Source organism: Chiroxiphia lanceolata, chromosome 7 (assembly GCF_009829145.1).
Source record: "Chiroxiphia lanceolata isolate bChiLan1 chromosome 7, bChiLan1.pri, whole genome shotgun sequence".
Lineage (NCBI taxonomy): Eukaryota > Metazoa > Chordata > Aves > Passeriformes > Pipridae > Chiroxiphia > Chiroxiphia lanceolata.
In genome coordinates this window covers 16,764,905-16,836,993 of record NC_045643.1, presented here as the reverse complement: position 1 = coordinate 16,836,993, position 72,089 = coordinate 16,764,905, and the positions used below count along the sequence as shown (strand labels likewise).

General features: G+C 37.7%; 1 long non-coding RNA gene across 1 annotated transcript; it reads left to right on the top strand.

Annotated features, from left to right (window-relative positions):
• The first annotated feature begins 27,512 nt into the window (after positions 1-27,512).
• Positions 27,513-62,534, top strand: LOC116789780. Its single transcript, XR_004358151.1, has 3 exons — positions 27,513-27,583; positions 57,191-57,265; positions 62,359-62,534. It is a non-coding gene; the product is annotated as an uncharacterized LOC116789780 (long non-coding RNA).
• Positions 62,535-72,089: the final 9,555 nt, after the last annotated feature.

Below are 72,089 nucleotides of genomic sequence, written 5' to 3'. Positions count from 1 at the left end.
TTTCCAAAGGTGAGTCAGTGTCACTCTCACTTTTTCAGATCCCCAAAGCATTTGGGAGACAGTTTGTAATTCATGCAGCAAATTATTAACTAGGCAGCAAGTGAGGGTCATGGACTCACTTCAGGGGTCTGGAATTCAGCTCAGTTAGCAGGAAGAAAGTGACCAAAATAGCACTATACCATCAATGTCTTGATACACGGTGTCATTGAGTTGAGCACTCTTTTAGATTAAAAGACATCCAGATACCTACGCTCTTAAAAACCATTACAGTAGTCAAAAATCTGCATAATGCTACCATTAATCTGAGTGCACTGTGTTGCACGGAGTTAGTTACAGCTCTACATCCCTTGAGGTTTTCTCCTCTGCTCTGGGAACACACTGCTGCCTAAGTCCTAAGGGCTGTGACTAACCTGCCACAGTCTGTGGGCAGGAGGATGTGGAAGAAATACAACTTCTTTAAGGTGAAGTGTCAGTGCAGGACAAACCATGCTGAGTTTTCTTGTCTTTATAAAAAAGGTCTTGGGAGGATATATAGATTCGCAGTGTTGGCTGCTTTGCACTCACAGGAGAACATTATTATTATTCTGCACCAAAGTACAAGTAAGCTCTGGCCAAACAACAAAAGATTTACTGCTTCTTCAATTTGTTTTTAAATGCAACTTGACAAATTTAACCAAAGCCCACATACTAGCAGAATATCTTATGGAAAAATCCTTTAATGCCTTGGATTTATTAAGTATATGTGTTATATTAGTCAGAAACAGCGTAATAGAGGAGCTGTGTTTGAGTGCTAGATATTAGAGTCTTTTTTACCACTTAGCTAAAGTAGTATTAGCTATTATACCAGCTAATAATAATTACTGTAAAGTGAAACACAATATTCTACATTTTAGTTTGTAGTCACCATTCTTAGGTAGGTATTACCATTCTTATCTGAACCAGAAACTCAAATATATTTTATATTTAAAGCAGTACAAGTGAGAAAATAGTCATAATGCATTGAGCAGGGAAAAAAGTACCCCCACTTACCCCCTGATGTTGTAAATGCTTAGACCTAGGTGGAGCTGGGGAGGGTCTGAAACAACTACCTATCATGGTGATCTACACACTGAGATAAAGCTCAAAAATTCTGGTTATGATGTCTGGATGTTAAAAAGAATTAAAATACGTTTTTTTCCCACTGAAAATATAGCAGCGGGTTTTTGACACGGAAAGAAAGAACAGCTTCATAGCTACATAGTACAAGCAAATATTTAGTATAAGGATATGAAGAAGCAGAGAACATAAAATTAAGTAGACAAGTGATGAGAAGCCAATGTATGAAAGGGAAAATGGGTAGAAACTGTCACAGCAAGTTGTTCCTAACGTCAGTGGATGGGAGAAATGAAAGATATCTGTAAGGCTCTAAGCATGGTTTGTAGTGCTTCTGCAATAGACCCTGAAAAGCAAAGAGCTGAAACCTTTTCTGCCCTGTAAACCATTCTTATAGTCAGAAGCATCAAAATACTGCATCAGCTTTTTTCAGTCATCTGTCATTTTTTCTGTCAGCAACAGTGAAATTATGAACAGGATGAAGAACAGTCTAGTATGCACAGCGCCATATTTGGAGATTAATCCAAGCTGGAGAAGCTTCTAAGCTGCTTGTCTACACCAGAAGTGCTTTTTTTCAGACAGTGCAAAGCATATAGAGCAATGACCAGGTTTTACCCTGAACCCAAGCCTCGTGAAGTGCACCGTTCCTCTACCCGAATTAAATTCCCCAAGAAACACAAATGCTGAACACATCCAAAGGCTTCTCTACATCCCTGTAAGTTGTCCTTTGGTGCTTTCTAAATTAGGCAGCAAATGCACATCCTAATTTTCACAAAAAGGATCTGTGGCAAAAATCATATTTCTTTCATGTAATTGGTTTTCTTTTAATCCTGACCTTAATGCATATCATTCTTGATGAACTGCTTCAAATAGGCTTTGAACTAGGATTTTAAGAAGAATGCTAAATAATGAAAAAAGTGCCATCTTATTTTACTGCTTACTTCAACATTCAGAGAGATGAAGAACAGTGACAGCATAGCTGTTCACCCATAACCCTGGGACAGCAGGTAAACTGACAGTGTGTAATTACTAAGAGGTGATATTAAGTTAAAACATATAGCCAAAGTACTGCTATTGCATATGCATCCCTTGGTTTTCAAGGCAGTGTTTAAAATAAAAAACCTTCAGTGAGACAGAAAAACTGCTATAGTTATATCATAGCACACTGAGTTGCGAACCTTTTAATGAAAGACATAATTCTTCTGCTGTCTGCATCATACTATATTCTCATGCAAAACACTTTAATGCATCGTGTAAATTATCTAAGACTTTCTTAGTATGTATTACATTTCTTAATCATAGATATTGGGTGTAAAAAAAAGAGAATTATGTGACATGCTGCAAAACAAATTGCTTGGTGTTAGCATATACTAGCTGGGTCTATATCTGAAAAATGCATGCATAGAAGGGTTGGATTTTTTTTTTAGTGTGTTGAACTTGCTTCTAAGTGCATATGTTATCAATGAAGCAAAAATGACTAATCTGAAATGATGGTGGTCTGATTTTCAGCCATATCATCAGTTTAAAAACAAGGGATCTAGATTACAGTCTGGATGATCTATTCCTTCTGAATTTCAGAAAAGGCTTCAGGAGGGAAGAGGGTGCATATAAATAAACCAAATGTTTTCAATCAGTTTTTCCATTCAATTTCATTTAGTTTAGCTATAAAGAAGTTTTAAATGCAAATCTCGTTTTTCAGCAATGAAGTGTTTTTGTTTCCAAGTTAGCAGACAGGTTTGGTTTGCTGATATCTCACCAGGTGAACACTACTGTGGTGTAAATGGTGGGCAATATCATCAGCACCTTGTAAGGTATGAGTTGCTCATAGATGTCCCTTTTGAGAACAAGATCTGATGAGACATACTATCTAATTTTCTGTTCTGTTTCAGTTTGATTGAAGGTAAAGCTCATTTACATTATATTAATGCTGAATATTTGTGAGTACTAAGCAGAAGTTAGAACGTAGCATATTCTATACTATTTATTTAATAAAACTTCATTCAAATAGATGAGACAGCTGCTTTGAATGCAACCTGAAAATCCATATGTCAAGAAAAGTCAAATAGACCAGAATTTGTGAAGGTTAAACTCATGTGACACTTGCAAAAATATAACTGTATATTGCAGTTGTGAGTACAGAGGAATAGGACATCTTTTAAAATGAACTTCTGGGAATAAGGCATATAGATATATACAATAAGAAAGTCATGATCTGGCAGTTCAAATGGATCAATTGCAATTATCATGCTTAATCATTACAGATATGTTGTTCTGTGTGTAAGCTCTCAGCACTCTAAAGATCAAGTGTAATTGTGGGTTTATATGTGTTTTTTTTTGCTAATATAAAAACAGTGGTGCACATTCTAAGAGATGCTGACTATCTGGAGACAGTGTTCTTCAAATCTTAGTGGCTTTTCAATTACGTTCATAATCCAGGGCAGGGATTAGAATACAGTCTCCCACTGTGTTCTATGACCAAATCCTTAAAGTATACTGCAAGATAATAATATTGTGAACTATATTACTAAATGCAAAGTGTTATGGATTACAAGCAAACACAGAAATAGATGCAATGAATTGTTAATCAAAACACACATGCTAAAATGCATATTTATATAACAAACAAACCCTCCCAATTTTAATTAACATAGGCTTTAAAAATAACTTACGCCTTTAGTGAAATATAAATAGAAGTAGTGTTGTAAAATAGACAACATCAAAAGACAGTAACACATTTTTAACAGAACATAAAAGGATCTAAAAGAAATTGCTTGTATATCTTCTGAATTTTTATTCGTACCATGGATGAAACACTGGCTGATGTTTGTGGCGGTTATTCATGACATGTCTGGTTGTGTTATGACCTTCCCTTTTTTATTGGTTTATTTGATGTTTGTGGTATTTTATATAATTGATTTATGCCTCGTGATATGTTTGGGAGCTTTCTAGTAATATACAACAGTGATTGTATGTCTGTAGTGATGTTACATACTGCTGTTTGTGAGTTTTCTTGGCCAGGTCACCATTGTAAATAAAACTTGTTCTCAATAGATTTTTATGTGGTTAAAGATTTTGACTACTTGAGTGACTGATTGATGGACCAGAAAACGCTTGCTAGCAGGACAACAGAGTATCGTAAAATATTGTCATTTGTATTTCTGATTCAAAAACCCCACTGTTTTCAGTCTTATAAAGTGAAACAGGTGTAACAGCAGTAAACGGTTCACCTGCCTTTCTTCTCAGTTGTCCTGATGTATGTAGGTGCCCACAACATTTCAAAGCTTTCTTCCTCAAGCTTACAGTAATGTTGCAGCAGTTGGCTTTATTATTTGGTAATTATCCTCCACATCCTTCCTCTACATATATTTAAGGCACAGATTAACAATAAGACATACAATAACTGAATTCATAAGCTTTCTTATTTATGTGAATTTAGAGGATTATAACCACTTGGGATTTTAACAGAAGAAAAAACCCAAGGAAATCGTCTTTAGAATCTTTACTTTACAAATGATCTATCTGAAAGTTAACAGGGAAAATGAAATATCTGCAGAAACTTTATCATGACCTTAGTATGTAAGGTAATATTGGGGTTTTTTGCAGTATTACTCTATATACAGCCTTAAGGGTAGTCACAGCACCGGACAATTCTAACTAGTAAATATGCTGAGACAAGCTCCAGAAGGACCACCTTCTGAAAGGACTCATGTGTTGTATACCTCTGGCATGCTTGTAAGCAGAAAGCAAAATGAAAGACTCAAAAATGCCCCATCTTTGATCTGAAGAATATATATTTGAAGAGTAAACAAGTGAACATATAGTTACCAAGCCAGATAGGATCAATTATCCTTCAAGTTCAGAATTCTGCTTTGCCCCAGTGGCCTATGTTAGGTGCTTCAAAGAAAACAGTCAGCTAATTACACAATGTCTTACATGGCAAAAAGGGATGAGAGGACTGTTTGTTATCCCAGTGATCAGCTAACACCCTGAAGTATGAATTTAAGGGCCCCTCTTAGTAAATACAATTATAAATTACACTACTGGTCATAAAATTAAGAAGTCCCTTTAAAAATCCCATCGCAATATTTAACTCTTTGACCTCTGTAGGTTAACAGCTATTCATACTGTGAAAAAAACTATTTCATACTTATTTCTTAAACACTTATTTTTTAAATGAAAGTTTATTAAAGTCATTAATGCTAATAATGGAAATATGTTCTATGTAATGACTAAAAATTATACTCCGAAGTTCCTGATGTGTTGAAGTCTTGAAAAATATTTGGCATTATTAAAAGAAGTTACGTAAACAAGCTACCTAATTATCTAAGTACTACAGCAAAGTTGAAGTGAATTTGTTGGGGCAAATCATGGGTTGATAGATTTTGATCTAATTCATGTTAGCTTACCTTTAAACTGTTCTTACTCCCCATAAAACAAATTTCTTCTTCTCTTTGCCCTTCCTTTGTTTTTAGTGCATGTGCTTTAGGCATTGAAAGCAGACTCTTTCTCTCAGCTCTGCTAAGCTTCTGTGCCTACATGCCATCCTACCCTGCAGTACCTGGGAATGCTTATTACCAAGTCTATCTACAATAACAAGTATGCAAACATCATCAGTGATTTCGGAATACAAACAAATGTCCACTGAGACAGTCAAACTACCACTGACACCTTTTTTTTTTTCCTAAAGCTTTAACCCTTTGAATCACAACACTTTCCTGAAAATTGTTTGATAAGCTTCTTTTACCAAAATAGAAAACACGAGGAGAGAAGGAATAACACATCTTTAATTAGAAAAATTCAAATCAGCTCTTAATTTAATTCACCATACCAGCAGCCATGATTAGATCTGCATCATGATATATCTCCAATACTATCAATTTTCATAAATGCAAACTTTCCTGAATATGGTTCTGATGTATCCTGACATTTTAAAATATGTCCTATTGTCCTTTTCTGTGCAGCAGACCAAGCACAGAGTGTTCAGTCCTATATCACTGTCACAGTGGTATTAGACCAGATGGCTGCTTCCTCGCAGAATCAAGAATTAGAGGTAATTTATGCTGTTCACTGTTATTAGAATGTAAAAATATAAAGAGTTTACAGCATGCATACATGAAAAGCTGCTCAGATCCATCAGTGACATCCTGGTGAAAAGGCATTTACAGCATTACTGCACTCTTAAAGGTAAAGTCTTTGGTGAAGCTATGGACTTCTGCAAAGCCTATCGATTGCTCTGCGAAAGATACTGCACAGGGTACTATCTAAAGTAGGTTACAGTGCTGCTTTGGTGGGAAAAGAACATTCTGTGTTGGGAAAAATGTCCAAGAGCTTTCTTCTTTCTTGTAAAATAATTCCACCACATGCTCATATCCATTAATATGTGACGGTTATTATCGTGTCATGAGGAATGAAGTCAAAAATGGAAGCTTCCTTCATTTAGTCTGTTAAGCAGTACAGGAGAATAGTTCTTAGTAAGACCTCATATCAAAGGGCATGAGAGTTACAAAAATTTGCTCCTGTGCCAGTGAGGGGAACGAGTTTTCCTTATCAGGGCATCATTGCAACCTGTATCTCTGCTCTACCTGTATGTATAGATGCACCACAGCCTGTGTCAAAATACTGAAGAGAAACAATGTCAGCTTAACCATTCATTGACTGTGAGCTCATTATAGGTAAGAATATTGTTGACTGTATTTCAAACAGCTGAATCATTTGATAAAGAAATATTATTAATGCAGCTGATTCATTTGGAGGAACTTCTCAACCTATTCATGAACTAGAACGCCTCAGGTTCCTAAAACAAGGGAGAGAAAGGAAGGATGAGAGAAACTAGTCAGATTGCCTGTGTTGCTGCAATGAATTGTATTAAAACAGAAGCAAAAAGGATGTAAGGATGTGTCAGTGTTTGCAAGTAACAAGTCTGTTGCTTTATCTTTCCAGCTCAGGAAGTTTAGCACAGTACTCTCTATGAATGATGTCAGAGTTGCAGGCAGAATAAGGACAAACACTGTCATCAGTGTTTAGGAATATTACAGGAGAAGAAATTTTACTGGCATTCACTGAAATGATACACTTACTCTGTGTGATTTTGCAAAAAGTGTATCACTGAGAGAATTATTTGATTTACTTTAAGTTAATCTTTAAATTATACTAAGAAACATTACTAGCGACAGATTTGCTTTCAGCTCTCTGTGAGCATATAATTTGTATTTATGGCATACAATGGAAGTATTGTGACTTTGAATGACTGACTAGCACCTTATGAAAGTCATTACTTTTGTATCAAGAACAATATTTGTAACATAATGTGTTCTTAAACGAATCAGGACAGCAGGAAGCAGCTAAGTGGATCACTTATCTTTATTTTGCAATTTAACCTATGTTGTGACAGGGAACCAAAAAATTAGATAATTTATAATTTTCTGTCAGTATTGCATACTTTGGGGTAAGATTGTAACTACTTGGTATAACCGAGGAGTAAGGAGATTTGGCTGCCAAATAAAGCAGAAGAAGAAGGATTACTTAGAGCACAATGAATTACTAGATGACTGTTTGAACCAGATCACAAAGATTTCTTGCATTTTTGTTTTCCTGATGATGGAATTTTACCTCTGTAAAAATCCTAGTACTAGTTTTATTAAAATAAAGTGTATCAGAATATAAGGTAGTTGTTATGCAGGAGCAGTAACTCACATAATATGAGATGGCATTTCTTTCCAGTTCTTGCTGCTCCGCTGGTTCTAATAGCAACCTGGAGCTCAATTTCCTCCTCAAGAACATTGCATTTCATGTGGAATGTCAATTATTAAAATGCAGTGTCCCGTGTCTTACTTTTCACTAGATGAATTCATTCGCAAATTTGCTAATTTATGTAAATGATCCTTAACCTGTAATTGCCTGGTATGTATTTCTGAGTGCCTCTTTTCAATTCAGAAATACATACAAAGAAAATGGTGCCAACAGAACGTATGATAATTACCTTGTGTAACTATTCCAAAACCCAAAGGTTTAATTTCAGAGTAACCCAGAAAGAGTATCTGATGTTTCTTTACATTATTGCATTTTCAATAACATTAGACCACTCAGAGCAGATAAATGATTTTTAAAAGATTACCTCTAGTCATTATCATTGCAGTAAGTATTGTTTTAGTACGATATTTTTGTGAGAAGATATGAGCTGAAATTCCTTGAATTTTTAATTTGATTTTCAGCTTTTAATTTTTTTGGGGACATCATTGTTGCTTACAATGGGCTAAATCACAGCTCCTAAGATTTGATAATTCCTAAATTTCAAATTTTTGCAGCTGAATCTCTCCTCTGCATTTTAAAAGTTAAAAGTCAGATGGGGAATTTCCTTTAGGTAGTCAGCGGTCTAGCTGCAACTCTGATCTGTGCATTCTAGATGCACATTCTAGATGCCGTTCTAGATTTGTCACCTCATTTATGGTTTCACTACGAGCACAACCTCTGTGCACCCATAAATGTTCATTTCATTCTCCAAATGATCTCAGGAAACTCAAACTCCTCCTGTCTGTCTGCAGTCTAATGAATTAAGGGACCTTCAGAAAAACGCAGCTGAAGACACCAATTTTTGCATGACTTCCCCTTAATGCCCACCCAAACTGCTCCAGTGGTCTCAGACACCAAAAAGAGTTTAGAATCTGTCAATGCACCTGGTTCAAGTTGGAGATTTTAACAAAACCTAAAACGAGGCAATTTTCCTCCATGTTGTTACTGTTCTGTAACTTCCCACAGTCCCAATTAAAGGATCCAGATTCCCTGTGGTGTAATTGCAGTCACAACTCCATTGATTTCAGTGACCTGTGAATGGCAGATAGGACTATGGCCCAAGGCCTCCTCTTGACAAACCAGCTACAGCTTGTTTCTCTTGACTGTTATCTGATTTACATGTCCTTGTTTTAGATGCCCTCCACAAGGGGTAGGCAAACAAAGCTCCATTTCAGAGCCAGCTACAGAGATCATTCCCAGCCAGCACGGAGGTCCCATGACCAGGACTCGGCTCTGAGCCTGAGCTGCAGGACGCACGTCCTTCATGGTGCTCCTGCCCAAGTGGCCACCCCTGGGGCCTTTGCAGGAGACTGCTGCTCTCTTTAACTGACCTGAGGTTTTGTTTTCCCAGGGCATAAGGGACGGAGAGAGGGATGAGATGCCTCCAGCTGACAGGCCAACATGCTGTCAGGCCAGCATGCTCTTCCGGAGCTGGAGCGGTCTCGTGTCTCAGTGTTTAGATTGGCTTTAGAGAGTGCAAAGCCAAGAAATGTTTGGCTGCTTTACCCCTGTTTCAGCATTCAGATTCCTAAAGAAAATCTCAAAAGGCCACTTGCTGTGTGTTCTGCAGACATTTTAGCACAAAATCGTCATCTCCAGTATCACCCGCTCACAGTACCCTGAGGTCTCGGGAATTTGATTTAATTTCTGCTTGGATAGCAACAGGGAATATTAACTAATACAGTTGTAATTTTGGAATTAAAAAGTCTTTCACCCTATTTCGTTGTACTGATCATCTGCAAAAATTTCTGAGTCTGAGACTCAAAGTAGCCTTTAAGCTACTGCTTAGTTTTCTCCACAAAGGACATACTTTATAGGATAATGTCTCTTTAAATCTACCCCGAAGATATTCCTTCTGGCTCAGAAGATGCCAAAATGACTTGATGATTTATTTATGTGGAGCTTGGCAGACCATAGTCCAGATTGTGGCTGAGGCTGAATTTTATGAGCTTCCCCCCTAGTGAGTATATTTAAAAATTAAAAAAAAAAAAAAAAAAAAAGGCCTTCATAGATCTTGGCATGAGAATCAAGCAAAAACTATCAGGAAGAAGAATGGCAAGGAAGAGAGTTTTAGGACAGAATATAAATATTAATTTATTAATAATACTTTGTGTTCAGAGAATTAGAACTTTCTTTTGATCTTCAAAAAATTAGAAAGGTGAAGTAGGCATTTCTCATCTCAGTAGAAGCTAATGTTTGATCTGGAATTTTTTTAAGCCATATACCACTTGGCATTTTATACTGGGAACTGGCATTTTTTTACACAGAAAGATGGATGTCTCATTGTCATTCCAGACCATACAAGCGGCATGTTGGTGCAATGATGTAAGAAAGCAATTTTCTGCCCTATTTTATTGATTTATAGTATTTTAGTAAAGTGATAAAAACTTAATGCTGGGGATAAAAAGGAGACTCATCTGATGTAGAGGCAGTAGGAAAGAATAGAGAATGAGGAAGATCCAGCATTACTACATATTTGCCATGTTTTCTCAGCCTCTCCTGTACTAAACCATTAACTAAGTTATAAAACCATACCTAAGCTTTTTGACTAGGATATTTTCCAGCTATTTATTCCTCCTTTCGAGGAACATGTTGGTGCAGGATTCTGGCTTTTTGAAGCACACACATGCATGAGCACAGGCGAATGAATCCTAAAGGCCACAGCAACAAGGACAAATGTCGATTGTCCTGACTCCTTCCAGCTGGGAGACTCAGTGTTGGGTAAACAGATTCAGGGGCACTTTTCTGTAGGGAGAATCAGCAACAAGCAAGAACATGACTCTATAGCATTTCTTCTGCTTCACAGCAGTTCCTTAGGCAGCCTGTCCAAGGGCTGTTACACAAATCTGTGCGAAGTTCACATTCTTGCTTGCTGCAGAGGAACTCTTGAAGCAGACGAGCCCTGAGGAAGAAACTCCTTTGGGAAACCTTTTGTTGGAATTCTCCCTCATCCTTGTGGTTCAGCATAGAGGCTCTTGCTATACCCATGCAAAGAGGAAAGCTTTGATCCCGTCTCCTATTCTAATACCAGGAAATAAGCTCCCTCAAGTCCAGATCCTTAAAAACTAAATTTTTGCCAATTTATAGGCAGGCCTAATTGTGTTGGAAATCACTTCAGTTGAAAACTATATTACACACTGTTCTAGAATGTATGGGGGATGTCAGTAAATGGAAGCTGGAGCATGCTAGCAAGCAGCATCACAATGGCATCCCCCCTTTTCTCCAAACAATACAGGGAATATTCCTGAAGCTCCTCTCAATGGGAGCTCAGAGGAAATTCAAAGGCATTCAGGACATTTTTATGCTGTTGATAAATCAAGGTCAACAGGAAAATATTCACAGTGGCAACATCCATTCTTTTTTGGGGTTGTTTGGGGTATTTTTATATTGCAGAACTCCTCACGCTGCAAACATAATGGGAGAAGAATATCTTGCAGCCAAGCATCAAACTAACCTTCTGAAGTCAGATCTATTCTAATTCAACAAGTGAAATATCTATTTGCCCTTGGAGAGTGCCCAGGAACAAACTAAGCTGTACAGACTATGTACATTCAGGACTGGGAATTCTATGTGAAAGAAAGGGAATGCCAATATGACAGTCTAGTGCAGCCCTCATCACACAGTATTAAAGCTCCTACAAGGAAAATGCTTGCTAAATCTTAGTACTGCTTGGAAACCCTAAGCCCATGCACCAAAAGCACTGATGGACCTCTAACCAAAGTTATTTCTAAAGGCCACAGCTGGAGTGGTGAGACTATATATTTATTGTTAAAAAAATTCAGAGGATTGAAAATTATGTCAAAATTTGCAGTCAAAAAGGCACCACATGGAATACATACAGCCAGTAATGCTGCCAGAGATGCAGATTTAAAAGCCAGAAGGAAGCAGTAAATGGCATTTTTGACTTCACACAGTAAACTGTCAGGGCATTTACCTTTGGAGAACTGCACAGCATAAATTCAGCCACTGATACCAGATGAGAAAGAAGGGAAACAAAACAAGTGTTAATTTAGCTTCAGTCTCACCATTTTATTTCATAATTTCACTGTGTTATGTATTGAAACTAGTCCTTGTACTTGACTCAATTTTCTGTATTTTAATGACCTGTCAAAAGCTCAGTCAGGGCTTATTGTATTTATATTTTTAATTAGTTTAGTAAGGAGACGAGCGGCTTATATTTGATTTTTTTAATTAACTGTGAAAATTTCTGTACCAGGATGATATTGTGCACATTGATATGCACGCTTCTGTTATGTTGGCTTTGCTGTTTGATATACTGGAGGTATATGTCACAGGAAAGGCATACCTAAATAGGGCTTCAGAAGTTGCTGGAACACTGATGGGAGCTGGTTATGTATCATGTAATTAATTCTTTATATTCTAGCATGCAACTCAGCCCAGTATTAAAGAAAATTATATCAGGTCATGTTATATCCCTAGCATTTTTTTGTTACGCTGTGGATGTGTACACTCTATTGCTTATGTAAAAAAGTTACATCTTGTCCTCTCTGGTGACTTGCATTCTCTGACCACAGAACAAATACTTCACAGGCCATGGCTTCTGGTTGTATTTTGATTGCTATAGGATGCATTAACCACAGCCTTCTTCAAATCCTGCTCTAGATCTTTTGCTGTTTCACCAAACTCAGGTCTGTCTTGTTCAAAATTCAAAACTTTTAAGTGTGGGAGTGAATTCAGGGTGCCTAATTAATTTCAGAAGTCTCTACGTAGCAACTGGGTGGGAGTGAAGTCTATTCAATGTAATATTAAGCCTGATTTCATTGAGGGTGCTAAAAATGTAGGTACAGGTGTTCATACAGACAAATTTTACCTCTGTCCCATGCATATAGAAATCAATGCATTGCTCTGGTGAGCTTGGATCCACATACCTCACTGAGATACCATCAGTGGTCTAACTTACTTCCAACTGTTGCAAGAAAGAAGAAGAGAAAAATTATCAAGTAATTTTGATTTGCACAGGTGACCAGGAATAATTGCACAGTTACCAAACAATAGCACAGGAGGATTAACAATTTACTCTGTAATCACCACTGCTCCCAGTGAAGTTATTCAGTGGATAACCATGTAATACCATGCATTATTTCACAGTAATTATGCAAGGACTCAAGTCAACAGAGTATGCTGTACAAATGGAGCAAGTCACTGGAAGTTAAAGAGGTCTAACTGTTCCAAGAAGTGACATGAGTTTTATTAGATGGATGATTTTCAGGTTTTTATTAATAGCCTCAGAGGTTTGGAGAAGAGATATAACACTGCTGGAGGAGCTAAGGAAGAAGCTCTCAAGGACCTATCCAAGGACCTCCCAAGCCCAGAGCCATTGGCTCTCATGGGTACATTTATACTCTTTTAATTGTCCCACTGCACAAGGCAATGCAGAAAGCAGACCGTTCTTGTGTTCCCTCAGAGCAGGCACTAAATTTTGGTTGGACTGGAGGAAGAGTTTTAAGCCCTTGTCTTATGCAGTTAGCAGGACTGGATTTAGATCTACAAAATATAGACCTTGTACTCTGCTTAAAAATGCACTGACTCATGCTCCAGACACCAGGGACATGAACACGAAGTGCCAAAGAAAATGAGAGAGATTACTCAGCCAATCAAGCACAGACCACGGGCGACTTGCAGTTCTGAATGCTGAGGGTGCGTTTTCAAACAGTCTTGGACAAAGAAACCATTAGGAAATACAAAATAAGGAGATATTGCTCTGTAGTTAATGTAACGGGGAACAGTGTTTTGATTAATGCCTTCCCATTAGCGTATGGACAAGCTAGATTGTGTTACAGGATTATGGGCTGAGTCGGTAACGCAAAAATAAAAACACGCTCAAAATTGGAGTAACAATTGTGGTTTGTGGAGGACATCACTAGGGACTGAGAGATAATATTTTGTATTGGAACTCTCTGAATAATCATTAATACCTAATTGTTCATATATATTTACATTTTTAAATTAATCAATTTTCATGCTGCTATTTGTGTTGAATTTTAGCACTGAAGTTATGGCATGTCTGCTTGTTAAAACATTCAGAGAAATAACCCACACCGAGAAATTGAACTTTGAGTTTCAGATACTGATCATTCAGGACCATCTGCTCACAGTCTGTAGGGCAGGAAGTTACTGAAGTAATTTGACAAAATTTCAGTTAGCAATTAAATTTGTGAAAATCTCAAGACAATTGACAACAATCTGCAAGCTGCAAAACACAGTATTTTGACAAAAGAAGTATACTGTTAATATTTGGTGGCTGTTTGACTACCACAGTAATGGACCCAACATAATGACCCAGGAAGTCCCTGAGTGTCATATGTCCTGATCATCCTGAATTATGGGCTCTGTTCTGTATGCAACAACACACAATGTTGTATTTTAAAATGCTTCTCTTAATCTTCTGCAAGACAAGCGCCTGACAGAGCATCTGAAACAAATGGTTCTAAATCTTGCCTGATTAGTCTTAACTGCACCTACAACCTACCTCCCCCTATGTTCATCTATTACTGTTTAAATCTGTATACATTATTCTCATTGCTGGAAAGGTGCAGTAATGCTTCATGATGCTCTTTCTACTCTAATGCTGCATAGCAGTTGCTCTCTTTAGGCCCAGCTCTTACCTACATCTGTGCTTACTGAAGTGAGACTTTAATTTGCTACACCACGCCAAGGTATTAATAGACAATTATTTATTGCAAATCCGAACCATTTATACTGTTTACTGGCTGACACAATGTAAAATTTTGATCCAAATGTTAATGTGTCCATGACATTGCATAATTCTATTCCATGTCAAGGTTTTTTTCTTTCCCAAATGAATCAAACTTGCAATATGAGGAAATAGAGTTTTTAATGGATGAATGATTTACAGTCTCAAACTTATATGACTACCTACTTATACAAATAAGGGAAAACTGTCTAATTAAAATAGCACAGCAAATTAGAAAAATTTAGGATTTTACTGGAAGAAAAATTGAAGGAGAAAAAAATGGAAATAAGTTGCAAAGTACTTAAAGGGTAAATGAATAAATCTTACATTAGTAATTTTAGGGTAATTATATTTTTTAGCAGGCATCTTTGAGACCAGACAGTCCAATAAACATTCAGTTGAATAGAGTGCAGATCAAAATTACCTATTCATAAAAAACTATATGGATACAAAAGTACTTCAAAGTCTGCAAATGTCTGGTGAAATTACCTTTACAAATATTTTTGCAGTCAGAAAAAAAAAAGCCAAAACAGAAAAAGAGCTTTATAGATAGGCAAATTTCTTTATACAGAAGACATAATTTCTAGTGTTTATTCCTCAAGTCTAGATAACATGTTTTTAGTGTCATCTAGATATGGAAAATTCTTTAATTGATACCTACAGGAATCTTCAAAATACAGATGTTTGAAATAAAGTAATATTTTTCTAGAAATCGTTCATCTTGGCTTTCTCTACTGAACCATGCTATTAACTTAATTTTCCCCCTTGTCATGATAAAGGGTTATATGGCAGTTCTAATTAAATCTCACATAACTATGTTCAAGTAGTAATACCCAGAACCTGTGGTCAACTCAGCCTACAAAAGACATATAAAGCCTTTCCAATATTTCAGCTTATGTAGGCAAGATTACACTGGAAATAGCTCTAGCAGACAGAATAAGCCTCATTCAGTACCAGAATACAGGAAAAAGCAACCTTACTAAAGACTTCATCTGGGGAACAGCAAAACAGCTCCATTCCTCACCTTGCCGAACCCCTACAACTTTTTGTCTGTTTTGTCTTGGTGTAGGATTTTTTTGTTTGTTTGTTTTCATTTTCTTTTCTTTGCTTTTGGGCTTTTTTCAGATTTGGCAAGCACATAAAGGGCCCCACATATCACTCCAGGATATCAGAAACATGAATAAAGACACTAGGTCACTACTGGGTTTATTACGATGGCACAGATTTGTGGCTGACAAGTTGTGACCCTGTGGAAGCAATGGTAACTGGTAAGAGGTAGAGAGATGCATTTCTGTACATCACAGCAGAATAACATTAACCAGTGTGACTTTGCACACTGCATAAAGGAAATGGGCACTCTGAACAGGTCTGAGATCTGTGAAATAAGTGGAAATGCAAGCACACTTATACATCACAAGCTAGTGTTGATACAAATTTTTTTGGGGAACGCTGACAGGGATATTTTTTTGCACCTCTAGTGCAAAAATCAGACTGAAGTGGAAAACTGCTAAATTACTTCATTTTTTGTTACTAATTGAAGAAGAAATAACGCACAGTTGTGATTCCATGTCTGAATGGCCTCACCAACCTAATCATTGCATGTAGTGCTGTCAAAAGCTCAGCACCTCGGCAAGGCATTGCAGTAGCAGCGAGGCTGCTCACACACCAGTTGCTTCTTTGGAGTTCTTTAGAAAGCAAATATAAGAATAGTTGAGGTCTACTATAGTACTTTGTAAAATATGACACAGGAACTAGCATGCAGGCAATGACTCCAGTGGAAAAGATTATGCCACTGAGAAGATGAAAGAAACGAGGAATAAGCAAAATTTTGTTTACCATCATTTCCTCCAAGTTCAACAATCAGAGCTGTCCTGAACAGTCCCTGTTCCTGCTGTGAATTAGACAGCTTCTTCTCTTTGTTTAACCTGCATTCACATTGAGATGCCTTTTTGAGCTACCAGGATACATGCTGTTGATATATATTAATGACAGGATGTAATTTTTACTATTATCGTTCTGTAATACAGAATATGTCTAACTACATTTTGTTTATTATTCATAATGCGCAATGAGAGAAGACACCAGAATGGCTCTTTTGGAGGCTTCACATGCTATGCTGCAAATGTGTATTAACAATAGTACACATTTATGTGTTATGGTTTCATAAAATGCATTTGCATAATATGAAATCATAATCCCAAATGTACAGTAAAAAACCTACAAAAAATAGTTACTTCTCATATACTACACAATGGTTGATTTTAAGCTTCACTGTCTCAGATGTGGAACTGGTTATTAGGGATTTTTTGTAATGGGAAAAACGCCTAGACCATCCTACAGTATTAAGTCTTGCAGAATGAACCAATCTAACAAGAACCTTTTGTAAAATAGAAAAGATGGTTTGCTAGTAATTTGCATTCACACTTCATTTAATATACTTCCAGGCTGAGATGTTATTTTCAATATCATACCAGAGACTGAAATAAACAGGCAATGCTGGCAGGTCTGGCTGCACAGCACTCCAGGGGCCTATGAATGCAAAAATGTGCAGTGGGAGTGGAGCAGAAATTAGCTCAGAGCAGAAGTCACTAGCATTAGGAAACAAGCTCAGAGGGAACCTTTGGAAGAATGTGATGTTTTCAAATTCCACTGTCCAATGGATCCCAATACAGTTTTCTCCCAGTTTGATTGCAGAGATGGGTGAGTCTGTTTTAGTGTTGCTTCCACTTAACTGCAGCCACTTGTAGGAAAAGATTGACTACCTAGACATAACTCCCAGTGTCATAACTACAGCTGTATGTATGCCACAGCTACAATTTCTGTAAGGGGAAACAATGATTTCTACTTTTCTTCTTTATAAAGAAGCATGGTATTTTTCACCTTGACTGGCTGCTGTGCTATTTATTTAGACAATTTGACTTTTGAGCTGCTTTTGGTACATATACATTATCAAATGATTAATGGTTAATTAGCATTTTGCTAATGGAAAATAAATGTTATAGATATGAGTGTGTGCCATTGTATTTCCCCTTTTAGTTTAAATTATCACATTTGCGTTTTTATCAACAAAAATCTATGAGTTTTCTTTTTGCTAAGCCAAACGAACAGTCTTAATTATATTTTAGGCTCCAGTCCTTCAACAGATATTGTCTGGTACCCTGCTGCACCCACACCTGTCCATCACACCTTGCCAGCTCTAAAGTTCTCTTCCCTCTCTCAAAGCATCGTTTCTTGGTATATAGAAAATCTCAGTACTTAGTTATCTACCAGAATTTCTGAGTTCTGATTCCTCCAAGGTGTATGGTGACTTGTTCAGACAGTTAACTCTTCACAGATGAATATATTTGGAATTATTGGGATGAAATGTTTGATGGGGTGAAAGGAAGTTTTCATGCTAAGATTATCATTAACATTTTTACAGAACAAGTGGCTTGAAAGCTAAAGGAGATGGAGATCTCCAGGAAAATAAATATGAAGCTTTTTGTTTTTGAGACTTCTACTGATTTATAAGCCATTAGAAAATGGTACTTTGTATGGCTGCTAAGAATCACAGCTTGTCTAGTCACAATCCACTACTCCTGATTTCAGCTGAGACTGCAAACAGAAAAATAAACTCTTCCTACAACAATGTATGATAGCGAGAATTATTATTTCTATTCACTTGTCCTTCATATAAACACAGATAACTAATCCAGGTGAATCTACCTACATTTGTCATTGCTAGGCTTTCAAACTTTGTCTGAACTTCAAACATTCAGAATTCACAAAAAGGAACAAAATTCCACCTTTTTGAAATTTCATTGTTATTATCTACTTATCTGGAAAGTGGGATTTTCAGTAATGACTATCAGTGCCATGCTATGGCTACTAGTAATCCATGAAAGAGAAAGTCAGGAGGAAGGAGAGGGGAGAATGCATTTTAGCAGTGTTTATTTTTTTATGATGATTTGTTTGTGCAGCTCACCAGAGATGTGCCAAGCTATTTTTTGAAGCAGTCCAGTGTCATCTTCTTGTCATGTGCAGCGGGTTATTGAACGAGAGTAATTTCCAGCAGTGGAAATTTCCAGCAGAGAAGGGAGCTTTCCCTCCTCCCCTGCTAATTTCTTTCATCAGTTGCCTTGTTTGGGGATAGATCAAAACTGAAACTGCCCAGCTCCTGGGAGTGTTCAGTCACACGAACGTTTCATCCAGATTTTCACAGCTGAGAAGGGTGAGACATGAACTGAGTGGTACCAGTGAAATGGTATCAGCCAGGGTTTGCAGAAAACCTGGAACCGTTCTTGAAAGAAATGGAATGTTTCTGTCTTTCAATAGATTGGAACATTTGCTATTGCTCAGGGTGAGAAAGGACAGATGCCATCTCTTGCTGTGATTGCTGAAGAATCTACACTGTCTGAGCTCTGTCTGGAAGCACTGACTAACATAACTGTTGCTTCAAGGTGACACTTGCACTTATTTCTTCAAAGGATAATATCATATCCAAATACTGCTCTAAAGAGGAGACAGAGATTTAAAGATGGAGAAATGAGGAAAGGTGTTATGCTGCATCCAAAAAATCTTACTCTGGTTCTGATGTTGCCTAGGGAGAAAACATTAGAGGAAGGGGATGCAATGAAAATATGATCTAAATAGCTTTTAAAAATCCTGAAGGAGAAAAGCATTTTTTTCATTCATGCTGACATTGATGTGCAGAATGGCATCTCTTTCCCACATCTAAGAAATGCTGAAACTTGTGTATTTTGTTATACAGCACCTGACTTGGTGCTAAATGTGTTTCACATCGTGTTTCCACTGTGATTTAGCAAAGGTGGGTTTTTCCTCTCCAGCATTGGTAGAGCTGCAACAGGGAGGGTAATTCTGGTCTGCCCTACCGGCATGCAGCCGTTCTAAAATCAGCAGAGTTTACAGGAAAGTAGAATTTGGCTGTACAGCACACAATAGGATTATACTTTCAAACCTGACCTGCTTCAAACCTATAGCCAACAACATTCTGAGTTTGAAAAACCAGGTTCCTTTTTAGCACATGAAAACTGTGTGAGTAATTATTGGCACTTACACTTCCAGCTCCCTCATTTGTAGGCCCAAGAGGTAGTTAGACATCTAAGTAGCAATAACCAGGAGCACAAAATTGCTGGCACAAAAGGGAGTTTAAAAAAATCAGACCATTAAGATGTGAGACAAAGACTCAAAAGGACAAAGATGACTAAAAATGACAGACAATGAAGAAGAACCCATAAATGGACAAAATTTTCCATAACCTCAATTTCAAGTTAAAATTTTTAATGGCAATAATTTACAAGAATAAACAGGAAGGAATGTGATGCATAGAAATAAATTTGTGCCTAAAATAGAAAATAAACTTTGTAATGAAGTACAGTTGAGAAGTATATTGCTACCTTTAAATATTAAGTTATTCCTGTAAGGTACTTTTTTAGGGTGTGATATAATTTTTTCCTTATTTTAATAGAAATAATAAAAATGAGATATTATAAAGACATCATTAGTTGGAGGAGTAAGATCTCCTGCTCTTAAGAGAACACCATGCTAGGACTGCTGCTGTACCTGATATCAGCAAGCCACCACTTATTTAGTGATTTTTAACCACATGGGGTGAAAAGCTGTGACCTGCATTTCAGGTGAAACTGATATACATGTGAACTCTGCATGTGTATAGTGTTTCTGGCAAAAAAAAAAAAAAAATAGCTGGCAGTAACTGAACTCTCTCTTCATTGAAAGAATGCTATAGGGCTGGATATAGCCACTGCAATAGTGCAATAAAATGAGATGAGCTTAACACTACCAGATGGTACCCTGTGCAGTGCCTGAAATAAAATGGAGAATTAGGGTGCCCTAAGGTGTGCACAGGAAAGGCATTTACATGAAATAAATGGGCCTCAGACCTAGATGATGCTCAAGTATGCTACACAGGAGACAGATAGTACATCTGGTGAACAGATTTTATCACACACTGGAAAGCTATAAAGCATTCCGTTGAATTTCAGATCTGGGCTTCACAATGACATTTTACCTGTGTTGGTATTCGGTGCTGTTTATTTTTAAAGGTGCTGTAATCTCAATGATGTGTTTTAAAAGCCTTCTTAACATTGTTTTCTGATGTGCCCCATTTTTTTGGACAGATTGATGTAACACGATGCTTTTTTCATGGATAAAATACAAACTACTTTGGCTGTAGATGATCATGTTTTTATTTAATGTATCACGTTCCCGATGTGATTTTAGTAATATGGTTATACTTGTCAGCACTCACTTCTTGGGAGAAAGCCAGTATGTTTTTAAAGTTAACTCCCATTTTTCCGTTTCACTGCAAGGTCTCACTGTCTATAAAAGAGCACAAATTCCTCGAAGTTTAAGGCAGATATATCAGATTATGTGAGGATATGTACTAGAGTGAATCAAAACAACATTTTACTCTTACCTCTAGATGAAATTTCTCTTGGTTTTGTAAACTTCCTGCTCCTCTTGACATTAAGGTCTTTTTAAGTTTACGTTTATCATAACAGGGTTCAAATTTTTAGAGGTGCTGATGAGAACAACATTCAATCTGTGGTGCTGTGATTTTTATAATGGGGAAATAATATTTAGAGCTTTTCTCAGGCTTCACTGTTTTTGATATCTCTCTCTCTCTAATTCCTCTCCTTTCACCTCTCTCATATAAAGCTATTCAAGGGAGCTAAAAATTCTACCAAACCTGCATAACAGAAAAAATCTGAGTGACTGTAAGGTGAATATTCCTGACAGAAAGATCTATGGGCTGTGAAACAGTGTCTCTATGGAAGTCATGAAAGTTCCATTCCCTTGAGACATTTAAAATAAGAAGAAACAAAGCACTATTACACTCTGAGGATATGATCCTGTTCTGGCCCCCTGCGAACAGATTAAATATTTCTAATATCTGAGACTCTCTATACTATTACTGTTCATAATGCAAAGCTACAATTTTCATAATGCTAAGGGTTTTACTTGAGACTTGCTTATACAAGAAAATTTACTCATTACTATACCAATATAACTATATTGCTGTAGTCCTATTAGTACAATCACTATATCTCAATGCTGCTTCTCTAATAAGTGCCTTATTTGAGCTATTGTATACCAGTTCTAAAATCCACTGAAATGGGATAACATGAGTAAATTTTCTACACTAAGCTCACCTTCCCAGCTGTTGGCAAGGTGAGAATCTTTTAATTATTAAGTTCTAGTTGCAGAAGAAAATACATAAATAAAGTCAGGATGTATCAAACTCACACTGAAGTTTATTGTTAGCTGTATGTGCCACAGAAGATGGATATTGATGGTAAAAGTGTCACTTAAAACTCACAACAGTAGCCTCACTTGCAAAATGTAAGCAAAACTATCCTGTGTTCCAGGCAAAGACAAACTCGTTCTCTGTTTTTTCTTATGTCTAAACAGTCTCAAAACAGGGCTGTTTCTAAGCTGCTCTTCAACTCTTTTGAATTTTTTTTGCTACTATTATAGTAATTTAGTATCAAATGACAGGAAAATGTTGGGAAAAGTTTATGTGACTTTCTCTGAAGTAAATCAATTACATCAACAGAGTCCTTCCCTTGAGAGTACATCTACTGCATAAAATTGTGCAAAACTTCTTGTCTACAATTTGAAGCAGTAAGTAGCACAACTTTGAGAAGACCACTTATGAATTTTCTTAGTTCTAGGGAATTCACCACAGCCACTATTGAAAGGAAGCAGGGGTTTGGAATATTTTCACAGTTCAATTAAAATTGTGGCACCAACTTTGAGTTTGGGTATCAGCCTAAGCAAATTTTCCAGGCTAACAAAGGGTTATAAAATATATACAATGACAAGTCATTAAATAGAGCAGTGCAGTTGTGCAGTACCCTGTGTACAATTAGCACTGCCAAACAGTGCCTTTCAACAGTCAGTTATTCAAGAGCTCTGCTTGTCCTGCTATGCCTGCAGCCAGTATTTCACTAAGCTACAGTCCTGAACGGATCTTGAATGGGCTGCTGAATAGGAACAGTTCTTTAGCTAAGCAAGAAATGAAGACATGAAGAAAATAAATGTGGGAAAGAGAAAAATAAAAAGAAGGGAAGAGAAAAATCCTTATATTGCACAGATATTTGCCCTGGCTAGTTACACAGCTTTGCAAATCCCTCCTCCCACACATACACAGCCCCCAGCCCAGAGAGGAGCCTCATACACCATGGTTTCTGTTACGTAGCTTCAGTCTACAAAACTAACTTATTTTCTAAGTGGCAGTGACCTTTATTCAGCATTGGTACAGCTACAGAAATCACAAAAGAACAGGAGTAAGACCTCCCAGAGGGAGAACATTGGTGAATATGGCTCCTCCATAATGAACTGCCTCCATACCAGCTATGTGCTGATTTGACTAAAGACTCCAACTAAAGACAGAGGGCCAAATCCTCTTGTAGTGTAAATTATGTAAGCTTCAATACACTCAGTGGTACTATGCCAGTAGTATAGTATCTTATTAAGGATCTTGTCCTCAGGGCTTTTCCCATAGCAGCAATCTTCCAATGCACTGAAGGCTAAGGGTGGGATTCAGGTGGATATAGGATCTGGTTGACATAGCAGGCATCCAGGTTCAAAGTTTAGATCCTCAGTTGCCCACGCCCACCCACAGCATCCCAGCCATCAAAATCTCAGAGCACCTAAGTTTTCAGGCTTACCTGTGCTCAGGTTAGACACTTCACATTCACGCTGATCATGCTTAGCACATCAAAGCCATTCTCGTGCCAAAGCCCCACAGGGTCTCCAGGGCCAGGATTACCCCACACTTCTGCAGCTTCACCAAACACCCAGGTGACATTATGATGTGTGTGGCAGACACTGCACAAGCAGGAGGGACAGGTGATGAGAACAGCTCTGTGTTACCCACCCAGGGGCTGGCAAACACATCCAGCACCGAAAGCCTTTGTGTCTGCCTGACAATGCTCTACCAGTGACACACAGCAGATCTTTGTCCGATTTTCATTTTTTTCATCTGTTTAGGTAACACAAGCTGCTCAGCATTTAAGGGCTGAGCTGCACTGCCTAGACATGTCTGAGCCCGTTACACTTTCTCTGCTTCTTGAACAGCCAGCACTAGTCAGCTGTGCACAGCAGTGCCAAATTGAGACTAGGAGAAAAGATTCTGTGGGTCACTTTACAGTTTGTGTGGGCCTGTGAGATTCAACTGATTAGTGGCTGTTGTTGACAGTGAGCACAAAAGGGATACAATGATAACTGCAATTAATTGCTGTAGAAATTAATGCAATGATTCAAAGAATTTTTAAGTCAATTTTCACTCACACCTTCTTGGTTGTTAGAGCTCTGCTATGAATGTACTTTTTAAATTTATGTGATTCATATTTGTATGATCTAAATATCATGCAGTTCACATAGTGGAAACATTATTCTGAAAATGTTCATTGCCAAAAGAATAAGCTCTAAAATGAGTTCACTGCTAAATTAACATCCCAAGTTATCTTAAGTAGAATATTAGCAAACTTGCAAATAAGTTGTTTTGCAGGAGGTGGGTTTTAATCATGATGCAATAGTGTAAATAAATGGAATATCAACACAAATAATTTCTATGTATTCAAGAGAGCGTTAATGATTATTGCAAAAAATAGATTAACTTTCAGTAAGATTATGGAAAATTAGAATCAGTTCACTGTGGTACTAATGTTTAAAATGTATCTTTCAGGAACTTCACATCTATTAGTTTGGAATCCACAAAAGCAAGATAATAGAAATACCTAGAAGGAAAGCAGAGGTAAATGGACATTGGATTATGCTGCTCTCTGAATAGAAGGGGGAACTGAACATACTCTAGTGTATTTGGACTCACAGTGCATTAAAGGAGAGCACTTCTTTGGAAATATGTTTACATATTACTTACAAATCATGATTAACCTATAGAAATGCAATCTGACAATATGGCAAAAGGAAACAAATGTGTATTGGTTGCTTTCTGCATGATTAATGCTTCTTTCCATCAGACACATACATTTCATTTTATTAAAGATCACATTTCTGATTGCAAGAACTTGATCATAAATAAAGCATGCAAGTGGAAGTTGAAAATCCTCTAATATTAATGACAAGAAAAATGGATTTATTGAATAGTTACCTGCAGTTCATACATACATAAGCACATAAAATGATAACCCAGCAGAGGTACCATCTCCAACCTGGAAGAAGAGACCCTGTTTTATAAATAGCTTAATAATAATAGCAGTACATTTAGAGAAAGTTATTTCTGTCTTCTCTGTCTAAAAAGAACAGAATAACAGCCATTTATCAGCTATTTTCTACCTTGTCATTGTATCTAGGAATTATAAAGTTTGCCTTTACTCGTTTAACTCTGAATCCAACATGGGTAGACTTCAATTTAATAGCTCTGAACTTAGGTATTTTTTACCAATTTGGAAATTGGCAAAAAAAAAAAAAAAAGAGTTGCTGATTAATAAAGAAAAGGCTAAGAGCTAATCAAATGGGATTTTTTTGTCCAAAGAGTTTATATATAAAAAATCTGGTGTATTGTTGAAAACTTGTATAGTTCTGGGAAAAAAAATTAACACATCAATAAACAAACATAATTTAAACAGGGCTAATAGCCTTCACATGACATAGTACAGTGTTGCTGAGGAAATACCTAGAGCAGTGCAGGGCTGGTTAGGATGTAAAGCAATTAGAAAACTCCTCCCTAAGGCTGGCAGGCAGCAGCAATAATTCAGTTGCACCGTGGAAAGTACCTGTCAGAAAAGTTCATTTTGTGAATCTACCAATAGCTTTCCTATCACACACATGAGGCTGCCTGACTGTTTGCCCCACATAGAAAGGAACATCTGAGGACAAAAAATCTGCAGTTTCATCCCCTGCACGTCACACCCCAGGCTGGTTCATGGATCCTGGGGATGCTGTTGCCTCACTGGCTGTTTACTCCATCAAAGCTGCTCACTGTGCCCCAGCTCTGCTGGGCAATCTCCCTTCCAGTTACCACCAGCTCAGCAGCTCATGGGAGTATCTCTTGCTCAGTCAGTGTCCAAAAGAACTGGGTGGTTGCAGATGTCCATTACTTCTGACACAGGCTAGCAAAGCACAAAACAGAGAGAGCAGAGCTGGGAGAGTCAGAGGGTAAAGTAGCAGGTAGAAAAAATCTGAGCAAGCTTTGGGCTCACAGTGAGCACCCAACTGCTTTGGAAAGAGCAACTGCAGAAGATCTGCTGCTTGCATGTCTCCAGCAGGCAGGGCAGCTGCCCCAGCTGGCATGGGACACATCCTGCAAAGAATGCTCAGTGCATCCAGGGATGCTGACAGCCAAACTGAAAAGAGGTGTTTCTCACATAAACATCCTTGCAGGATATAGCCAAGCCTATGATTTGTCAAATAAATTCTTTTTAAAATAAATAGTAGCACTTTCCATTCCCTGCTCCTGTTCACACAACCTCACATAGAAATTTAAAGACAAATCTACTGACTCTAAAAAAGTGCCTGTCAGGCAAGGTTACAGCAGTCACACATGCTATACAAGAAGGATAGGAACTACCATGGAAAACAGGCAATAACTTTTGTGCTGAAACAAAACTAATTAAATGGGAGATGATACGTGTCTCATAACAATAGCAAATGAACTGAAAAGTTCCTTGAAAACCAATTAAATCAACCTCTTACTTCCAAGACTTAGAAAGAAATTAATATAACCTTAATAAATGACATATAATTAAAACTTTAGGAAGCCATTCATGTAAAAACGATATCAGGTTGTCTTATGAACCCATAGAAAATAATTGTGATCTAAACATTTCCAATTCTGATTTGGGAGATCAAGAGTGAGATCTCCATGTTTCTGAGTGGGTGTTCACATTACACAGACTACAGATGGGAAGGGTGTTAGGCAGATTTACAAGTTTAAATCCCTGTTTAAAAACACTATCTCAAAATATTATACAGATAGAATCAAAGCTGACAGAACTTGTCACTGTTCCATTCTCCAAAATGAATCTATTTTACTTGGTTTAATTATCCAGATACATATCTTAAATCCAAAGCACACCCAAGCCCTCATTTCTAGCACTCTCCTTTGGCTGCTGTTGACAGCACGAGATCCAGCAGCATCTTACATGTTAGTAGCCACATCCACAGCCTGCTTCCAGGCCTCTCTGCTCAGTTCCCGTGCCAAGCACCAGAACCAAGAGGGAAAAAAAAAGATACTTGCACAAGTGCCTGCTTGCCTATGTGTGTTCTCACACACATACACCCCACACCAGATAACATATAGGGAGAAATATCTAATCTCTTATTTTATGCTGCGCCAAAAATTGGGGAACAGGTGCATTGATGGGAGCTTATTGTATCCTTCTGTACTTCTAGTGAATTAATAATTCCTCTCTTCTTTTTCTTATGTTTTTAAACGAAATTTCTGGTGGCAAGTCTTTTTTTCTGCTTTTAGTTATAGTTTCTAATGATTTTCAGTGACAATTCCGGAGTAAGGAACTACCTCTCCCTCTGCTCACAACCTTCATTCCTGTCCCATCCTTTCCCTTGTGCTGACATGACTGTTTTTAGGGACATAGGAACTGGCTCAAGGAAACAGGTTTCAATTTAAAATAGCACTGGAAAAGTAGATAAAAGCAGAGGAATGTTTTAATCTGAACCTGCTCCCTTACCTATTTTCCTACACCTCTTTTAAAAGATTTGTATCAAAACAACTATTTAGGCAGGTGCAGGTCAGAAAAAATCAACTGAGGACTGAAACCCTCTAAATGCCATTGCTGAACAAGAAGAATGTGAAACTGTTAAACTGTACCAGGCATTATTTAGCTAGTTAAAGAAGAAGTAATACAGAGCCTGGGAGGTGAGGTTAAAGCCCTGTTTGCCGTTAACTTCAAAGCAATGCAGAGAGGGAGATCAAGTCAATCTTCAAGTGTGCCACTGGTGTTTGAAATGTATTCATTAAACAAAGGAACTGCAGGAACTGTAAGCACATTTAAAATAATTACTAATTTTAATGTTATTTTCTTGCAGAATTTTTTATGCTTATGATGAATTTATTTGTTTTAGGCGCTGCAGGGGACTATTTTACTTTACAGTTTTATTAATTATTTGTTTTTGCTACTGTACAATAACACTCTTTTTGCCTTTTTTTGTTTGTTTGTTTGAAGGCTTTTTTCCATCAGAAAAAGTATTATTACATGATAGAATTACCCACCTGTAACAAACTCACTTCTGTGGCAGAAAATTTGTATTAAATTGCACTTCAAGATGGGAAGACAATCTACCCCTTAAAGAAAGATGAAAATAGTTGTATGGGAAACTTTTGGCAGAGAACAAAGGTTTTCCTAGAAAATACTGGTCTACGGAGCAGATCCTTTGCTGTTTCTTCAGTTTTTCCATAGCTCTTCAAGATTAATTGTCAGTAAGAATATACAGATTAGATTCTGAGTCACTTTATTTCATATATTTCACAGTTAATTCATGATTTACTTAAAGTTCTCAGGGTTTGGCTCCATTAGAATAGCGTATTTAGGATTTTTACACAATATTATTCATCAATAATTACTTAGCTACTTAGGCCTTATTTTTCAAAATCTAAATCTGTATTTGGCGACATTTTAAAATACCTAATATCCTGCTAGGACACCTCATAAGAGTGTTAGAATCCAAGGCAGTAAAAAAGAGGTATCTTATGGGTTTGGTGAATATTTTAATTACTTCAGAATACAGAAAAAACCTTTACCAGAAGACATGGAAAACATAATTTTACTGGTTCCTGTACCAAATTAATTTAATTGGAACACAAAATCACTAACATTAAATTCTTGTGAAATTTTTTGATTGATGGTATTCAGGCACTTAATCCAGTTGAAATTCTCCCGAAGACTGAAACAGTAGCTAAAATTGTCTGATTTTTAGGAACTTTAGATTAATTTCTAAATGAACTTAAGGTTCATTTCTGTCAAAGGGAGGAATTTATATTGTTCGGAATGTATTGTTCCAAACAGCCACGCTTATGAAGAATTAATCCAAAATCAGCAGAATAAGTACAAATACTCTCTTTGTTCCCTTTTTTCTAATCTGGCCTTCCACTCAGTTCCCTGCCCCAAGGGGTTCTGCTTCTGAGCTCTCTCTTAGTGTCTGCCTGCATCTTTCCTTATTTGCTGGTTTTTCTTTGCTAACATATCTGATTATGAAAAAATTCCCTAGAATCTGGATCTATGACTGGTGTCTATATGGCTTAGTTTTTCCTAGGTATTGCCACTTGACTCAAATATCAGCTTCTCTCTCTTTTTATATATGTCTATTGATATCCATATATTGGTTTTGATGGTGTTAATGAGAAGGTTCATAAAATTTTCACTTTGACTCTAAGTTCCTATTCAGGTAGTTCCAGCTCTCATAAAGGGTAGTGCCCTGTGTTTACTAAGACAAGTAACAAAACATGCTTCCCTTCTCTGTTTATTAAATCTACAAGGATCTGAGACAGGGATCCAAAGCTGTCTTAGACTTTCATATTGCCATGTATCACAGCAGCTTCAAAGCATTCTGTTCTCATCCAGGAGCAAATGGGCAGGAGGGAGGCACTGCCTGGAGTCTGGGTTTGGGGGTTTTTTGCCATTGTTGCTTGGAATTGGAAAACTTACGTTACAACTTTTTCTGCAATATGGCTAAGCCTAAAGACTTAATTTAATATTACATCCCAAGTTATATTATAAATATTATTTGATTTGTTATTTTTGGAACCTGTATGACAGCATTGGTTTTTATCCCAGATTACATCTAAAATAAGAAAGAAAAAAAGGCAGATAGATTTCCTAACAAGCAGTATCTGTTTACCATCAGTTGCCAAGAAACTATGTAGTGGCTTAGAGAAATTGAGTGGGTTTTTTCTATGGCTTAGTGGTCCAGACCATCACGGGAACTTATGAAACTGGGAATCCACATGTTTTATAAAATTTCTCTTTTGGAAATAAAAATTTGGCTTAAATTTATTAAATGTTAAAGGTAACACAGAATAATTTTTCAGACTAAAATCCTTAAAGAGGGATTCATGTAATAATGTGACCAGAAATTTTTTTTCATATTTCTAACATTCCTTCTCTGTTCATACAGCTCAAAATCTATCAGCTACAGGGTTTTATTTGCCTATATCTCTTAAAGAGTACAACAGATAGACCAAGAGCTAGCCTTTCCTGTACCATGATCAGCCATGTATCATTAACTAACCACAAATTAGAAGTCACTACTAATGCTTATGTATATAATATTCCCGAGCAATATCTAAAAAACAGTTGTTGCTATAGGAGTTTTGTAAATATGAGCCCAAAGTAACTATAATTAGTTTATTTAACACAATGCAGTCATTGACTCAACAAAATCCTTCACCACAAAAATGTGCAGGTTAGAAGATCTGAATACAGATCAGCAGTTGTTCTTGTATTTTCAGTAATTGAACCATTTCTCTGACTCTGTAGAAATATAGAAGAATCATAAAAAGACAAGAACTTTTCATTCTGGTAGTGTAATCACATTTAAATCCCAGTCAGTACCAAGGTTAATCAAAGGAGCAGGCTTCATTACAAGTGTTATCTGTAATTTTAAATACCTTGCAATAAAATCAGGAGTTAACTTTCACAGTCTTTCAAAACATGGATATGCCCCTGAAGAAAGCTATGTACCTGCAGATGCAATAAATAAAGCTAAAGCTGTTTAAATAACTGCATTTAGGAGCTTTCTGAAACTGTTTGTAATATTTGATGAAAAAATAACTAAAAATTATTTTCTCCATGATTAGTTGATCCTACTAGTATAACCATAAGACTAAAAAAAAAGCATTTATTCTCCTAACAATTTTTTTTAAGTGTTGACATAGATGACATACAAGAAACAAGACAAATATCAATATCTAAGCAATGTCTCCAGGAGAAAGCAGATTGAATGACTAAATATGGGTTTACCAAAATGACTGAGCAATTGTCCCTTGCCCCTTTCACATCCTGAGAGTATTCATATCTCCCCTAATCAAAGTGCTCACTTAATTTGGCTCTTAAGTCAAACTCAGAGTTATTCCTATTCACTGTCTGCTTACCTTCTAACTTACCAACACAGCTTTCATCAACATTTATAGAAATTCAAATTAGTTTTTCGTCAATAATTGTTTACTCCCCTGAAAACATACTTATGCTGAACCATAGTTTTATTTTTTCAAAATTTTGCCTCTAGGTGCTGTAAAGTTCTTCAATTAAGAATTACAGTATAAAGGCAAAGATCTGCAAGTCCATATTCAAGATTTGGAACTAGATAACCAGCTATAGATATCCCACTATACTTTTTTTTTTTTAAATGATGTTTCACTTAAAATCTGTTAAAAATGGGATAGCAACCTCTGCCCCAAGATTCATACATGGGAATATTTTATTGTTTTTCCTCTAGCTGATTCACAATAATTAACTGAAGCACAGAAGTCCCCTCTTAGTGAGGAATTCTTTCAGTTGGGATATGCTTTGACCTCCTGCATAACAACAGATGGGTGAAGCTTGCCAAATATTTCAGAAAAGGTGGCTCAAATCAATGCTTTTTCTGCGTGTCCAAAACACACATCTGACAATCACAGATACCATGTACATGCTGCTGCTGTTCCCAGACTGCTATCTCCATTGTCGAGGTCCTGGTAAGATATGACACAAGGGATGGATCTCTAGACAGTTAATGTAACAAATGAAGCAAGCACTATATTATCTAATTCAGACTCTGGGCCCCAAATTTTCAAGCTTTTCACAAAAATTGTAGTTAGGACTAGAATTCCGGAAGTATACGCGAGTTTTTTTAAAGAAGCCAAGTTCTCAGCTTGCCTGAAAAATACATCCATGTATGTCCATAGGTGAGATACAATTCAAGCAGGAGAACTTCCTCTAGTAATAAGTATTTGGAAATAGTTCTAATAGGCATAATAATGGCTTGATGAGATCATCTCTCAACTGAGGCTCAGAATAATCTCTCCACTTTCCTTAAAAAATATGCAGTTGCAAACAAATAATGATGTCTCTTGATCTCCCTTTCTGGGATCCTTTTGAGTCAGAAAATTATTTTGTTAATAATTATTACTTGTTTAATAATAACAGACAACAGCTAAGGAACAAGTATAATATAAGAGATATATTGGTCATTTCAAGCAAATACACCGTCTCTTACAAACTTAGAGGAGAAAGCCAGAAGGCACATACTCAGACGCAAAATTATAATCACAGACAGAAATACAGCATAAATCCTCAGCTACCAAAACTGTTCTAGGCTGGAGACATATTTTTACTCCTTCTTCAATATCTATCATCTTGATATGTAAAGATGACAAAAAAAATAGTCTTTAGACTTTTTCACCAGTATGTTACTGTATGCTCTTTGCTGCCCCACTCAGTGTTTTAAGGTTTTGAGTCCATTGGTTTCACTTTTGAAAGGTTCAGAGGAGAGAAAGCCAAATAGAGAAGATGGATTTTTACTTTGTTCTGTTTAGCTCCAGTAAAAAAAATATGGCATAAATAAAATGTGCCAGGCCCAGTCCTTTTGAAGTTCTTACAGGAAGGTCATACACATTCTCACAAACTCTCACATCCCTCGCAGAACAGGAAGAACAAGTAAATAAGGGGAGCTCTGGGCAAGCAGCTAAATACCGCATCTGTCCTTAGCTTCTAAAACACACCTATGAGGCTATAGATGGTCAAGCAGTCTGAAGCTGCTCTGAGTTATATCCGGGACTCATTCCAGAAAAGAAACTGCAGAAACGACATGAACTGTCTCTCTCCTTCCCAGCTATGCCAATGATGTCTCCGCTGCAGGCTTATTCTTACTGGGACTCACTGAAGAATCCCAGGCTTCATGATGTAAATAAGGAGAGACACTGTTATCCCTTGTAGAATCATCAGGCCACAGCAGCTTAATCTTTAAGGCTCGCAGTAGACTGTCCCCATTGCTTTCTGAAGTGACACAGGAGGAGGCATACACTTAAGAACACTACCTCTGAAATGAACATTGCACACTTGCAAATGAGATCAGTAGAGAATAGAACTAATGAGAGAAAATTCCACATTAAGTTTAATTTTTATTTGTCAGTGCAAACTATTGTTCCAACATTAATTAAGAATATTCTCAGGATTACAAAAAGTGAAGATGAAAAAGTGGTACTGGCAATGCTATCCCTCTGAACACTGAAGATGTGAGGACCAACCTTGAATTAAATTTCACTCAGTGGAGTCAGAATAAAGAATAGAGCACTGCAGAATATTCCCATCTCTCTTTTCTCCTCAGCAGTCAACTGTGCTTGAGCTACCAAAACTGCTGTAGGTTCTAGCAAGAGACTACAGCTGTAAACTGTCCATGGAGAAAAAAATAATCTTTAAAAGGAAATTCTCCTCCATATTGTCATAATCATTCTTTTAATAGATACATTGACCAACCTGTGTCTTACAGGTAGCTATTTATCAAAGCCCACATCCATGTCGTACAGCCTCTCTCTAGTTTCCTCTAGTTTCCACTTTACATTACTGGGAGATATCTCTCTGCTTCTGTATTGACCACTAAGAATATCAAAGCATTTATTTTCCTTTTTATTTTTGTAAACTAGTTGCAACAATGGAAATTAGGCTTGATCAGCGTATTTAGTTTAGCAGGTATAAAGTCCTTCCTTTAGACAATATTACTGAAGTGCCTACCATGAACTCTAAAGCAGCTGGGAGTTTAATTGATTCCTAAAAATGCAATGGAAGCAGAGAACATAAAAAATGACAGAGTTGTTGTTGATGCAAATGAAAATGTTACAGCAAAGCAGCTGCAGAGAATACTGTAGATGTTTACATTTTCCCAACATTCTTACATTGTTTCTTCCAGATTTTCCAGGCAAAGCTCACCTGGTTTTGCTCAAGGCCTGGAATGCAGTGAATTGTGTACAGCACCTAATATTTATTCATGCCATTGTCAAGAACATCTTTGCAGCTCCTGCCAAAGTCTGTCATTGAATGTGTTTGTTCAGCTGCATGGCAAAAACATAATACACAGTCATCATTTTTACTTCGTCACCTACTCAATATTTTTCTTCTCTGATTAAATTAACTCATAAATAGTGTGCTTTTCATGCCAGAAAAAATCTTACTACATCCATTCAACTAACACCCATTTGTACATTTTTATGTTCTTGAACATTTAGCTACTTCAATAATTAATTCTGAAACAATGAAAAAGCCAAATGCCCTAATTTACTGGGGACTCTGGAAACTCTAATCACAATTCCAAAAGATTATATATTCAGTCAAAACTTTCTGCTAAGCTAAATTTCCTCATTACTTACTATCAGCTGTAGAATGATGCATAAGAATGGAGAAAATACAAGGATAGTAAAGCACTTGGTAAAAAAAATATTTAACACCACTCTGCATTTCCACATGAAAAGACTGACTGTACGAGAGAAGATTGACTGCAGCACAGATGATGAAGAATAGTGTTAGGTAGCCAGACTAAAACCAGAGCACATGAGGGAACCTGGCCAGACACTTCAGCTTCTAGCCCCCCTCAGTTGCTGCTGCTACCCACAGGAGGTAAAGTATGGATATTCTCTCACACTGCAAAGAGATCTCCTACCCTGGATGGCACAGAAACCGCAGCTTACAGGCATCTGACTTTGTGTCCGGGAATCAGTGGAAAATAAGATTCCCCTGGGAGGTCTACCCTCTCTCTAGGCAAGTTTAATTTGAGAGATGTTCCTCTTAAACCCATTCTTAAACATTTTCAGTGATGAAAACTCCACAGCCCTCTCAAAAAATCAACTTTGCTATCTTTAGAGTCAGAAAGCTGTTTTCTAAGGTCTAATTTGAATTTGCCAGAGCAAATCTTTTCTATCTACCATAGAGAACAAATAATTCCTGTAAAAGGCTGCTGTAAATAAAATCAAAGGCTGTTCTCATGGCCCATCAGTCTTCTTTATTCTAGAGAAAGAAATACAATACACTTCTTCCAATTTTTCATATATGTCATGTTGTTGTGACCTGGTTATTCTCCCCTGGGCTCTAACTACCTTTGTATCTTTCCAGAACTTTGGCACCCCAAAACCTGATATAACACAGGCCTTAAACAGTACTGAAATAGTTGTTCAAGACAATATCATGCAACATGGTGTCAGACAGTCAGAATACCTGTGACCTATCCTCTTTCCACTTTACTTGTGACCGGTTTTACAAGGAAGTGAAATCAATTTGACATGATTAGTTACTGACAAATTCCTATTCATCAAGTGAATGAATTTCACAGATTCATATTGGCTGCTACTTATTTCCTTTTCATCTTTTGGGGCTTGAATTTTGTTACGAATTACAGAAAAAAACTTTGAATAAATAGACATGTGGCTAGCCAGAATTCCTTTTCTTTTTCTCCCCCTTTCTGAAAGAAGGTATCACATTTAACTTTTTACAATTTTTCTCTTTGGTCTTCCCAGTGTCCTCCAAACAATTGCTAGCAAATTTGAGGTGGCCATGATGAACTCGATTCTGTGATAATTAGGAAATGTGTCAAGAACATGAAAAACATTTGTCTTGCCCTTATGTTACTCTAGGCAGAGGCTTTACCGTTTTTAGGTGGTGTTAATTACACTAGCCAGCTGCTACAGTTGATGCATTTAGTAGAGTCTGGTCCAATAAAAAGTACAAAATATTTCAGCTGTCACAGCATCACATATCCTTTTCTCTTGAGCTTGCTTCCCAGTTGTCTAACTTCAGAAGACTTTCTCTTCCTGACGACTGTCATTTTACTTTTGCTGCTTTACCTTTCTCTCTTCCTATGCATTGTGAGTTCTGTCTGCCACAATCACGAGTGCTGCTGCCCACACATGTCTGTCTGCCACAAATGCTGCTGCCCTCAATGTTCTGCAATGGAATAGTGTCATATCTTATGCACATTCCTCAGACCTTGGTTTCTTACTATTCACATCGAAGAAAGTATTGAACATTTGCTCAGGCCCTTTGAATGTCCAAGAAAATCAGAAACAAACTACTTGACTAAGTGAAACAGAAACTTATAAGCACTCAACATTATCTGTCTGACAGTGTGTCCCTGAGATATTACCTCTTTCAGGATTTGAAAGAGTTAAGGCACAGTCACAGTGCGCACCCCTGATCACAGTGTACAGCATGTATGGAGGCAGCCTGCAAAAGGGAACAAAACAAAGGAAGTAATGTGGAATAGGCCCCCCAACCAGGAAATTGAGGAAGATGAGTTGTGAGTTATCTAGTCCTGGCTGAGGGGTCTGATTAAGTTACAGAACTGAAAAGATGTCTTACAAGAATAATTTCTCTGATGAAGGCAAAATTTAAAGTAAGTCTGGCTCTGAACTCAAAGTCCAAACACAAGGACTCTGCAGCTAAACTGAAGATTAAAATGAGCCTGATCTTCACTGAGCTTTAAACAGAGACCTTACACTTTTGTTATTCAGTACAACACACTAGAGAAGGTGAATTCCCCATTGTCTTTGCTGTCTGTGCTTCAAGCAAATCACAGGTATCACCAGACCTAAGAGGACGCCTGGGACCTGTTCAGCAAGTCCAAAAGACCTTTTTGCCAAGGTAAAACGTGAGTATCTGAAAAAATCTCCCAAAAAATTGGAAAACAGCCTCTAGGAAAAAACCCCACAAGCTTCAACTGTTTTGGAAAACTGATTCACCTTCAATTCTTCCCTTTTAACTCTCATCAACCAAGAATTTGCTAACCAGTGCCTTTACCAACAGTTTGATTGTTAAAGAACATAGATTTCAGGGCTTCAGAAGAGTCTACTACCTAAATATAAAAATTATCCCTCACTTGAACTTCCAGATTTAATGCTTTGTAGGAGACCCAAATGGTGATATTACCTATGTCTTTCTTCTTCACCATCACACATATTCTTTGGGCTCCCTTCTGGACATCTCAGCATGTGATAACCTTCCTTGTTTTTAACCTGCTTCTCCTTCCTGAAGAATCTATATCCTTTATATCCTTTATATTAATATCCCAGCCATATGAATTCTCTCACCAAGTCTCTGTTACTACAATTCAGCTACAATCATAACCAATTACTAAGATTTTCAGTTTTCCTTGTTTATTTTTTATATTCTTCAGTTTAATTATTTATAATACTCATGACTGACCTGCTGTTTTGCTCCTTGTCCTTGTGACTTTATTAGGAACAAACATTTCTCTATTACACGTAGTTTTTTAACCTCATGCAAGTTGGTGATGATTATTTTAGTACATGGAGTTTTGCCAGCTCTCTCCTTAACTTTTAGACTAAAGTAATTCTTTCCAGGATAGCAAATGACTGTTGAAGTATTTTTTTCTTCTTTTAGTGTGGGCCCAATATTTGCCCAGCGACTTATAGAATTATCACTGATAGTCGAGGTAAATTAACATCCTTTCAGTGTCATAGTGTTCATCTTCAGGCTGTGACCTGACTGTCAAATAGGAGGTTTTGCATGAGTTCCACCTGAGTTTCTGATCTCCATGTCTCCATCCCTTTTCTGCAAACCTTTTGATCTGCCCAGCATTGCTTCCAACAGTATCTTTGTGACAGGAGAAGAGGATGCAATAGAAGAGACCTATGAGGCAGATGAGTTGGAGAAATAGTGATATTTTGACCCGGACTGGTGAGAAGGAATAGTTCTTTGGGGACATTCAGGAGATGTTAATACTGTCCTGAAAGTGATGGGATGAACTTTTTTCCCTTTCTGGTAAAATGGCTGCCTGTCCATGAATCTCACAGCTCTTCATGGTTTTGGCTTTTTCCCTGTTATCACTGAGACAGTCTTATTGTGGCCAGAAAAGGGTTATTCTCAATGTTGGCAGGTGGCTGGCATGGGGTCAGACACTTTGCTTACAAAATGCAATAGACTATACATTCCTTCCTTCAGTACTGGACATCACCTAATCTAGTTTACAATATCTATTTGTATAGTTTCTTCAGTGGTGTTTATATGTACCCTGTTTTATGATAACAGATGCGTCTCTACCTGACCGCTTGCAGCTCTTTTCCCTGCTTCATAAGAGATTTTAGTAGCAACCACAATCCAAACCAGATGTCCTTTCCTACCCAGCCTTCTTTGGAAGAGAACGTAGGTCACACTCCCTACAAATCTAATGCAGGACCGGAGCCAAGGCATACAGGATCAGGTCCCCATCTGGGCACGGCATTCAGTTTCCTAATTGCTTGCACAAACCAGGATGTTATATGTATAAAGAATTACATTATTTGCTGCACTTCTCCAAAGCATAGTAGAAAACCTGTAGATTCAGGGTGGAAGAGAAAAGGGAGAGGAAGAGCAAGACAGAGGCAGCTTTAAACCATATATGTGCCTCTGTGGGATGTTTCAAGAGCCCAAGTAACTAAGTTATAGTGCACCCTGAGGTGTTAATGGGCTACCCCAAAGTCAATAGCAACTGAAAATCCATGTAATTAGGCAATGGAAACACTCCCTTCCGTCTCAATGTAGCCCCACACCAGTCAGAAGCTTTTTCCTCAGTTACGGAGCAGGAGGAATGTTACCCTGCCTAAACTTATTAAACTGCTCTTTAGACCTCTGTACCTGGAGTACAGGAACCACAGCCCAGGCAAGAATATGCCACTTTTTCCTGCAGAAGACTGACATTCTCTTTGTCAAAGATAGAATAGTCTTTTTTTTTTTATCATATGACTAGAATATGGCTATCACCTGGCTACAACGCTAGCTAGGTACCTACCACCTGAGCAGCACTGTTGACATGTGGCAGCCATGCTTTCAGTCATCACTCATATGAAAACTGGAGGTGACTCTTCAGCTGCCAGAGACAGGGTAGAAAACTAATGGGGGAAGAGCAGGTCCTCGATCGTTATCTCTTTGAAGTTTTATTACAGCAGAACTTCCTTCTGAATATTTGACTGGCTGCAGCAGGAGTGCTGCACTTCAGTGGGCCTCTGTCAGACTCCCTCTGATGAACATTAACATGCAGGCTTGGGAAAAACCTCTATACTCCAGAACACACTAGGATCTGCTAAATAACCCGAGACTCGCCTCTGCTAAGTGTTGTACATACTGTGGAAGGAAGCCTTTTGTTACAGGTTTTACAGCTGTTATTTGCTTTGGGTTTGGTTTTGTTTTCAAAGAAAGGAAAATAAAATGAATTTAACAAGTAGGTTTCAGATCTTTTACAAGATAAATTGATAGGTTTTCTGCATGATTCTCATGTTTTTACATTATTGCACTCATTTAAATCACCCTGTTAGTTCTCGGTGTTGGAAAACCTATTGAATACATATGGACCCCTTAACTTGCCTTTGCAACTATTTGAAGCATTTAGGAATCCATCAAACAGAAAAGAGAACAGCATATTGCAACTACCATATGGGCACTAAATGTGATCTTGTCAAAGGAAAAGAGAATTAACTATTTTTTACATTCCTTGTGGCCTGCATTTTTTTTCTTTCAGAATATGAATTGTTTCTAACCATGTTTTGTTTTTGAAAACTCATTACAAGCCAAGGAAATATCCAGGTTACTAAAAAAACTCAGCAGGTTTATGGTCTTCTCCAATGATTACCTAATACATTTGTCTCATCTGCTTTCCTTGTTGTGTGAAAACACACTGAGGAAATGTGTAAATGTAGTGAATTGTTCCCAACTCTTTTATTCACCTTTCAGCATTCTAGTTCCTTCCCTTGGCATTGATATCATTATGCATTTGTCAAAGACAGACTGTCACTTTAGAGCTTCTATTATGTGCAAGATTTGGCAGCACATTTTACCTTTGGGATTTGCTTATATCCTTTGCATGTTATTGTACTGCTTTGGCATTCAGCAACTTCAGTACACCCTCTTCTTTGATGTTCATTCCAGCCCCTAAATGTGGAAACAATGACTGAAATTTTGGATCAAAGCATCCCATAGATGGCAGGCAACATAATTTTGTGATAATGTACATGAACAGAAAGAAATCCCATAGCTAGAATCTAAGTCTCTAATTGTTCTACAATTTGTGTATTCTAATATTCAAGAAAAGGAAAAAAAATGGGAATAAACAATGTAGAGGTCCAGTTGAATTCATACCAGTGGGCAATTTCTCAATATAATTCAAAGAAAACACCCTTTTTTATTTTTCCCCACAATTGAACAAGAAATTACAATGTCTGCCTCATATTTCTTCTAGAATCAAAGAAAAAAAACAATCTTCCCATTTTTTACTGTTTCCTAAAATACGGTACCAAGCACAAATACAGTAGCCAATAAGGTTAAATGCAAAATTTCATCCATGATTTAAAATAAAAGAAGCAAAAATATTTTAAAAAAAGCAAACTATTTTCAAAACCACCATTCCCATTTATATTTGTAGTGAATATGAAAATGGTTTGGTCTAGCTGATTTTAAATTAGGTCCCACTGACCATGAGTTTTGTGACCAGTTCAGCTTCCTCACCATTCATGTGGGCAGGTAGAGGTGTACAGAGAAACTAAAACATTCGGGTTTACTGATGATTCGTTTTACATAAACCCAAATTAAGTTAGATTAAAATAAATGAAAAAATCTATCATAAAACATGTGAGTTTTTTAATTTTTTTTTTTTTTTCCTTAGCAAGGGCGTATGCAAGTGGTAGGACAGCTACTGAGGTTATTACAGTAATTTATTAACACTCAGGCTTTGACACCTCCGCGCTGCAGTTTGCGTGCCCGGTGACCCCACACCCACAGGTGCGTGCGCCTGCCCCAGCCCGCGTTTTCCAGCCGGGGCTTCCAGAGGTCAGTTTTTCCAGCCAGCCATGTGCAACAGTGCCATCCAGTGGCAGCTCTTCCTATTCGCATCCGGATAACCTCTAGGAATCCAACAAAATTACTACTTGTAAATAAAATGAATGAACACTCCCACCCCCCCATAGGTAGCAAGCTGCCTTCATGTTAACTGTTAACCACAGAGCAACACATCTTCAGTTGCTGTAAAATCCTCTCATTGTATCCATGGGCAGATTTTAACCATACAAACCAGAGTGCTCTTTTCTGTGTCTGGGGGCTGTGCAGGGTTGGGGCAATGCCCCGTGGAGGTAAGAGCACTGAGCTCCAGGCTGAGAGCCTTCTAAAGTGTGCAGAGCTGCACGGGCCTGGAGCTAGATCACGCCTTACCTGAAGTATGTATTCACCACTGAAGCAAGACTGTGACTAATCCTGGCATTAATTGCCATTTAGGGCTGCTGGTTTAGAACCCTAAAATCCCACCCCTCCTTCTCCTATATGACACTGAGTTTCTTTCAAGTGATAGCAACAGCTGTACTTAGTAACACTAAGGTAACACTCTTGATTGCTGCATGTAAAACTCTAATATTCATATGCAAATAAACACCCCCCAGACTGACGAACACGTATTCATTCTACATAAATTGCCATAGTAATTCATCCACAAGAGCATTAAATACCCCCCCATTGCTTAAAAGAGTTATATGAACATATATGCACAACAGAAATCATGCATTTGATAATTCTCAGCCTTGCACAGTTTCCTTGTTGTGATACAACCTGCCCAAGACCTTTAACTATTTAATTCCGGTGTGATAACTGCTGATAGAAGTGCTTACTATTTTAATTACTTTAAGGATGGATAGACTAAAATACAGAAAGTCTAAATGAGTTGCTCAAGATCATGTCACAAAACACTGATACAGCCAAGAAACAGATCATGCAGAACTGACCTTTAGTCTCCAACCCAGGCTACTAGCCTATAGTAGAAAGTGTGATTGTCTTTTTTATTCTAAGCAAGAAAATACACCTCCTTGTTATTTTAAATGTAAGAAAAATGACAATGTGTTTCAAGAAAAAGGCTGCAAAAACTTTCAAGACTGAGGGAGCATCTGCTCAGGGGATCAATCGTATTAAAATTTTGCCTAGAACGTCTATCAAGGAAAAACACCCCAATCCCTATCATCTGATACCAGATACTCTTCAGGGCCTGATCCAATGATCAGCAAGGTGAACTTGCTTATTCAGGTCCCAGTGTAGTAGATCCTGTTGCAGGAATGCTGCATTAGGCTTATGAGCAACACTTTGGTATAAGTGTGCATAGTTCCTTGCTTGAAGTTATAACCATGTTCAACCATCCTTTTGAAAAGGAGCTTAATGATAAATGAACATGAGCATTTTAGTGCCTGCTCTAGAGAGAACAGGATATTTCAGAGCCCAGAGGCCACTAACATGCGCTTTGGCAGACAAGATCTCCTCACATCACATTCTGCCTCTCCAGCCCTTCCAGTTCAGGGAAAGCGACATCTCAGCATCCATGGAATAAACTTTTAGTACCCTCTACTTTCCTCAACCTCTGCTTTCCTTCCTTGATCTCCTACACCCATGTGCCTTCCCTGAGGCTGGGCAGAGCTGGATTGGCCTGACCCAGGTGCCCAGTGGTTCCCCTCCAGCAGGGCTGATCCACACTTTGCCCCAATGCTATCGTGTCCTGCTGACCTGAGGAGCAAGAGACCAGCACTGGGAACCCACACTGGGCTCCTCCTCACAGCCCAAAGCCCAGATCTGTTTTGATGACCTTGAGTGGGTTTGGCAGTACAGAAAAGAGGTCATCCATGATGGTCCGTGTATGTTTGCTCATAACCTTCAGATAACTGTGTACTTTAATCTATTACCTAATCTACATTTCTTGAGCATAATTTATACTTACATGCTATGGTTTGATGGGATCATGCACAATAAACCTGTCTGACCAAAGCCAGATTTTGGAACAGAGTAGGAAAATTTGTTGTAAATGGTTGATTGTCATTTTTTGTATCTCAGAACATATCAGACTGTCCATAAGAAAACATAAATTCTATGAAGTGGTAGCAGGTTTTCTGATTTACTGACAGTTGCTGGTTTGAGTTTTCACAAAAATATTTAGCTATAGGACAGTGTATTAGGCGTATTCTTAAAGGTAAATAACTGCAGCCAATAAAAGTTCAGCCCATAAAGGGTCCCATCTTCTAGGAGTTTTCTGTACCGAGAATTACTGCCAGCATAATCATGGCTCCCTGCACACTAATATTTCCTCTGATACAGTATGATCAATGTTGTGGAAAAACATTTATTATATTTCTTCTAGCTACTTAAAGGCATTACTGAATTATGAGCATCGCAAAACGAATCCACTGTGCATTTTTTCTTTATGTGACGTTTTTACAATCTTCATTTTCTGCTTTGCAGCCACTGAGCTATAGTGATCGCACTATGCACCCTCTTCCAACTGACACAGGGGCCAGGAACTCCTTTCTGCTTTATTACATTTGAAATGCACTTCATATGACAACATTCGTTCTCATTCTGCATTGGACCCTTATTTAAACAGAGAAGTCATTTTTTTACTGGGCTGTACTTAAAAGGGAGAAGTTATGAAAGAAATTAAAATGAGGGAAGAGGGTTTAAATAGCCGTTTCAAATATGCCTAGTTAACAGAGGTGACAAAGTTTTGACGCAAAAGGGACAACAATGGACAAGATGCATCAAAGCTGTTCTTAAAATGCTAATAATTGTAAAGATGGCAGTTTATTTTCTTTTATTTTACATGTTTTGAGACACAGTGGATTACTGGGGTATTATAACTTCACTGGAACAAGAAATAAATGAGTAAGGAAGGAATAAATGAAAGCTGAGTCAGGAGTAAGATTCAGCAGACATGATCTTGCAGAGGCAGTCCATCTAATGGCTAGCACTCACAGCAGACATAGACTCATTAAAGCCTTGTGGTAGGAAGTCAGTTAAAATAAGATGGAAATAGTAGCAGGTTCACTGAAATTGTATTTTCCTTTGGTCGAAGAAAACAGAATGTAATTCTTCAAAAAAAAAAACCTAAATCATATGTAAATGTATTATTTTCTATAGGGATAAAAGAATTATGCACTCTTCCTGCCTTCAATTCAGTGACTCATCCAAATCAAAGTATAAACAGAAAGAGAGAGTGAGGCAAGAGAGAAATGTATAAGTTTGAGCACTTGAGCCCGTGATTTATGGCCTAGAGCTACAGTCAACTTTATTGCAAAAACAACTTCACCTATTATAACCTTACCCTAGACTCTCTGGAGATGGGAGGAGGTTGAGCAGCATTAGAATATCAAGAGGAGTTCACAAACAATTCCAGTCTCATTCTCACTTCCCTTTCCTCTCTCGTCCTTAATGCATATTTATCATCTGTTGCCTCCTTTCCTGCTCCTTGATGTGAGCAGATCACGGTACCTCTCTCTTGTCTTCCTGTGGGAATTGACCAGGGCCTCTTATTTATCATGAGCTCTGACTGAAAGGTTCCTCTCATATTTTTGTCTCCTCTTGTCTGAAGGACAGTACAATGCTGACGGTGACACCTTTGACACCTTTGGTAGCCCTTGAAATTTGCTAATGATGGTTTTCTGCACACTCCAGCTGATGATGAACACTTGACCACCATCTTTGAAGCACTGCACAACACACCAGTTAGGCTTTGATTTTGTGAAACTATTACATCAATTTCCAGGAACTCTTTTATTAAATATATGTCTGTGCATGTTTTATGGAGATTGCATGCCCATTTGCATTACTCCAGTACTCTGTCTTTAAATTGTCTAGTGAGAATCCTACTTAAGACAAATTAAAGCTCTCTAAGTGGCTTTAGAAACAGAATTTTGTTTCACAAATGCAGACAAAATAGTAGAGCCCACAACACATGATTAGCAAGGGCAGTTAACACAACTAGTTATAGCCTATTGCAGGAAACCTGAAGTTGTCAACAGAGATGACATTTCTTCAAGCGAACAGAGATTCTTCAAGCATTACTCTAAAGAACTTCATTGTCAGCCATGAGAAAACTTCCTGTGGCATGAATGGAAGTGACACAGAGTGCCCTGCTGGTGTTTACCATGAGGTGATCAATATCACAGCTACAGGACATGGTCTCTTTAAGTAGCTTAGGTTGTTTCCCTCCAAAATAATATTTTGATGGTATACACAAGATACAAGACTGGCTGTCAGCCAGGTTTTAAAGCATAAATAAGCCATGATCTCATTTGCCTACAATCTTTACAGGCGACAGTAGCATGTATGAGTGACTGCTATATTTAGGAATGACAAGATGGGCATTATTAATAGCTTAATTGACATTAATGCAATTACCCCTATTCTTATTACAGTTAGTAGAATTACACAGAAAGCACTGGCTGAGGCTTCATTTTCCCTAGAGCTACCCAAGGATACGACATTTTCCACCACACCAAATCTAGTCTTTGACATTAGATACTTAGCTACAGAATCATTCCAGTATATCATTATAAATGCATTATAATAAAGATGTTATGAGGTATTGGATATTAACCCCCAGCCCCTGAAGAGAGATAAATACACTGGCTGCAAGATTTCTGCTTTTGTTGTGCAATGAAGAGAGAGTTTTGCTCGCAACTAAAGAATTATAAAATGTTATACTGATAAATAAAAAACAGGCTTAACCTTCTTGGGTCAGATTAAAGGTAAACACATCCTCAACATAAAAAATAATATATTAATAGGATATAAAGAGCCAAATTTTTGGTCCATCATAATCAATCTACAATTTGATTTACAGACGTGTATTTGTGTCTATACTGTTTGGAGACACAGCTATCCTGTTTGTGTATGCAAATATCTCCATTTAGACATCTGATAGGTATGCCTGATCTCTAGGAATTTTGTTCCCTTTTTAAATTCTGTTTCTTTATTTGTTTCTTACTCTTGATCTCTCTTCAATACAGAAACACAAGATTTTCCAGCCTTAGGACTGCCTAATATTAAACTTTCATCAACTGTACAGGAGTCATGAATTAAATCAGTTTCCAGCACATATAGAAACAGAGAAATAGAAGCATCATGACCATACATTAATTATACTGAAGCAGCCACAAGAGCATTTAGGACCACCACACTAGGCATGGGATAATCTAATAAGGCAATGGCACATTGCTTCCTCCACAAAGGAATTGCAAAGTAAACACTAAGCACTAATCAGTACATGTTGGTCATTATGAAAACCAAGAAAACAATTTTCACAGAAGAGCACATAAAAACCCAAATTGGGATCACAAATTTCATTTTCAACCCAAATATAAAGTTTTTCCAATAAAACATGTTAAAGAGAATACCCATATGACTTCATGGTTTTGCCGTGTTTAGATTTTTTCTAATTCATTAAATCCAATTGATTGTGGTTTTGTTTAAGTCTGAAGTCCATTGTAATAAATCCTGTCATATGTAATTATCATTTTATATATACATATGAGTTTCTTTGTCTGTATTAGCATGTGTACCTGCCGGTATGCACATATATAGAGGAAAGTTTTGTTGTCTTCTCTTTTCTTATTACCTCCTGAGAGAAACCTGTAGGCACATAGATTATAAATTTTTAAAAGTCATATATCATTGTGGTGCATTCCATTTTTAGGGAGTCTTTCTTGGAGGTGACTGAGAATAAATTCGGCTTGAACTAGTCCCTGAAAGAGATCTGTCTCCAGCATAACTGACTGCTCAGCTGGGGTAGTTTGTCAGCTTTCAGGCCAGGGTTCATGTGCCTTATCTGTCCTGGCTATGCTCCTGATCACAGCTCACACTCCCAGAGAGAACAACTCCCATAATAAAGAATGAATTAAAAATGAAGCTTTAGCACCAGCCAGGCACTTCTTATCTTGTAAAGTCTTAAGTCAGGTACTTCATTATACTTCAGCTCTTCTTAAACAAATACAGATCTGGCATCTGGTGAAAACGCTTCCTGGGAAGGTTTTATCTGTTCTAACGTGAAACTCAAGACAAGGCTATAGGATGTAATTTAGTGTTTTAATCGAATCCTCAGTCCACAATATGCACTGTGTATTTTTTTTGAGGATAACATTTAAGTGTTTGCAAAGTCCCTGTATTTTTTACAGAAAACATTTATTTTTGACTACCAAATCGTTAATCACTGAGGCTTATCAGCTGTAAGGGAAAAATAATCAGGACAGTGGTGGATGTCTTGCCTATTGATCTCTTCAAAGCAAAGCTGGATGCCGACGGAGAAGATCCCATGGTCCGCTAAAAGGTGTGAGACAATGTCAGGAGAGATGAAATTTCACAGTCTGTAGAAATAAACAGGTGATCTACTGGCCCTTGTCAGCCTTCAAGGCTAGCACTGTTTAGATTTATAATATTCATGGAAGGTTTTAGAGAAGAAAATATTTTATTCTGTGTTATTTACTCCATTATTTCACATCCCAGACCAAAGAAAAGTAGAAAAAAAGTAGTACTACTTAGGTACTATTGTAATTAGCTGAGATCCAACAACGTTATAAATCCCTATTCTTCTCTCAGAGGAGAGGACAGGAGCTTCTGCAGCATCAGGGGGTCTACAGTTAGGAGGAAACCTGAACTACCCTGCACTGACTAGTTTGTAAGGTAATGTCTGAGGCTCAACTCATTGAATTCAAATCTAGCTTTGGAAGATATCTCTGGTATTAAAAGATGTGATATAGCTCAGAAGACAAGGATACATTTCTTCGCTCTGCTACAGATTTCCTGTGCAATGCATACTATATGGAACCATTTTCATAAGTAACTTGCCTTAAGAGAACAAGATTTTTTAGTCTTTGCCCAGGTAACATCTTGGGTCTGCCTCACAATCCCTTTTGGAATAAGATGCAGCAGCTAAATAGACCTCTACTCTGTAGAAATTACTGAAACTACAACCCACTCGCTCTCTGAAGAACGTGTGGAACCCATTAAAGAAGCACAGAGGGGTAGTGTGCAAATTTCCCAGCTGCTGCAATTCATTGTCTTATATATTACTGTCTTAAAAAAAAAAAAGAAAAAAGAAAAAAGAAGTTAATTAAAGTTATAAACCAGGCTGTGAACAATGGCAAATGATGGCTTTGATTCACAACCCTACTTGGACTTAGCTGCTGCAGCAGCAAGTTACTGCACCTCTTTGTTACTCAGTCACTGTCATCAAAATGGTGAAAGATTATTATTATCCTATTATCCAAATCTGGTTTTCAGGCTATAATCTAACACTGATTTTCAGCTGGCCTTGGAGTTGTCATTACCAAATGTCTGCGCAGTGAGTGATCAAATGTTCTAGATAAAAGTGAAACCTGACAGAGGTAAAAAGAGAAGCCGCATAATGGATATATTTTAAGATTACCTTGCTGGCACCTTTACCAGAACAGAGAAGGGAGGGAAACAACAGCCTTAAAGCTTTCCACCTCACCTGACTATCAGGCACCAACAGCCAAAGACAAAATACGTTCCGGGAACGACATCTAATGGATTTCTGACAACAGCTGCATGGCTAAGGTACAGCAGACCACAAATCGAGGCCAATTGTGAAGAGGTTATTGGACACTATCTGTAGATTTAGTCAAAATTTTGTTTAAGAAAGTCAAACCTTGCTGTTGTGGAAACATCTCTGACAAGCTCAGTTTTGAACACAAGTTGGAAAGGAGCAAAAGAAAGTCCTTTTCTGCTATGCTACTATAATGAAAATAATAAGCATCCTCTCCCAGCTCCTAGGATAAAGCACAATTCCTGATCATCATCTTAGGAAACACATCCATACTTCTGATGACTGTTCAAGCTATCTGCATTGTGAATTCCTTGATAGGAGACTTTTGTTCATAGTCTTAGTCCTGTCTCAGGCTTCTCAGATTTATCATAATAAAAATGTGCTGTTTTGCATACTAAAGAATAAACATTACTGTGAAATTTTATAGGATTTAAAACTTTTATATATGGGAAGTGTCACCAGTATGTATTGAATAAAAATTATCCTTTTTAAAACAAGTTAAACAAGAAGTACTGCAGAGAGAAGGTCACTACTTCTAACCACTGTTGATTACATCAACTCCAGTTTATTGCTGTTCCCTGTTTTGTTTCTTTTGCATGTCAAGGCGTTGTTCACACCCAGCCCTTTATGAAATGACACTCTGATGCTGCACCAGGTTTTTCCTGCAAACAAAGTGACTTTCATACAAGCTCCTTTTCAACTTCAAAAGTAAAAATTTTTTGTAGTTATTAATGATCCATTCTTGTGACTATCCATGAGTGAAGGGCATTTGCCTCACTCACATCTTTAATAGAAAATAATTAATGAGATGTTGGAAATTAACAACAATTAACAATACCAGGGAACAACAGCAGAAGGTGTTTGATCCTGTTTAGAGGAAGTTGAGAGAATTTGTTTCTCAGGCAAGGGCTTGTGCCTGCAAGGAGGGAGAGATGAAGGGGGATTTCTAATGTGATCCTCCTTCTTCTGCATTACCTTGTTGAAAGTCATTACAGTGACTTGTCAAGTTGAAAAGAGGACAGGAAGGCCTGTCTCTCTGAGATACAGGTACATCAATTCTAGCTTCCACAGGGACTTTGAACCTAAAGTTCTCAACCTTCAGGAAGATAAATCAGAACTTTCTGAGTGGGATCATAACCCCAGACTTTTTGCAGTAATTAGGTAATTTCTGTAGTAAACACAAAATTCTGGTCTTTTATATGCAATTATTCATGGTGACATCAAGGCTGCAGAATACTTGCATATGTTTTGAAAGGTTAGATATGCTCATGGAAGATGCAGCACAGCTCAGGCAATACAGTAAGAACATTCTAGGAATATTCACTACGGTCTTGTTTTGTGCTTTTGGTCTTACCCAGGCATAGACAAGATACTTGATCTAATGTAGTACAGACTATCCATTTCCTCTTATGTTATATGCAAATAAATCACTTTAATAAACAGGCAAAATTGCTGTAAAAATGTGTAAGATAGTCGTAAGCATACATAGGAAGGGGAACAGGACTATTCTCCTCTAAGTGATATATTTACCATGGTCCACAGAAATGAAAAACTGATGAAGAAATTTGGTGATGTTTTTCCCTAGTTGCTCATGCTCTACTCAGTACAGCAAACAGGAAGATAAAAACTTCAAGATAAACAGTCAAGTCCCCACTCCAACTCCTCATCATGATTTTGCAGAAAAATCTGCTGGAATTGAACTGAAGAATGTAACTGTGTCTGTTTACTGTCTCTCTAAATTTGAACAAGCAGCTGTGGAAATAGTTTGGGCTGACCTTTTCCCTTACTGGAAAGCAAAAGAAGTATAGAAATTTTTTCAGGAACCTGCCCAAAACACACAGAGTTTCTTCAGCCTTCTAGCTTGGAATCCTTCAGTTTTAGCCTGTGAGATGTAGTTTAAAATCCCCCAAAAAATCTACAGCATACAGCAAGAAAACAGATAGAGGAAAAATTCTTTCACCTGAATAAATGAAATGCAATAACATTCTAATCTCTTGATTTATATATGAGATCGGGAGTGTCTTATTTCTAAGAATGAAATTATACAACAGAACTGAATGATGATGATCCATCACACTCTGCCTCTCACCTTTGCCCAGGGGAACAGGAAAGATTTTGACAAATAATGCACTAGATGTAAAATACAAATTTTCTCAGCATGAGTTCAATCAATGATCCCAATTTACAAACTATTTGTGATTCATTCCTGAATTTCCACATTTTTTGAATATGGTATTACTATTGGCATTTCTATACTCAGTAGGGAGTTCTAGAAAAAAGAAGAATTTCTTCTTCTATAAGAAGAAATAATATCTCTTTTTGCAGTTGTTTAGTGTTGGAGGTTTAAGACACTGGCTCCAGAAGTGATTTGTTCTGTTCTCTTTCTGTTTAGTGCCATGAAAAGACTAAATTTGATAATTCCATATACAAATGCAAATTCCATATTCAGGAAATTTAATAGAATGTACATCAATTGTATTTTGCCTTTGGTTTCACACTGTGGAGGTGATTTCTTGCACTGTGAATCTGATGATTAGTAGAAGATAATGAGTGTACATATCACTTCTCAGTATTATACGCACAACTTTTTTTCAATCAGGCACTACCTGATTCTACAATTTATTACATATTTTACTCAAATTTACTATGGGAAAAACTTAAAGTAACATTGCAAATACTGTGGAAAGATAAAAAATATGCATAGAATGCACATCATGACACATGAAATGAAAATTTTTAAAAATGAGTTTGTTTGATTCAAGACAATAGTAGCACAAACTCAAGCAAATAATGGTGGGTGTTACTCAATCCTTTTACTCCAGAGCTGCATAACATGACAAACACAAAATACGAGTGTAACAGAATATAAAATTCGGAGACAAGGTCTGCAACTATAGGAGTCTCGTCTGTAAAGAATAAGATGGCGAAAGACTGGAGAATGTTTACAGAGATAAAGCAGATACAAGAAACTTCAGAGGCTTCTGTGTGAGGTTAAGCCTCCACTTTTCAGGTCAACTGCTGTGGACAAATTTGTCACTCAGTGCATGGTGACTAAGTGATGGGAGCTCTGTATCTACAAGCAAGGGTCAAACACCGTTCACCCAAAATGATAGCAGACAGTTTCAGCTGAGCAAACCAGGTAGAGAAGGAATGCACTTCAACTGTTTTTAGCATCCCATTGGCTTTATCTGTACTTCTAGGCAAGACAGCATGCGTGGTATTTATGGCTTAAAAGAATTTCCGTCTGTAAGTTTATCACCTTGTAAAAATAAGTGAGGAAATTACTTAGATACACCCAAACCAGCTTACAATAGGGCAGATAGATTTTATTCTCACTTTGTACACCAGAAAACCTATTAGCATGTTGTTATTAAAAGATTTCGTTATTAGAGCTCTGCTGTGTTTCAGAAGAGCCAAACTGCTTCAGCTCAGCAGGTCCAGCCACTTCTTTACTCTGCCTCCAAGGTCATAAGCAGATGCCTATAGAAGAACAAGAAGAGGGGAAACATACTTCCCTCATATTCTCCAACCTCTTCCTATTTTCAGCGTGGGGACATTCTGAAGCAGAAGTCATTCCTACACATTTTGTATAGATGAATCACTCCCCTTTTTGGCCGCTGTAGAGTGTAAGTATCTACAAGATGCTCTGGTAACAATTTCTGAAGATTTGATATCCACAGCATAAAGGATCCACCCCATCCTTTGGTTTCTGCTACAGCAATCTATTTTCCTACTAATCTTATCCTAGTTTTCTTCGTTGCTTCACACAAAACCTAAGCGTGCAGTCTTCCTCCATGCAGCATTTTCACTGACTCCAAGTACTGCATGTTTGGGAGCTGAGTTTTTAACCCTGAATGTGTTACCAAACCAGAGTACTTCTCTGACAGTTTTTTCCTGCAGAAGACCAAATATATGAAGCTGTTACTGTAACCCATATTATTGGGCTGAATAGAATCATAGAATTATTTTATTTGGAAAAGAGCTCCAGGATCATCAAGTCCAACCATTAACCTGAATGGTCAAAAGCAACTGGCACTATAAGATTAACTTTGTATTCAACTGATGACCTTTTATGCAAAACTAGGTGCATTGCTAGGTTTTAAACAGAACACAAAAAACCCAAATGGTAGATCTAGATATATAGCAGAAAATACTATCTATAAGGAGAGTATATTGACTTAGAGATACAGATATGTGAGTCTGGAAGTAAATGCAAATATTACGAATATATATCTTTATTCTATAGAATCCCTTCCTCCTCTCCTTCATTTTATAAAATCCCTTTAGAGAATCCAAAGGAACTATTTTTCAGAGCAACCATCCACAGCAAGTTCTTCCACAACCACTAGAGAATAATTACACTTCACTATATGATATTGCCTTAAAACCTTAATGATGGGCAGACCTTGGGCATAGATTCTTCACAGTAAAGGTTCCAGCTGTACGTGCATACAGGTATCAGCATCAAAAGTGTCAAGTGTTAAAATTACCTATAAATTACAAGAGAAGTTAAAAATTATTTGAACATTAAGCTGGCAAAAGAATAGAAAACAGATTTACAGGGAAAAAGAAAGGACTTACAAGAGCTTTCTCTCACTCTTTAGCACACTACACAGTGGCATAGTCTTCCTTTTCCCCATTTCAATTGCAACTGTGTTCCAATCAAGAGACATCCTTTCCTTCCTAGAAAATTGAACAAGTAAATGAACAAGTAAATCCAAAACACTTTAATTCACTTTCTTCCTTAACTAGTTAGCAAAATGTTATCCAAGTTTATTGCCTTATGTCCCACTGAGAGCTACATAGGACCCTCAGATAAATGTATTCTTACACAGTGAAGTTCTTCCAGATAAAATACTCTACAGAAAGCAGGTAAATATAACGTGATATGCTGGGTATCATACTGGAAATGGTACAAAGCCATCTGCTAGTGAACCATCTGATAGTATTGATGACGTCATTCACAATAAAAAAGAAATGAGAGGATTGTCAACACAGTCATAAAACGGAATTATAGTCCCCCAATATGAAACAGACTCTAATTGCACACATTCCCTGCTTGTGTGTCCCCTCCCCATTGCAGCTGTTTGCTTACCTTCTCTTGCAGATGGTTCAGATCATTTTGTCTCCTCCAAGGCCTTTTCTGTTCCTGCCTACCCCGCATCACCCCTTTTCATTCCAGACTCTTATTTTAAGGATACTGAAGCTGTTGCACACTCTTTGCCAAACATAATGTGTTCTCAAAGCTTATACATGGTGTAAAAATAAGTTTGCATGAGCCAAACTTTGGGATAGAAGTACTACCTCACACTGAAGACTTATACCTACTTGAAAAGAGGGGTAGTGTAAGGTCAGGACTTGAGGACCTAGGAACCCTTATTGCAACCTTCTTTCTCCTCATCAAGCCCAGTGCTGTCACAGATTAGGATATTTATTCAGGGATGCACAGGACAGAAGCCCCAAATACATACACATATGTAAACATGGATAGAGTTAGTCAATGTTTCATGTGTAACTCCACACGAATGCCAGGAAAGGTTCATAAGTTCAATCAGAAGTGTAGAATAGGACTCTTCAGCTTTTTCCCCACAGACATATTATCTGATGAAAGGTTTACGGCAAATTAAATATCATTTTGGCATAATGTATCAAACATCAATGATATGTCTCTGGGTTTCCTACAATAAATGCTTTTCTTTTTACAATTAGTTGGAAGATTCTAAGGGAAAAAAAGGAGTGACAACTTCACAGGAAAAGAAGGCTGGGGTTTTTAATATTTATGAGAAAACTTACAGCAGCTTTCAAATTCCAACAGAAATATTTATCCCCCAAAGGCACATTGGTCAAAAAGAAGGTAAAGCACCACCTTGCTCTGATTTAAGCCCTTTGGTATATCACCTTCCCAACTGTTTCATTCAGTAGGAGAGTTCACCATAGTAGCTTGCTTTCTGAATGTAATCCTTCGTTATAAATACTGTCTGAACCCTTCCAAGAGGGTTGGAAGGGTTGGAGGGTTGGACTGGAACTGGACAGGTTTGTAGAATGTACAGTTACTACATAATAACTTCAAGTTCTACTAAGCAAAGATAAAACAATCACTAGGTCGAAGGGTGTGATAGTTTTGTACACAAATTTAAGTTCAAAAGGGATGTAAACCCAAAGTCAAAATTGCTATTGAAATTTTTTTTTTAGTGGAAAAAGAAAACCCCACCCAAATAATCAATCCAAAATTCAATAGTAATATTAAGCAGATACATAAATCTAAATTAAAGGTCAAGTTTTCAACCGGGTTTCGTCACCAATTCATATTGATATCATTATAGTTTACCCAATTTACACTGGAAACTGGTGAAAAATAGTCCACATAGAGCTGTAATATGGTAGGCCACTTAAACACCGTGTTCATTTCTATAGTCCTCTGCTTCTTGATCAGGAAATACTGTATCCATTATCAAATATTTCAGTAAATACTAGACTTCAGATGTCCTAGCAATACATTCGAATGCACACCATGTTCTCATGTAAGGCTGTTCTTACCATTACTACCGATTTCTTCCTGTGTTAAGCAAGAGATTGTAACAGCAAAAAATACATTTGTTCTAAAACATATTGTGTACACACCACAAAATTAATATTTAAACTCTTAGTCATGATTCATATATAAGAAAAGATTTTCACAACAGTTAGTAGCATATTATTTACAGTGGACCAAACTCAGGCAGGGTCTTCCATTCAGAGCAAGTCTGAGCAAAGTTAGCTCTTTTGAAAGGGTTGACAGTAAGGCATTTTTGTGCCATGACTCTTACAGCATCTGTGTCAGGGGTGCTAAGGAATTCTGAATTCTCTTGAATTTTCTAAGCAAGACAGGATGTTCTTAAGGGAAGGGAGAATGAAGTACATTCATTCTTCATTAATGGGAGTTCTCTGTGACTAAGGAACTGATTAGACAACAAAGAGAAATGAGACAGCATCCTTACACCTATCAAACAGAAGTCACCAATTCAGCGTCACCTACCTGCCTTCCACTACCTAAAAGTAGAGCTACTTACTGCAACTGCAATGTAGTCTTCCTTCCAAGTTACTTCCACCACATGCTGCATTGTGCAATGTGATTTGGGTACATCACAGAGAAGCAGGTGAGTAGAGCATCAGCCTACACTAGATAAGATAGCTGGGGGAAATGGCGTTTTCCAAACCTCTGGTTTTTAAATGAAAAAAAGGAGTGAGAAAGACAAGTTAGGTATCTCTCTTCAGGATAATTTAAAATAATTTCTTATCACTAATATCAATTATAAACATTTATTCTAATTTATGAACACCTGATGACATCAACAGAACTAACACACTCCTCCAATTACTTTTCTTATATGATGGCATATTTATTTCACTCTGATGAGATGAGGCTTTTCTAATTTCCTGTATAACCACCCCCAGCTCTCTGTCTATCTCCCATTAAATTGTGAACAGGCTTCACATATATTTTTAGATGTTTGAAAACTGCAGGAAGAGCTTTTTGATGTTTCAGAACATGTTCAGTCCCAGTGTCTCAATATTGTTTGCTTGCTAACTCCTCAAGCTTATGTCATCCATATGAATGGACTTCAGGCTTTTGAGAAGGGTTACCATATCATTACCATCTGCCTAAACTGCTGCAGTCAGAGGTCTTTCCTTCTAATGTCAATGCCACTTTGAAAACAAAGTTGCAGGATTCCTCTGTGTCTCGGAACACATTTAGAAGTCAATGTCTTATTTTCTATGATTAGTCTGTAACAATGTCAAGTGTGAAATTTAAATTAATGAGTGTTTCACTTATTGAAATGACTTCAGCACTTTTGCTACTTTCATTGATTTCTATTTACTTTGGCAACCACAAATATGAAGAACATATTTCTAGATGTGACTAAACAGACTCATAATATGCTAGTATAGATGTACCTACTGATAGAACATTACACTTAACTCTAAACTTATTTTGAAAAATTAGCATAATAGGGGAAATACATTATTTATAAAACACTGTTCATTTCCTTTGTTTCAGACAGTGTCACCTTTAAGTTATTTTCTTCCAGTTCTCTCCACACTAATGATTGGCCTATACTATTGAAACACAGCAGTAAATACAGTATCAACATTACCCATCCATAGAATCAATTTAAATTTTAACTAATATATTCATCATCCAGTAAATACTATCTCAGCAGCAGATAGGGCTGTAGCTAACCTTCAGGATATTTTAGCCTCCTGCTAGAGGCCAATTTGAAAAAAGGAGCTGTATTTAATTCATAAGAGGTAGAGAAAAATCTTTCATTCCCCTCTGTCCTTCCCCACACATCAAATAGTCGTTTATTTTATTTGTTAAAAAATCTTAAAGTGTTTGTATTTCTTGTTAACATCTAAAAGAATTCTAATCAGTGAAAAAAGTTAAAGGGATAGTTGCTAAGAAGAGAAAGACAAAGCCATGATTCTCTGCCTATAGGTTGGTTTGGGGTTTTTTTTAAAGAAAGAAAAAACCAGAGAATAAAAGATAAGTGGAAAAGGGAAAACAAGCCTTCCCAAAGGCTATTCAGTATGTTTGTAATGCAGCAGGTGGCTCAGAGGCACCATTGTGGTGGCTGGAACTCTGCATATGCTCCACAGCATGGGTCATCCCTGGCCTTCTTGAAGATATGTTTTTATATAGCACAGCCAAATCCACAGCTATTAATGCTACATTCTCAAGAGAAGTAAAACTAAAAAAAAGTAACTAAAAATAGAATCTGACCTTCAAACAGCAGAATAATCACCAATGCAAATCCCCATTCTGTAAAGGGGTGTTACATGCAAATATAGATTAAAAAAAATAAATTAATACTGTAAAAGAATATGGTAAGGTTGAACTTTTTAACTTCCCTTTTGTTTCACAGCCAGATTCTGCAAGGTCTTAAATTTCCCTAAGCAACTGTACCTAAATAGATCCTTGCAAAATCAGTTATTCAGTCTCTAAAAATACTTGTCTACTAATTAGAAAAGTTGGATAATGACCAGCGTGCCTGTGACTCTAAACCTGGAGCCTTTATTCCTGTAGAATTACAAATGTGCAAATCCTCTGGACATCACTGGAAGATGAAGAGTGCAGTATCATGTGTAGTCTAGAAACTTCAACATAGCAGTCTGTTGATGTCGGAGATTTATGAATTCTTTCATAGATGGAAGATTGTGCTAGCACAGTGCTACTTGCTGCATTATAAGTTTGAAGATTAAATGACCTCTCTCTCTTTTGTTTCCATTTTGCAGGAAAACCTGCTGCCCATGGAGAATTGCCTCTGGGGATACCTGACCACTAAATATGACAGCTGTGGAAATAGAAAGGTCTCAACCTTCACAATTTCTGTATCTCAGCTTCTCTTTTTTGCTTCATTAATTTCTTTCAATTTAGCAGAACAAAACCTTCATTTTTGTAAAGGACCAAATCTGAAATATTTCCTATTTAAATTCCTAAATGAGCCTCATTCCCCCAGACCCTACCTGTGATCCAAATCCCTCTGTTACTCTCAAGTAGATTGCTGCAGCATGATACCAGTGTATGAGGGTCTTTAAACACAGCATGTCACTTTTTAAAATGGCATTTTTAAGAGCAAGAAGGCTACCTATTACTTCAGAAAATATTGTCTCTATAGCTGTGATTACACAGGAAGAATGATGTGTTCTTATCAGAATAGATGACAGTACTTTTCCATGTAGAAAAGACTTCTAAGAGTGGATGACAGAGACAAAATTAGCATTTTTCTAGCAAGCATCCCACATATGCACATCTGCAAAGTGTTCCCGCTTCCTTCTCTGCAACCACTACTATACATGACTGTTTCTCCTGAAATTAGAAAAGCATGTGAATCAATTTTGGCTTCATGGTTGCACCTTAGTCTGACTAAGCAATTACAGATGAACAGCAGAAGGTTTACAGATCCTTTTATTTATTCAAAGCTCTCCAGAGTTCCAAGTAAAATGTGAAACCTTTCTCGATGTTTGCATCCAGATCGGAATTTATTTCTTAGTCTTCACTCATTTATGAAGACATTCCGAGGCTCTACAGAAATTCTGAATTAATATGCCTATACAATGGCCTTTTTAATGTAGAGAAGAGAAGGACATGTCTGAGCCTATTAACAGGGCCAAAAGGCTTTTACTCTGAAGCCACTCACTAAAACTGAGATTTGAGAAGGTTATATAAAAAGATGTGAAGGATGAAACAAGCTCTTTAATGAGCTTGTAAAGAATTCTTGAATCCCTATTTATGCACAATGTGACCAAACAAAGGTCTGGTTTCAAGTTGGATTTTTAAACTGATTTCACTTATAAAAGTAACACTGTTTTTCTGTCATTGATCTCCTAAGTCAATATTAGAAAAAGAGTTAAAAGAACTCATTCACTTGATCGAAAAACGCAAGTAGAATCAACTATGTGGTTCAGTGGAGAAATGCTTTCTCTCAGACATATACACTCATGTGAACAGAGAGAAATCAGAAATAGATGACAAGACTAGAGGTAGTTGCTGTTAAGAGTAGAATGCTCAACAGTGGCAACTACTGTGCAGCTCTGGGGCAAGCACTAATTTGCAAGCAATGAGGAAGCAATTTCTTTGGTTATTTCACATGTGGGGGTGTGGAGAACAGAACTGCTTGCACAGACAACAGACAAACTGTCTCTATTGCCATCTTCTAGGCATACAAGGCCAAAATCAGTGCTCAGTTACAGAACTCTGAAATAACTAAAATCATAAAATATATATAGTTTTCTGGGTCTTGGACTGCACTACAAAAGTCTGTCAAAAGCTGCCAGAAGCACTGTACACTTCAATGAGAAGAGTGAGACAGAACTTCCAAAATTTGCTTTGCCTGTTATGTTTGCTAAAGAAGCCAAGTATGTTGCCCAATACACCATGCTGTCACCTTTACCCCTGCTGTTCTCTCCTGTGGTCACCTTTGAGTTTTATGACAAGATTACAGTGAGATTATGGCATAAGGAGGGCAAGGGCTCTTCTGATGAAGTATGAAGAAGCTCATCTAGCTGCACGCTGAAAACACAGAGAAGAAATAAAGCAAGGACTGACACGAGGGCAAAATTCAGCCTATACTGGTGTGCAGGTGCTCTCTACGTGTGGTGCTACAGCTGCACTGGGAGGAACCAGCAATTCCTGGAAAACAGCTCTCTTCTGGGTTGTGTGAGTTGTTCTGGCACAATGAAAACACAGCTAAACCAGAAGCCAAGGCTCTTTGGGGTGTCAGGATATCTTGCTGCCGGTTTTAACGAGCTGCCCTGTGAATTCAATTCATCGGCATCCCAATGACCCAAGAACTTCACTAGGTCCTTCCCGTGCTTCCTGACCCTGCCATAGTAATAACAGTAAATGTATAAGAATTTTGAGAGCACTAAGGCAGATGGCATTGACATACAGTCATCATTTTCCACCTCACACCATCAAAACATGACAACCAGCAATTCCTAGAAACAGATACTGCAACTGCTCAAACTCCACCAATATTTTTACCCCTTTCACTGTGCTACGTGTTTGAAAATATACACATTGATTGCTGCATTAAATAATTGTCTTGCCCCACACAATGCAGTGTTTTGCATATTTGCTGATGTTTCCCCAAAAGCACTGGGGGAATGAATCATTACTGAAACAATTTACTTTCAGTTAGTGCATGAATGCCTTCCCATGATGCTTTGATGCTTTGTTTGTCCTCCTATAAAAATTATTTATGACCCATGTGTGATCTTTTAAATCAGAATACTTATTCAGAAATCAAAGCTCCAGCATGTTAATGCAAGTAGAAGCCCTAACTAATTTTTCAAAGCCACGTTGAATATTCAAAAGCTAGGACTGAAGGAAAGGAGTTAACATTAATTAATATTTGAAGCAGTAAAATAAAAGCAACAGTGAAGCTAATTTTGCAGGACAATTAATCATGAGTCTTGCTAATTACACATGGGATTTTGCAAATGATTTTTTTTCTCAGGTAGCAGAGTAAAAATGATAATCCACTACCCATCAAAATCATTGGCTCCTCACCAATGTCCCCAGCAAGAGCAATTAGTGGGAACAGCAGAGCTCTAGTAATTGCATGTCAAGAGAGGAGAATGTAAGAATTTTAATTGCTCCAAATAAAGACCACTTGCTTATACATACACCTGACTGTCCAAAACTAGTCTGCAAGTTGGAGCAAGTATATAACCACTTCCAGGTGTCTGCACAAAAATAACTCTGTGGGAGAAGTACTCTAAGCAACACATGCAGTTTCTGGAAGAAAAATATCAATATGCACTTATATTCTGAACTGCAGTGTCATCACTCAACTATAAGAACTGGGAAAAAAAATATATCACCCACTTGGGAAAATGTGCATATTCTTTATATTTGCCAAATATTTATTGCTGACATTTTTTGAAGAACTTTAACTATCTTCAGGGTGCCAAGGGCTTCAAATTTACTGAATTTTAGGATCACCAATAAAATGTTTTTAACAAGACATCTCAAGAGGACATAAAATAAAAAATTACCATATTCATGAGAGCAAGCCTGTAAGATTGCAATGCTATAAACTGGATGTTTATAATTTGCTTGTGGCTTTCTTAATTAAAAAAAAAAGAAACCCAAACAACTAGTAATTAGAGACTCCAGTTCCATTTTTGCACTTTATCCCAATCACTGACATGCTACTATTACTTTTTTGTTTAATATACCTACACACGGATGCACACAATTGCAAATAATCAATAATATTTAAGTATGTGTCCAAGTTCTAAATGATGATGGATATATTTAAATATTGCTTTCCAGGAAATTATTACTTTACTGGTCATGTAGTAACTTTAAAAACTTATAGGTTGAAAGAAATGCCTGCTTTTTCTCTATTTCTCTTTAAGGTATTCACCATTTACACTCATTTTCAAATGAAATGACTGAATTACCTTCCAAGTGCCACTACCTCCTATTGTCTTTTGCTCTCTCCTTCTACTTCTATGTACACCATATTGAGGTACTAAACCACTTTCTGCTGTTAGCTTTGTTAAGCATTAAACCGAGAGCAGTAGCCTTAACTTGTCTAAATATATTCTTTGCATGTTCAAAATCACTGTACACTGTTTATTACACCATGACTGCTTGAGAGAAAAAAAGCAGGTCATGCAGAGTGCTGCTTCCTTTCCTGAATTACCAGCAGAGCACAGGTGTTTATCAGACTCCCGGAGGTGATTCAGGTAATAAACACCAGGATGGCAGTTTAAATGGTTAGAAGCTTTTCCATCAAATACAGTCCTTGCAGTCCTATCATTTTGCATATATTGCTCACAAATGGCAAATTATTTATGCAACCTCCTTAAGTGGTTCCTTATGGTTTTACTTTATTTTTCCAAAGCAGGAACCTTTTGAAGATGTGTGTTCTCATGACAAGGCGAACTATCATTCCATCTGTGATTCTGACTCATTTCTTAAAGTTCACTGTAGATGTATAATGCCAGTGACCTTGTTTTGCCCTTCTGTTTAGCTCAAATATCTTTTCTAAGAAAGCACCAGTGTCATCGTGGAAGTTACTATTCTGTGCTTGTACAAAGAGATCAAGAATAAACTGTATGCAGGAGAAACTGGCTTTTAAATAAGAAAAGCCTTTTCAGATATTATCTTGTGAAAATAAAATTAAAATAGACATTGATTAAGATTGCTACATCTAACACAGATTTTTAGAAGAATTTGCTGTAAAATAAAATAGGATGAGTTTTGGGGAAAAAAAATGTTTAAATAGAGGGTTTTTTTGTCTAAGCTGACAGAGATGAACTTGTGTAAATTTATGCTATTACAGAAAGTTACTGACTGAGACATACGTGTAGGAATTGCCCATTACCTGTTAATAACTGGAATTTGTTTCATGGTGCTGAATCACCAAGCCCATATTTAATGCCAGAGCTGTGACACAAACCAGTGTACTGGTATGCAGATCACCTGCTTCTTTCCTTCTTGACAAACAGCTCTGCAATAATTACATAGAAATTCCCTATATGCAAAGTAGATATCAGGAAAGGATTTATGGTTGTTCAAAAAAATTTAGCACCATGAAAGAAAGAGGAAAAGCCAGCACAATACAAAGTTTCTAAATCAGATGCAGATCGTAATTACTGCACCAGTGGTGTAATAACTCTGAATCACTTACAATTTTATCAGTTATACCCTCACCTTGTGAAATAATATGGATTTCCATAGAAGTGGTATGGAATAGCAGGTGTTAGGAAACACTCAGAACATCTAAGATTAGTTTCTGCTAATTTTCTACAGTTTGACAGATAACCTCAAGCCATAAACCGAAGATTATGGCTGCATCATACATATCAGGTAAGTAATAAAGTATCACCATTTTGATCATGGTGGGTAAGAGTAAACAAGTATTGCCTTTTCTAAATTTTTACAGGATGAAAATTAGCCACAAAGGAAATAAGCAACTTGCCCAAGAATGTACAGTAAATCTATAGAAGCCCCCAAACCTGAATCGAAATCTATGAAGCACTGAAATCCTACTAACCCTACAACATACCCTTTCTTTTGGATTTAATATCACAAATAAATGTACAATTTTACAATCAGTAATTTTACAGTTTAATGAAAACTTATTCTGAATATATTAGATATGATGAGGAATGTCAAGTATTGTGCTATCCAGTATCAAATCGAGATCGAACTCCACTCCTATCCCATTGTCTGTTAAAGGCCTAGGATATAAGTTCTCTAGCATTGTCCATATTCTCATGTCATTTTAGACTGTCACTGAAATAAACCTGTCTTACCTCATAGGCTGTGAAAAACTTTATTGACCTTAATCAATATATATCAACAAAACGCAGAATGGCAGAAAATGCCACTAGGTTGAAATCAGACAAGAAAGATTTTCTATGACTTCAGTTTTGGAATTCCAGACACTTCAGAGAACAATAATTTTCAGAAAAAGTGAAAGTAGTTCTACACACCAATTCTGGTTTACAGAAACTGAAATGAACTCCATATCACAGGAATGTCTCATGAATATTAAAAAGACTGGCTTGCCCAGGGAACTTGTCTTTTTATAACTGTTTTGGAAGAAAAACAAGAAGAATTCTTTTCACTTCAGTAAGTCATGACCTAATCAAAGCCAACGAAGAAATAAGCTAAAAGGTGAAATACATGTTTAGATCAAAAAATGTAACTCACTTTCTTTTGTCACTGAAATGAAAAAATAAAGAAATAAAATCTCCAAAGTCAAAAATTCAAACCTCATGTAATCTCAAGACTTCAAGACACTGATAGCACAAAGTCTTACTACAAATTTCACTCTATTGGATCAGTCTTTCACCTTTGATAAAAACTTAATATTCCAAAACACCTTGAGCAAAGCAACTTCAAAAATGGTACTGCACGTGGTATGCAAATCGCTGGTGGATTAAATAATATACATACAGAGCAGCTGGGTTTTATCTGGCAAACAGGTGCTAGATTTTGGATTTGCTGAATAGCCACAATTGTAATGACTTTTTGATGAGAGGTGAAATGGGGACCTGGGGAGTCTTCCATTCATGCTTGTCTAGCTATTTTGGTTTTGTTTTGTTTTTACTGGGAAGTTTCAGAAGACCATAATATATGAGTATATCACAATATTCTTCCTCAGAATATCTTACTCTAAGTCAAAAACTGGCAGAAAATAATGTGTTTAGGCACTGGATTAAAACAAATCCAGTGATGTGGCAGAAGACATTTTAAACAATGCAGCCTAAAGTATCAACACATATAAAGTGCAGCACATCAGAGAAGGTACTTTAAATTTCTAGCTAAGACTCTGGCCCAACATGTTCAAATACACAAGAAGAAAACTAAGCATCAAAAGCATGAGGTTCTCTTAGATTTGGAACAATAACAATGAGGTGCACTTGCTGCATCTGCCCACAGGTTAATCTGGTTCTTTTAGTAACTGTACCTTGTAAAGTCCCCAGCATATTATATAGCCATTTTTTTTAACAATTCAGAGTGGTATGGTCTGAGTGCTTTTTACCTGCATAACAAAATGATTACACAGACCAATAGAGATTAATGCATGGAGCATTGGCACTTCCTCCCTCCCTCCAAGTAAGGTAACAGGTTATGCTGCTGTGCTATGAACTGTGGGGTTTTTAAATATTTTGACTCGCAAAACATACATAGGAAATCTTTAATCACAATTATAGATACATTAATACAAACTAAAGATAAATATTTGGTTTGAATATCCAACATTGAGGAACAACGCAAAATAAGACACTATCGGTAAACTCAGAGTTGAACTATGACCTTCCTTCTTCAGGGGATGCAGCATGTAGAAATGAGTCCTATCAAAACCAACAGCCAGAAAGGACTATTAGAGTAGTAATCTAAACTGAATTAAACACCTGAACAGATATTACAGAGCAGGATCATTAGCTAAATGATTAAACAAAGCTCCTGGGCTTCCTGCTTATCCTCTCAGTCATAAAGAATGGTAAAAATACCATTCTACTGAGTACAAAGCAAGAAGGCAACATTGTCTTTTGGAACAGGAGAAAAGCTCTAACTGGAAAAGAAACTTGCCTAAGGTTAATACAATTCTCTGGTTTCAGATACTTTACACTTCCTATCCAATATATCACTGCAGACTTGCACAAAACGCCAACACATAACCACAGTTATACTGCCTACTCATTAATTATGCCATCAGTCACCCATCCTAAACATGCTGTAGCTGAAATGAAACTGCAAGATGCATTTTCTTTTCCTCAAGGCTCTTTACCTTGGCCCTGTGTCTGTTTTAAGTTTCCATACACGTTTCTCCTCTCCTACAGTCTTTGACCTATTTAGCCTGTTATTTGGCATTCTTTCAAAAAACAGAAATCTAAAAAATGTACAGTTTGGAAGCCAAAGAGAGACGGAAATAACCCCAACTCCCAGAATCAAAAGGATGTTGATTTGAGATCCAGAAGTTCCTTCCCACCAGACAGATCAATGAACAATTATCTATAAAGCATAAGGCTAGACAGCAGGGTTCAACACTGCTCAGAATTATTTACTTCTCCTGTAATTTTAAAAACTATTCTCCTTGCCCTTCAGTGTGAAATATATGTATGGAGGGGCTCTGAAAGCTGAAAATTCATTAGATGAACTAGGAACAAGCTAATAAAGCAAGCTCCCTGTAACACTAATAAGTTGGGGGAGGTGGGTTGAGGGAATACCATTCTCCTATAAAGAGAGTACCTGTATATGACTGTGTTCAGCCTGCTATTCATTGCAGCAAATATTGGTCCAGAAAGGATCAGCCTGAAGTCCCTTTTCATTAGGGGATAAATAGTGCTTGTCTTTTGCGGGAATACAGGACAACTGTGTGAAGAGTTTGCAAACTCTGTATCTGAGGCCCACTCATGCAGTCAAGACAATGCCAATTTCAGCCTCAGCTTGTGTCTCCAAAAATTTTTTGCCTGATTGTTCTAGTGTCCCTGTGCTCTGTGAAGCACTACCTCCAGTCTCCAGTGCTGTTTCAAAGGCATTACAGCAGAGACAACAAAGACAGCCATATTAAGAGAGAGGATGCTGAAAGTTACTTCCATTGTGCCAGCAGGAGTTATCTTCAGAGTTGTCATCTGGGCCAGGGATGAGGCAAAGACCTTCTTTCTATTTAGCCACCAACGCATAGGTTCATACTTTCAATAGTCTGCTTCACAGCCATGATTGCTAAGGTCTGCTATACCCAGATGTCCCAGCAGAGATACAAGTGTAACTGGGATTGGCACCAGATGACAGTTAAATATCAAGAGAGACCTAAAATAGTGAGCCCAAAGACTGGGGGTAGGGAGGATCATAGCTGTCATCTGCTGCCAAGAAGGAAGATGGCATATGACCCTCTTGAGCAATGAATTCAAGGATACAGAGCCCACCTGAGAGAAGCCTGCTTCCTTTGCCCACAGCACACATAAGAGTCAGTACAAGTCAAGAATCAGGGAGGGCATTTCTGGATGTCACTGGCTAAGCAAAGAGAAGGAGGCAGATTCATCCCCAGACAGGCCTATACCATGCAGTCACAGAGTATTCTGAGTTGGAAACAATCCACCAGGATAATCAAGTCCAACTCTTGTGTGGATGGCCCACTCAGAGACCAAACCACAATCTTGGCATTATTAGCATCATGCTTTAACCAACTGACCTAATCTCAGCTATGCAAAGAGGGAAAAGGGAAGAACTGATGTTTGCTCTTACGGAAACAACTTGACACAAGCGCCCTCGTGTTTGCTGTGTATGCATAAAGCAGCCTTCCCTGACTGGCTGCAGCACTGAACGACTGGTGTGAGCAGTGAAGGAAGCACAGGCAAATGCCATCTGCCAGACATCTATCTTCTGGCAGGCCCTGCACCCTTCCTGCTAAGCTTGGTAAGCAAGGAAAGTCTTACATGGTGTTTCCTCAGTGAAATTATATCAAATGAAAGATAAGACTAGCACAGACCTGGAAATTTCCCACTATCCGTTTAGAAGAGAATGAGGATGCAAAAGGCAGGCTTGTGGCTGCTCCAGAAAGGACTTGTAAGGGCTTGCAGCAAGCACTGGATATAGTTTCTCTAGAGACTGGACACCAGGTCAGATTGCTACATCAGCAAGTGTCCATGCTCCCTAAGAACATTTGTCCATGCTGGAAGCATAAGCAGCAGGATAACAAGCACCTCTAGGCACTACTGTGTAACTGAGTTTTTGATTCTAGTCACCAGCTACAAAGGAAGGCTCCCAGCATGGCTGATATTTTTCCTCCACCTCCTCCAGCTGCTGGAAGGCAAACCATACTTGGAGGTGCTGTGCAGTCTGGCCAGGTGGGAGGTTGGAGGGTGTGCACACACCCCAACTAAAGGAATAGGCCTGGCATTAGTGGGATAAGGGCAAAACAGGATCAAGTTAGGAGGTAGGTTGGCAACTACAGCCTGCAGAAATCTAAAATACGTTTTTAAAAACTGTATTTTGGACACAGCTTCTCCAGCTCATGAGCTGTATGCAAGATCTGAACTTTCAAGAGCTGAGAGTCTTAGGCCCCTTTATTTTTGTTTCAATTATATTTAAAGACACTGCTGGTTCTACAGGGCACTATGAACTCTGTTGTCTGTGCCCAGCTAGAGCATGGCCTCTTTTTGCACTCATCATCTTCATCAGGGTGAGGTAGTTAAGGCTCTTATGTTGAGACTCAGAGGAATTCCAGATGGTCTCAGCAAGAGATCTCTCTTCTAGCTTCCTGTAAAAAACTTCAGACTCATCTTTATGACTTATCATAAATAGCTTGTTTGGAAATATTCAGTGGAATTTGACTTAACTGATTCTAACTAATCATACAGAAAGGCTGGGCCCCATGCATGAAGTCTCTCTGGTATTTTAATTCTGTTCATCAGGCAGACCCTGGGTGTTGTCTAAACTGTGTTCTAACTTTCAGGGTGTTCCCTTTGCCAACAGTCTCTGTGAGGACAGCAAGAGATTTTCTAATGCTTTGAAACACTTGAAAATATTTTTTTTAAGAATTGTATCAATACTGAATGCCTTTCTTCTAGACACTGTTGTTGTAAGACTTAGCTTTGCAGTCTCCTCTTGCTCTTTTCCCACTGCTGTGTGGCAATCTGGGAGGTGTTCAGTACAGTTACTTTCATTCCAAGAATGATGCTTATTTCTGGTCTGGAGCTACTGTCAATTTTTCATACAAAACCATGAAACTGGCCTCCACATTTGGAATTATCAGCCCCCTTCTCACCTGGAAAAGAAAGTAAACCCTCTAATGGGCTACAGTGATGGAAGACAGGTTGGAGTGACGCTACAGAGTTCAAAGGCATCAGCCTCCAACACCTGTGCCATGCACACAATGTGTTGGACAGTATTCAACCTGAGCCGGGTGCCAGTGCCAGTTGCACAAGTATGACATCTGCTCTGAATGTCTCTGCCAGGATGCTCGACCAGGAGCCAATATCATTTTCCAAAAGGGGTGTTAATTCATGGGCTCACACTCACTTCTCAGAAACAGAGAGTAGACAGAGAAGAAACATGATTTACAAAGTAGATCTAGCAAGTGGATCATCTCTCTTAAATCCTGATTTGCTTGCCTATATGATGTAGAAAGCCTCTACTGAAGTGCTAGAGCTCTGTGTGCAGAACTCTGTTAGAAAGAGAGATAATTTAGTTTTCATCTGTGTAAAGGTGACTGAAGATAATGGAGCAGCCTGTAATAAATTTCTTTCTTTAATTAATGCCTCTGAATCTCAGAAAGGGGAAGTCTGCTCTGTAATTAGGTATGTGTTAAGCTTTAGTCCACATCAGTCAGGCTCTCCCTGCAAAGTAGCATATCCCATTCCAGTCTCGTAAAGAACAGGGTTCACTTTGTACAGATATATCTGCATCTAATGAACATCATTTATTACTAAGCCTGTGATGCAGGTCCAATCATGCTTCCTAACTCATGATTTTCCACAAAGTGTCAAAAGTTAACTGTTGTTGTAGCTGTTTTGTAACACCAAAACAGATCAACAGTGCAATATTTGAATGCTTGGAAATGCATGGCTGTCCAGTTTTCTCAGGACTGATTAAACAGGATATTTGTCAGAGTTGCATCTAGAATTGGTGGAAGGGATGAAGATGGAAGTAAGTAAAAGTGCTGAAGAAAAAAGATCATTGTGTTTTCTGGAGGTACTGACTGACAGGAACATAGCCTAGCTGAGCAAATGCTTCAACACATCCACAGAGCTTCCTCTATCTTATTAGAACATTTCTACTCTTCGCTAATGGACTTACAACAGGCTTACTGACTTGTTCTTTCCATCATCACTAATGCAAGACTATCATTCTCCTAACTAAAGTCAGTCCCTTTTGACATAGTTCATATTCAATCCCCTAAATTCAAAATATCTCTATGATAAACTAAAGAAAAATGGAAAAATGAATTTAACCTAGACCAACTCTGCCTTCTAACACAGACTCCATATGTCTGTTCTCAGAAGTTCTCTTCTGACAGTGACAGTAGCACAGTGCGTTTTTTCCTATAACATCCATGGTGCCACTCTTGACATTATCAGACTGAATGATAAGTGTGGACGCTATTCTAACTACCTTGTTTTGGGCTTTTGGAGGAAATTTTTACACTACAGTAACAGGCCAGGCTGATTCTTAACAAAAAGTGAACGTGATGCTGAGAAAATACCTACTGCACTGATCAAATAAGGCCTAACTCCAACTTTTGGTAATAAATTGCATATGTAAGTGCTAAGTATAATTTGCTATTAATAATTTATTATTATTATTTATGTTATTTAATAACAGCATAAGCATGGCCAGGAAAGGAGGCAGAATATCCCACCACTTTCTTAAGTGAACAAGTTCCTTCCTCTGCATGAGTATTCCGGCCCAGAGGTATTTTATGTCAGATGAACTGCCCAGTCCATCTCTTTTTTTGCAAGGGAAGGAAGCTTCTAGCTAAAGGAAAGAAGCGTCTTAAAAATGAGATACACAATGGTGGAGACCATAATGGCATCTAAAAGCATTTCCAGTAACACAGAAAAATCTTTATTGCTTTCTGCATGCTTGTTAATTACGTTAATCACGATGAACTTTAATACTATTATCTACTAATAATCTTATATTGATATCAAGGTAGATGCAATATAAATGACTATAGGATTTCCACGCTTCTCTGCATGAAGGACAAATGGAGTGCATTTTTTTCATTATGATTTCTGTTATGTTTTCTTCCTACACCCTGGGTAAAGTCAATCATGTATTGCCACAGAAAGAGATCCATAAGTCATACTGTTTTGAGGTCAGCATTTCTTATTTTGGGAATGGACAGGTTTACAAATATAGACATAAAATTTTTATACAGGTATGGTAAAAGATAGCATAGTCAGAGATTTGCATACTTAAACCAAAAAAATTGTAAATGTTAATATTAACTGTGTAGAAGAAATTTGAAAATTAAGATGAATCTACCATCCATTGCCAGACAGCAGTTTATATTGGAATGTCGGAGAAGAAAGTTAACTCATTAAAAGGACAGTGCCAATAAAAATGCCTAATATTGTTTTATATAAAAAGTACTTATATTTGTCATCACCAGAGAAGATTGACTGGAAATTATCCAAAAATAGAATGTCAAAGAAATCCTTTAAGGAAGAAAAACACTGTGAAAGAGAAATAGCATTGCCAGAGGTGGGAAAATGGACTCCCACAATGTCTTAATAAAGAGATAAAGCAAATGGTGTGAAAAGGTGCTTTACAAACAAACAAAGAAAAGTACTGGCTGAATCAGTGCTTTTTGCCACTGGATTTCTAAGTTTGGTGTAGGACATAACTACACTAAAGACTTAAGAAAATACCTCTGTATTAGACAGCCAATGTGTACAGATATGCCAGTTGACCAATTTCCCTCCATAACTCTTTTGTTGTGCTGTGGACAGCTAAAACCCAGCTCTGAAAACACGCCTGCTTTGCACATTGTCCTAGGCAGCCAAGCAGCCTCAGGCCTGCAAGGTAGTCTGAAGCTATTCCCATCATTGCCTCCTCACCTCCCCACCTGATTCTTGCTTCTTCGGAACTTCTTACTCATTCATCATAGCTGTCACAACTTCCCTCTGTAAAAGAGCCTGAATGAACATCCACGCTCTCTGCCTCTGCTCAAACAGCATGACACAGGGCTGGGAAACAGCACGGACTGGGGCAGGCACCAGGACGTGAACGCTGAGCTATGCCCAGCAGGCAGTGATGGGAACCAGAGTAGACCAGAATGCCTGACTGAGGCTGTGAGACCCAGGACATCACCTCTGCTCTGCTTGTCCCCATTCTTCTGGTGTCAACAGAGCAGGAATAGATGAGACTCATTATTTTCCTCATAAAAATGGGTGAGAGCACCTAGAGGAGTCAGGGCTCATCATCCTAGACATGGACACACATGGCATCCTACTCTTTAAAGGCACAGCTCAGGCAAATGGTACAGGCCCAAGAATCCCAATAGAACCTTTTCTCAGCAATATCCAAGCCACAAAAGATTTATCTTCCTCTGGTGTCCATTGTATGGTCAGAGGCAGAGAAACATAAATATTTTTCAGAAAGCTGGAAAAGAAAACTGGACCCTGACTGTCAGGGTCACAGTAATGAAAGACTCAATCACAGAAAAGCCTGTGGGCATCTTAGCTAGCACGAAGAGGTCTTAAGACAGTATTAAAATAGATTGTTGCGCTAGCAGAGCTTTCTCAGAGAGAATAGCACTCTTTCTCAGTTTCCCTTCTTTCATTCCCTTAGTCTTCCCATCCACAATCATTCTCAAGCCATTAACTCTGGACGCCCATCCACCAGTGACAGCCCGCTGGATGGCAGCCTTGAGTACCACTGCATATCTGCCCTTCTAAACATATCTGCCCTTCTATGATACTTGATAATACCAAACCTTTATCAATGGAAAATAAATCTAAAGAAAGAGTGGAGAAAGAAGGTGACTTCTTTCTAATTCTTCAGGAATTGTTTTTTTTTTTCTCATCTCCAAAAGGCAACTGTCTCATTTATCAAGAAATTTCTACCTGGAACCCATACAAAGAGCTGTCACACAGCCCTACCTATAACTTCCAGCACTATTTCTCTAGTAAAAAAATATTTCACACTCACTCATCCCTTTGTCTTCTGTTAAGTTTGGGGTACTGTCATATGGGAAAGCCTTTCATTTTTTCAGTCCCATTATATCTTAACGAAAGCCTCAGAAAAGGCATTCAGCAGTCTTACACCTGATTAAAGAGAGTAGAGAGAGGAAGTAAAAGTCAGTAACCAGAACATGGAGGAAACACCTCAGCCAAACCCCACAAATTCATACTGATGAGGAAGAAGGTAGAACTCCAAAGGGAACTCAGCCACATAAAGTCTCTGGCATAGAGAAAGGGAATTGGAAATCCCCTTGGAATCTGCTGGAAATACAGGAACTAAAGGGTGGGACAGATCTCTGCAACACTTGCTTGAGTTCAGACAATACCACACTCAGCCTTATGGCAGGCAATTGATTAATAGCAAATTGGTATAAGTGTCCACTCACATCAGAGATACTGGATTCCCTGAAGAATTAGATTTAAATTACAAGAATCACAGAATAAATCATGACACCAGAATTTCTAACCTCAA